This window comes from Oncorhynchus tshawytscha, linkage group LG14 (assembly GCF_018296145.1).
Source record: "Oncorhynchus tshawytscha isolate Ot180627B linkage group LG14, Otsh_v2.0, whole genome shotgun sequence".
Taxonomy (NCBI): Eukaryota; Metazoa; Chordata; class Actinopteri; order Salmoniformes; family Salmonidae; genus Oncorhynchus; species Oncorhynchus tshawytscha.
In genome coordinates, this window is record NC_056442.1 from 51,955,846 (window position 1) to 52,026,901 (window position 71,056).

At 41.1% G+C, this 71,056-nt stretch overlaps 1 protein-coding gene across 4 annotated transcripts; it reads left to right on the top strand.

Annotated features, from left to right (window-relative positions):
• The first annotated feature begins 4,328 nt into the window (after positions 1–4,328).
• LOC112267306 (cholinesterase) lies at positions 4,329–30,771 on the top strand. Of its 4 annotated transcripts, XM_042297654.1 has the most exons (10): positions 7,174–7,265; positions 8,157–8,482; positions 17,862–18,120; positions 18,224–18,356; positions 18,448–18,786; positions 18,899–19,209; positions 21,524–21,733; positions 22,602–22,759; positions 25,059–25,102; positions 29,446–29,534. In XM_042297654.1, exons 2-9 carry the CDS (start codon positions 8,173–8,175, stop codon positions 25,064–25,066), a joined length of 1,728 nt encoding a protein of 575 aa, XP_042153588.1. In that variant the 5' UTR covers positions 7,174–7,265; positions 8,157–8,172; the 3' UTR covers positions 25,067–25,102; positions 29,446–29,534. The 4 variants fall into 4 exon arrangements, with proteins under 4 accessions (XP_042153587.1, XP_042153589.1, XP_042153588.1 ...); XM_042297653.1 differs by lacking the exons at positions 7,174–7,265; positions 25,059–25,102 and adding an exon at positions 4,329–4,402 and having other exon boundaries at positions 29,446–30,771; XM_042297652.1 differs by lacking the exon at positions 25,059–25,102 and having other exon boundaries at positions 7,175–7,265; positions 29,446–30,771.
• The last annotated feature ends 40,285 nt before the right edge of the window (positions 30,772–71,056 follow it).

Below are 71,056 nucleotides of genomic sequence, written 5' to 3' on the forward strand. Positions count from 1 at the left end.
AGTGTTCCTTCAGCTGGAGTCAACCTCGTAACGTCATGTTCCTGATTGTCCCATTGTTCCCTACTCTACCTGCTAAGCTACTGGTCAGCTGAAAATACATGTTCAAAATCCTAGCTATATTTATAAGTATGGTGTCCAGTAGAGGTCAGTGTTTGAAAGCAGTTTGGAATCAAAGAGACCACTGGGCCCATGGCGAAATGAGTGTGATCTCACATTTTGCAAAACTTGGTTTGAAAAAGCATGTGATCAAATGAAGCTTCGGACGTCACTGGTAATGTACTTCTGATAAAACGATACATCCATCCGCATACTGCAAGAGGATTGGACTATTTTTTATTGATTTTTTTTCACCTAAAATGGCATACCCAAATCTAACTGCCTGTAGCTCAGGACCTGAAGCAAGGATATGCATATTCTTGTTACCATTTGAAAGGAAAACCTTTGAAGTTTGTGGAAATGTGAAAGTAACCCTCCCGCTGTGTTCTGGTCGAATTGGACTGATTGACAAGTTTTCTCTCTGAAAAATGTAGTTAATTAAATCTGATAGTCATAAGTTTCCATGACTGTCCACACAGGGCATCTGAACACACTAAATACATTTTGATGATTTTCATTAAATTGTGGGTGTTTCATTGAACTTTCGTACAACTGTGGTTTTCCCAGTCAAAAATGACCGGTCATTAGAAATTAACCTCTTGGGTGAGACTACAATTAGTGTATAAAATTGAGTTCAGGCACATGCATTCATCAGATGGACACACTTCCTCTCCCAGACCCCAACACGCATTTGTGTTTGAGCACACACACACACCTCACTCCTCTTCTTGGCTTCCCACGGGAACCACAGCTGTTGGCGTTCTCACAAACAATCGCAACATTGTTTCAATAATATCTGGAACTTTTCTTGCATCTCTAGTATATACAATTTTTTTGAGGCCTTGCTCAAAATTCATTCTGTGGCAGCTCAATGATAAAACGATATACTGTATGTGAGGCTCTTGATCATATCTTTGATAATGACACTGGTGAGGAGGAGAGAGTCCTTGTTAAACTTTGACACAAAGTAGTCTGTGATAAATAGCACAATATGTTTCATCTGAGTATTTGCTATAGTCAATATAATCCATACATTATGCTTTTTTAAAACTCAAAAACGAGTTGTGAGAGCTCAGGTGTGAGACCAATGAGGTCTACAGGCCATACATAGCAAATAGAAAAACCTATAATGTCCACAAGAACTTAAAACTTCTTTGGGACTGGGGGGTAGTATTGAGTAGCTTGCATAAAACGGTGCCCAGAGTAAAGTGCCTGCTACTCAGGTCTAAAAGCTATAATATGCATATAATTAGTAGATTTGGATAGAAAACACTCTGAAGTTTCCAAAACTGTTTGAATGATGTCTGTGAGTATAATAGAACTCATATGGCTGACAAAAACCTGCCAAAAAAATCCAACCACAAAGTGGGAAAGGTTTGTAGTTTTTCAAGTCATTGCTATCGAATATACCGTGTCTATGGGGTCATATTGCACTTCCTAAGGCTTCCACTAGATGTCAACAGTCTTTAGAACCTTGTTTGAGGCTTCTACTGTGAAGGGGGAGAGAAAGAGAGCTGTTTCAACCAGGTGTCTGGCAGAAGGCCATGAGCTGATCACGCGCGTGACCATGAGAGTTAGCTGTGTTCCATTGCATTTCTAAAGACAAAGGAATTCTACGGTTGGAACATTATTGAAGATTTATGTTAAACACATACCAAAGATTGATTCTATACATCGTTTGACATGTTTCTACGAACTGTAATATAACTTTTTTTTAAATTGTTTGACATTTCGTCTGAACAAGTGATCGCGCATTACTGGGCTAAACACGCAAACAAAAAGGAGGTATTTGGACATAAATTATGGACTTTATCGAACAAAACAAACATTTATTGTGGAACTGTGATTCCTGGGAGTGTATTCCGATCAAGATCATCAAACGTAAGTGAATATTTATAACGCTATTTCTGACTTTTCTGACACCTCTCCTTTTTTGGAAAATGGCCTGATGTTTTTCAGTGACTAGCGCTGACCTAACATAATTGCAAGTTGTGCTTTCGCCGTAAAGCCATTTTGAAATCTGACACAGCGGTTGCATTAAGGAGAAGTTTATCTATATTTCCCTGTATAACACTTGTATCTTTTATCTTTGTTTATTTTGAGTATTTCTGTAATTTGATGTGGCTCTCTGCACTTTCACCGGATATTTGTTTGAGACAATGCATTTCTGATCATAACACACCAATTTCAAATGAGGTTTTTGGACATAAAGATTAACTTTATCGAACAAAACACACATTTATTGTGTAACTTTAAGTCCTGTGAGCGCCATCTGATGAAGATCATCAAAGGTTAGCAATTAATTTAATCGCTATTTCTGATTTTTGTAAGCCCTCTCATTGGCTGGAAAATGGCTGTATGGTTTTCTGTGACTAGGTGCTGACCTAACATAATCGTTTGCTGTGCTTTCACCGTAGAGCCTATTTGAAATCGGACACTGTGTCTGGATTTACAAGTATTTTATCTTTAAAATGGTGTAAAATACTTGTATGTTTGAGGAATTCTCAAAATGGGATTTCTGTTGTTTTGAATATTTGGCGTCCTGCAATTTCACTAGCTGTTGGCGAGGTGGGACACTACCGTCCCACATATCCCAGAGAAGATAATGTCTATATCAGGATAGGCACAATTTAGATTTTGGTCACCAAATGACAGCAGTGTATGTGCTTTACAATGTGTTTTACAATTAAAATTTAGATTTCTGTTCAAGATGTTGTATCAAGATTGCCCAAATGTGCAGAATTTGTTTATTAATACCTTTTCAAGTTCATAACTGTGCACTCCTCTCAAACAATAGCATGGTATTATTTCACTGTAATAGCTACTGTAAATTGGACAGTGCAGTTAGATTAATATGAATTTATGCTTTCTGCCCATATCAGATATTTTCTGGGAAATTGTATTTTGACTTACAACCTCATGATAATCTCATTAGCCTTTATTAGCTCAACATTCCCACGAGGGGGGTCATAGCTTTCACTTGGAGTCACCTGGTCAGTCTATGTCATAGAAACAGGAGGTGTCCTTAATGATTTGTATACTCAGTGTATATAGCCATCTTTAATCATTGTGCTATTATTCCTTGTGCTATTATTCCTTGTGCTATTATTCCTTGTGTTATTGTTTGTCTATTTATTTTATTTTATAATTCTTTCTGCTAATTATCTAGTTTTTTTTATCTGCATTGTTGGGAAGGGCATGTATAAGTAAACCATTCACCCGTTCTTCGCAAAGCATTGTGAGAAATACAATTTGATTTGAAGCTGATAGTATTTCATCCTCATAAAGCAATCTGAACTGAAATCTTATCAGAAACATATTGGGTTGTTTTCACAGCTTACTATTTACTTACAACAGGTCAAACTGATGTCATGTGGATATTTTTGCACATCATTTTTTGGTTTTGTAATTGCATTTTCTCCCCGGTACGCAAATATCTTTCCTCTGCAAAAGAAGTGAAGATGACAGAAAACTTAACCAATGCCCACCGTCCTCTTCACCCCCAAAAAACTTAAAGCACTTCCACTCTCACCATTTTCTGTCTGCACTCCAGCTCCCTCTGACCACATACACACCCACAACATGGTCAATACACATTCAAACATAACCAAGAACACACAAACCTTGTAGAAACACAGATATTTCTCACAAAAAGACAAACAGACTTTCATGAGTAGACTAAAACAACTGACACACAACACACAACAAGGAGAGGAAGGTCATGTTTTACGGGACGTTCTTCCACAGAGTCTTCATACACACCACTGCATATTGGCAGCCCCCCCCACACACACACACACACACACACACACACGCACACTCACACGCACACACGCACACAAACAAACTCTTACTAACGTTGATAGCACGTAGCAAGCCTACCATTAATATAGCAGTAGGTGAATTAATAACAGATTAATTAATAAATAGTAGATGAACAAAAATAAGTTTGCTGTGCATTTGGCCAATCAAAGACATGTCACATTTAACCCCACCGACTTGTGACAATCAAAATATCAAGTTGTTGCTTTTAATATGCAAAAAATAATAATAATAACAAAAACAAACAATTTCTTTATTTTAAAATATTTTAATGACGTCAATTTGTTATTCTGTTTCCTGAAAAAAAACGAGATAATAAAAATCCAGTCATTTTTCGTTTTTGAAAAACTCCGGCAAAAACAAAAGACGGACCATTTTCACTTTTCTGACATTACTGTTTTACATTGGAAAACCATTGGCCACGATATACACCACTACCGCCTTCTCTCAGCAGGATCACTGAAGAGAGAAGAAATCAGAGAGGGTGAGTGTTGGTTTGTGCCGTGTAGCCTTCATTGTGTTGTAACCTATGCTAAGTGTGTGTCTCTTGTACTGTTCAATTGGCCAAGTGTCCCTTTCAATCCACAAGTCCTCTGTCCTGCTACAGAACCTTGCTGCATAGTAATGAATGTTTTGCCAACTTGCCAGATGAGAAGGTGCTTCTTATGAATAAGATGTATGCATGCAGCACACAGATGCTTTTAATTTCACCGATTGTGTTAATATGCTTCAAGTGAAGTATAGTATATATAGTATATAGTATATAGGCATAGAAGAGTGAAGTTCATAGGGAAGGAGACCAACAAACGGTGTGTTTTTATTGTGAAACAATGAATGGCTTGTCAGGGAGCTTTTGTTTGCTTTAAATCCGATCCCCATCCCTCTCATACACCCCAAGGACCTCTTGTTCATTTTTATAATAGTTAAAAGAGGGACTGACCAAACACAACATTCTTACCACCGTTTTCTGCCTGTTGTTGTAACCTATTGTGAGGTTGTCTTCCGTTCAACCAGTGGAGGTGTCAGTTGGGCACAGCAGCACGAGGGAGAATCCACCATTTCTTGTGTTGTATCTTTCTCCTCAAACCACAGCACAGATAGGTTCTTCAAATGTCATTATTCACTGTAACAATGTGGCAGAATACCCCTGGGGTGTGTCTGACATTTAGCTAGATAGCTTGTTACATAGACTGTTTGTGTCCGTGTGTGTGTGTGTATGTGTGTGTTTGTGTGTGCGTGAGTGAGTGAAAATTATAATTTGGAGGTTTCTTATATTTGCCTGTTACACACATGTGTGTAATGGAAGTGTTTATTGCATATTCCAACTCCCACAGAGGTACCAGCAGGCCAATTAGGGTTAAGTGCTTTGCTCAAGGGCACTGCGACAGATTTTTCTCCTTGTCGGCTCCGGTATTGAAACCAGTGACCTTTTGGTTACTGTCCCAACACTCTAACCTCAGAGCTATGTGTGTGTGCGTGAGTGTGTGCAGCCTATGTGAGCATGCCTGTCTGCTTGCATATGTCTATTTCTCTGTGTGCTACTTGGTAATGGTGATATTTGGTCTCATGCGTTAGCTATGATTGGCTGTTGTTGCAACCCATTCTTTCACCAGACACCGTCAGAAGTGTTTTGTCTTTCTTTAGACAAGGGAAAGTGGTTGAATACTAGTGTGTTTTTTCAGGTGGGTGTATGCGTGTGTGTTTGTGTGTGTGTGTGTGTGTATGCGTGTGTGTGTGTGTGTGTGTGTGTGTTTGTAGGCCTGGCTCGCAGTCAGGGGTCCAAATAATTGTAAAGGTGTTCGATGAGGTTGAGGTCAGGGCTCTGTGCAGGCCAGTCAAGTTCTTCCTCACCGATCTCGGCAAACAATTTCTCTATGGACCTCACTTTGTGCCTTGGGGCATTGTCATGCTGAAACAGGAAAGGACCTTCCCCAAACTGTTGATACGAAGTTGGAAGCACAGAATTGTCTAGAATGTCATTGTATGCTGTAGTGTTAACATTTACCTTCACTGGAACTAAAGATCCCAGCCCGGACCATGAAAAACTGTCCACAATCATTATTCCTCATCCACCAAACTTTACAGTTGGCTCTATGCATTGGGGAAGGTACCGTTCTCCTGGCATCCACCAAACACATACTTGTCCGTCTGACTGGCAGATGGTGAAGCATGATTCATCACTCCAGAGAACGCTTTCCACTGCTCCAGAGTCCAATGGCGGCAAGCTTTACACCACTCCAGCCGACGCATGGCATTGCGCATGATGATCTCAGGCTTGTGTGCAGCTGCTTGGCCATGGAAACCCGTTTCATGAAGCTCCCGACGAAGAGATATTGTGCTGACCTTGCTTCCAGAGGCAGTTTGGAACTCGGTAGTGAGTGTTGCAACCAAGGACAGATCAATTCAAGCACTACGCACTTCAGCACTCTGCGGCCTGTTCTGTGAGCTAGTGTGTCCTACCACTTCGTGGCTGAGCCGTTGTTGCTCTTCGATGTTTCCACTTCACAATAAAAGCACCTACAGTTGAAGCTCTAACATGGCAGAAATTTGACAAACTGACTTGTTGGAAAGGTGGCATCCTATGGCGGTGCCACGTTGAAAGTCACTGGGCTTTTCAGTAAAGGCCATTCTACTGCCAATGTTTGTCAACGGAGATTGCATATCTGTGAACTTGATTTTATACACCTGTCAGCAACTTGTGTGGCTGAAATAGCCAAATCCACTAATTTGAAGTGGTGTCCACATAATTTTGTGTATGTATAGTGTATTTCAACTGCACAGGTAAGCTATTTCCACAGATACAGCAGCCATCTAGGTTGTTTTATTTAAAGTCCATGAGGAGAGGTAGATGTGGTATAGATATCCTGCCTGCCAGTTCTATTCATTCAGCCTCTAAGGTCATGTTAGACTTCTGTAACAATCTGTCTGGTCAGTGTAGACCTGATTAATCCAGGATTTATCCACTATCACAACAAGCAATCACCCTCTCTAATTTTAGACATTAATATGTTTCGCCCTTTCAGCTGAGTAATCTGTGGTAAGAGAAGAGGCAAATGTGGTGGGTGTGTGTGCACGGCTGTCTAGTGTTGAATGAGTCAGGGGGACATATTTGATCGTCCCCCCCCTCTCACTGTGCACGCCCTCACACACTCTTATCCTGATATCAGCTGAATTCATGGTGTCATTAATAGCTGTTGGCCTCCCTCCCTCCTTCTCTCTCCACTCCCTCTGCCCTAGTTGTTCAGTGCTTGTTGAAGCCGTTGACTATCTTTGGAAAATCTTGAATGCTTCAACAATCTAATGGATATGCAACTAAAACAATCATCTCCTTTTATTACTGAGTGACAGTGTGTGTTTGTGTGTTTGTGTGGCTGTGTATATTTCCATTGTGACTGCGTATATATTTCCGTTGTGACTGTGTATTTCCGTTGTGACTGTGTATATTTCTGTTGTGACTGTGTGTATTTCTGTTGTGACTGTGTGTATTTCCGTTGTGACTGTGTATATTTCTGTTGTGACTGTGTGTATTTCTGTTGTGACTGTGTGTATTTCCGTTGTGACTGTGTATATTTCTGTTGTGACTGTGTATATTTCTGTTGTGACTGTGTGTATTTCTGTTGTGACTGTGTGTATTTCTGTTGTGACTGTGTATATTTCTGTTGTGACTGTGTGTATTTCTGTTGTGACTGTGTGTATTTCTGTTGTGACTGTGTGTATTTCCGTTGTGACTGTGTATATTTCTGTTGTGACTGTGTATATTTCTGTTGTGACTGTGTGTATTTCTGTTGTGACTGTGTGTATTTCCGTTGTGACTGTGTATATTTCTGTTGTGACTGTGTATATTTCTGTTGTGACTGTGTATATTTCTGTTGTGACTGTGTGTATTTCTGTTGTGACTGTGTGTATTTCCGTTGTGACTGTGTATATTTCTGTTGTGACTGTGTATATTTCTGTTGTGACTGTGTATATTTCTGTTGTGACTGTGTGTATTTCTGTTGTGACTGTGTATTTCTGTTGTGACTGTGTATATTTCTGTTGTGACTGTGTGTATTTCTGTTGTGACTGTGTATTTCTGTTGTGACTGTGTATATTTCTGTTGTGACTGTGTGTATTTCTGTTGTGACTATGTGTATTTCCGTTGTGACTGTGTATATTTCTGTTGTGACTGTGTATATTTCTGTTGTGACTGTGTATTTTTGTTGACCTCCACATCCTTCTGTCTGTTTTCACCTCTCCAGACCTGAATGTGTTACCATGGTGACCACTCACACACACATCACCCTGTCACTCCTGCTGTTCCACATTCTCCCGGCCACAACGACTCAGGTTGATGACCTCATCGATGATGTCATTGTCTCCACGGACCGTGGCAGAGTCCGGGGCACTCGGCTTCCCGTGCCAGGTGGTGGATATGTCAGGGCATTCCTGGGAATTCCCTATGGGAACCCCCCTGTTGGGGAACTGCGTTTTCGCCCTCCTCAGCCTGCAGATGGGTGGACAGGGGTACTACACGCCACCCGCTACCCCAACTCCTGCCTCCAACCCCAGGATACATTATTTCCTGGTAGGGATTTGATATCAAAACGATTACCTAGGCCTGTATAGTAAACTGGCATAGATTACAACACCTACATGAATGTACAATATATGTTTGTGTGCCTTTAAACCTGTTGATGTTAGTGACAGTGTACAGTCAGTGAGCACGGTTACAAGCACGCAATAATCAGATCAATATAATAGTTAGATTAAAACATTTACAGTGCCTTGCGAAAGTATTCGGCCCCCTTGAACTTTGCGACCTTTTGCCACATTTCAGGCTTCAAACATAAAGATATAAAACTGTATTTTTTTGTGAAGAATCGACAACAAGTGGGACACAATCTTGAAGTGGAACGACATTTATTGGATATTTCAAACTTTTTTAACAAATCAAAAACTGAAAAATTGGGCGTTCAAAATTATTCAGCCCCTTTACTTTCAGTGCAGCAAACTCTCTCCAGAAGTTCAGTGAGGATCTCTGAATGATCCAATGTTGACCTAAATGACTAATGATGATAAATACAATCCACCTGTGTGTAATCAAGTCTCCGTATAAATGCACCTTCACTGTGATAGTCTCAGAGGTCCGTTAAAAGCGCAGAGAGCATCATGAAGAACAAGGAACACACCAGGCAGGTCCGAGATACTGTTGTGAAGAAGTTTAAAGCCGGATTTGGATACAAAAAGATTTCCCAAGCTTTAAACATCCCAAGGAGCACTGTGCAAGCGATAATATTGAAATGGAAGGAGTATCAGACCACTGCAAATCTACCAAGACCTGGCCGTCCCTCTAAACTTTCAGCTCATACAAGGAGAAGACTGATCAGAGATGCAGCCAAGAGGCCCATGATCACTCTGGATGAACTGCAGAGATCTACAGCTGAGGTGGGAGACTCTGTCCATAGGACAACAATCAGTCGTATATTGCACAAATCTGGCCTTTATGGAAGAGTGGCAAGAAGAAAGCCATTTCTTAAAGATATCCATAAAAAGTGTTGTTTAAAGTTTGCCACAAGCCACCTGGGAGACACACCAAACATGTGGAAGAAGGTGCTCTGGTCAGATGAAACCAAAATGTAACTTTTTGGCAACAATGCAAAACGTTATGTTTGGCGTAAAAGCAACACAGCTCATCACCCTGAACACACCATCCCCACTGTCAAACATGGTGGTGGCAGCATCATGGTTTGGGCCTGCTTTTCTTCAGCAGGACAGGGAAGATGGTTCAAATTGATGGGAAGATGGATGGAGCCAAATACAGGACCATTCTGGAAGAAAACCTGATGGAGTCTGCAAAAGACCTGAGACTGGGACGGGGATTTGTCTTCCAACAAGACAATGATCCAAAACATAAAGCAAAATCTACAATGGAATGGTTCAAAAATAAACATATCCAGGTATTAGAATGGCCAAGTCAAAGTCCAGACCTGAATCCAATCGAGAATCTGTGGAAAGAACTGAAAACTGCTGTTCACAAATGCTTCCATCCAACCTCACTGAGCTCGAGCTGTTTTGCAAGGAGGAATGGGAAAAATGTAAGTCTCTCGATGTGATAAGAGTGCGACTTACAGCTGTAATCGCAGCAAAAGGTGGCGCTACAAAGTATTAACTTAAGGGGGCTGAATAATTTTGCACGCCCAATTTTTCAGTTTTTGATTTGTTAAAAAAGTTTGAAATATCCAATAAATGTCGTTCCACTTCATGATTGTGTCCCACTTGTTGTTGATTCTTCACAAAAAAATACAGTTTTATATCTTTATGTTTGAAGCCTGAAATGTCGCAAAAGGTCGCAAAGTTCAAGGGGGCCGAATACTTTCGCAAGGCACTGTACATGGTTTTCAAGAAGAACGATCTCCCTAATAATCCTGTTGACATGAACAAGTCTGAAATCAGGCTACCTGATGGCATTCTGATAAATTCAGAACATTTGCCAGTCAAAATAAACGTTCTACCACCGCGGACATGTTATCTTTGGGAAACATGTTTGATTCTGAGTTCAGTCATATAAAATTTGTATGCGAAAACTACTTCTAAGATGCGTACACACAGTTGTTCCGTACTCACTTCACTCACGCTAAAGAGGGAGGCTCTCGGCTGGTGCTGGCACATGCACAGATCAAACACACAGCTGGAACGCCGATTTAGTTGTTTACATGTCCTAATAATTTGAAGATTGCTGAGAAAGGTGTTTTTATCGGCGTATGCTTACTTACACTTTGACCTTATGCCGATTTAACTCGAGTAACGTGTTTACATGACTATTACATAATCTGGCTACGGCCTTAATCAGTTTAATATACAATTATTACTATGCATGTTGTCGTGGATATTATAACATAAGGATCTGAGTCAAAGTCAAACCAAGATTATTTTTTTCTGAGCTCAGAGTGAATAACAGGACGTTATAATAAGGCAGTTTCACACAGTTTCACAAGGTTAGTCACATACTATGTGGACACGTACAATTAAAAAGTACCATTATACTTCTCCCTTTTTTTTAATCCCTGACCAGTTTTTTAATACATTTTAAATGTAGCAAGCTTTCTAAAGGCATAATATCCCGTAGTCCAACAATTCCTCCCTGTGTCATCTGTTGTGAGACGGAGTTTAAAACCTCCAAACCCCTCGCAAATCAGATACAGTTCTAACTTTATGCTAATGATTAGATACAATCATTTAAAGAAGGGATTCTTCTCCCAGAGCTGAAGGGTGAGGGGTTGGAGCCCAACTGGATGCTGGGTAAAGGTCAGACATCACTGTCTTTAGCAGAAAAGTGTAGCTCAGCTAATCCTTCACAACTTGCATTCTGGCCCTGGGTCATGGCAACATTTAACATTACATTTGGTCTTGGATTCGTTACCAGTTTTAAACACATATTGCAGCAACATTTTAGCATGAGAACAAGAAACAGAGTCAGTACAGTGACTAAAACAATGGCTAGACACAGTTGCATGATCCACCCTCCAAGCGAGGAGACTATGGACAGTCAGGCAGTTTTTCCCACACATCCTTTACCTATAATACACCAGGTGGCCACAAGAAAACCCACAGTAGGGATAGGGAGATTACTACTATTACCAGGACATGAAAAACATCACAGAGTTTAGGGGCTTTAAAATGTCATGTCGTCTGGTCTCTTTTGGGGATAGATGATAAAGGGCAGGAATGACATCACACTTAGGGCGTGATTCACTCCCAGTGTGACCCCATACATGAAACTCCCTTGTTTACCCCTTGAGGAGCAAACCCACAGACCCAACATGACCTTTCACCAACTGTTGCTTTAGCCACCAAGTTGGCTCTACTCAGAAATACATTTGGCTGTTGTTGGGCTGGGGGGGGTTGTCCTTCAATGCCCTCCTCTGCTGCTTCTAACTTCTGGGCCTATACTCCACGTCTGCATCGGTTCCTTAGGCTCGGGACCTTCTTCTAAGATGACCATCTACTTCTGGGCCACTATTCCAGGCCGGCGTCGGTCCCTTTGGCTCAAGACCTTGTCATGGAAATTCAAACCGTAAAGAGAAGAGAGACTATAGATTCTTCAAACAACAACTTTATTATAAGATTTGCAAAAATGGAACGGCTAACAATCGCTGGAGTCCAACGAAGAGGTTTGGCTCTCAGCTTTCATGAGGAACTACAACCTCTTTTTTTACATGGCAGTTAGGCAGATGTGTGGAAACAGGGGCGGAACATAGTGTAAAAGGTGATCTGTTCCTTCCTGCAAGTTTCCACACAGCTAAGTTCCTGCAGATTGTGAGAACAGGATGTCACATGCTGCAGTTGCACCCAAATGGCACCTATCTGTATGCCAAGACTTATGACTAAGTCACACAAGACAGGTTTGTATCAGTAAAAAAAACACGAACAAATAACAAGACAATTCTCTAATGTGTAGTTTTCCCCGCAACCTTTTTCCATCACTAGGCTCTCTTGCCCAGGCAGAGTCTTTCTCAATTCATCATCATCGGTTTGTGGAGTGTGTTCTTCTGGCACCTGACCAATAGAGAAGCTGAGAGTCATTGCTGCTAAGACACACAGACACAGAAGTTTACATACACATAGGTTGGATTCATTAAAACTCGTTTTTCAACCCCTCCACAAATTTCTTGTTAACAAACTATAGTTTTGGCAAGTCGGTTAGGACATCTGCTTTGTGCATGATACAAGTAAATTTCCCAACAATTGTTTACAGACAGAATATTTAACTTATAATTCACCGCATCACAATTCCAGTGGGTCAGAAATGTACATACACAATGTTGACTGTGCCTTTAAACAGCTTGGAAAATTCAACAAATGATGTCATGACTTTAGAAATTCTTCTGATAAGTTAATTGACATCATTTGTGTCAAATGGAGGTGTACCTGTGGATGTATTTCAAGGACTACCTTCAAAGTCAGTGCCTCTTTGCTTGACATCATGGGAAAATCATTAGAAATCAGCCAAAACCTCAGAATAAAATTGTAGACTTCCACAAGTCTGGTTCATCCTTGGGGGCAATTTCCAAACGCGAAAAGTGCAAATCAATCGCAGATTAACAGCAAAGGATCTTGAGAAGATTCTGGAAGAAAACAGGTACAAAATGATCTATATCGACAGTAAAACGCATCCTATGTCGACATAACCTGAAAACCTCCGAAATAAAGCCAGACTAAGTTTTGCAACTGTACGTGGGGACAAAGATCGTACTTTTTGGAGAAATGTCCTCTGGTCTGTTGAAACAAAAATAGAACTGTTTGGCCATAATGACCATCGTCATGTTTGGAGGAAAAAGGGGGAGGCTTGCAAGCTGAGGAACACCATCCCAACCGTGAAGCACGGGGGTGGCAGCATCATGTTGTGGGGGTGCTTTGCTGCAGGAGGGACTGATGAAACTTCACAAAATAGATGGCATCATTAGGACGGAAAATGATGTGGATATATTGAAGCAACATCTCAAGACATCAGTCAGGAAGTTAAAGCTTGGTCGCAAATGGGACTTCCAAATTTACCTCAAGCATACTTCCAAAGTTTTGGCAATATGGCTTAAACAATTTAAAGGCAATGCTACTAAATACTAATTGAGTGTATGTAAACTTCTGACCCACTAGGAATGTGATGAAAGAAATAAAGGCTGAAATAAATCATTATTCTGACATTTCACATTCTTCAAATAAAGTGGTGATCCTAACTGACCAAATGACAGGGAATTTTTACTGGAATTAAATGTCAGGAATTTGAGTTTAAATGTTTTTGGCTAAGGTGTATTTAATCTTCCGACTTCAACTGCATATACATTTACAATATATATATTTGTTACTTTTATTTAACTAGGCAAGTCAGTTAATTAAGAACAAATAATTTATTTTTACAATGACTGCCTACCCCGGCCAAACCCTTCCCTAACCTGGACGACGCTGGGCCAATTGTGCTCCGCCCTATGGGACTCCCGATCACGACTAGTTGTGATACAGCCCGGGACCAAACCAGGGTCTGTAGTGACACACCTTAAACTGCTGTGCCACTTGGGAGCCCTCACATGATCACCTACATGTTGCACACAACCTAGAAACCCTATTGACTTTCACAGGGAAAATAGAGAACACAGTTTCACACCAATCTTGATAAGAATGGTAATGAGATTGGGCAAGGACCACAAAGCCCCTACTCTCAACATCCCAATAATGGATAGCCCAAGCTACAATCCAGTGGGATTTCTTATAACCTCCCTATCGGAATACACGAAAAGATAAGGTTTCCCTGGGAGGAACCCTGCCTAGACTCACTGGATTTGAACACATATTGCATTTGTTTCAGAAGCCACCTGCAGGATGAGCAGTGTACCCTCCCCACACGTTGTGGTCTACTCAAAGTTTAGGGGCAGCTCTCTGTCTCTCCTTCTCGACTTTCTGGATCATAATTTGACCTGTTGATAAATTATCCAACACAAATTTAGAATGACAGTCCTTAGTGCTTCACGTTGGTTCTATCACATCAATATAAGACCCTCAACTTAGCACACACCGATACTGGCAGAGTGTGCATTTATATTGATATACCATATATTCATCTTATATTTCTAGCATTACATTTTCTCATCACGGCCACCATTTGTGCTAATGACAGATTGGTACTCAACGCATTCTTAGTCTAAATTACTGTGAACCTCACAGGGTTCATACCTCCACAATCAACCTGATACACCAAATGAACAATTTTAGACAAGCCTAAATAAATGAAGGGTACAGTTTGCCACTCGCTCACGGTACTCATTCTTCTGGCGTGTCTTCACTTTTTCTTCTTCAGACAGCTTTACGGTTCGCCTTCCCAATGGCATCAATGTTCAAAGTGGATGGCCCTTCATAATGGCCCATTGTCCCAAGCATACGAATCTCTCACCTGAGCCGCCTTTGTCCTTTACGGTCCCATTATGTCTTGTCCTTCCTCCTACCAGTACACCAGCAGCATGAGAGAAGTTTGTGAGAGATCTCTCTCCATGCTCACTCCACAACGACTCATGTCGCACTCCTGAGAGAAAAGGCTCTTGAGAAAAGGCAGTTGATAGCTTCAACTGGAAGATGTGTACAGGTTGCTGGTTCGGACTCAGGTGTCACGGTAGAAGTGGTGAAGGACATAGTGAACACGTTTTTATCCATTACTTCAGGCGGTCAGCGGGGGTGAAGTTCACACTGTTCCCAGCTGAATTATCCCTTCCATGCATCTAGATACCATCTGTGGACACCTTCGCCATAACCTTGAGAGAGGACAGAACAGAATAACGTTTAGTGTAGGGCATTTCTGATTCAAGAAACCCAGACAAATTATAAATGATTCAACATTCTTAATACAGATTTCTAAGACAAATGTCAAAAGAATAACAACACACCTTTTAAACCATTTTTGTAAATGTGCTTATACTCCCTTATCATATTGGCGACCTCACCGCAGAGTTAAAGGGTCAGGGAGTTAGAGGGCTAATCTTTGGGAGAAATACCAACCATCCAGCAGACAGATTTGGTATTGAGATTTGTTTTTGAAGCAAGACAAAAACAAAGAAAATTAAACAAAACAATGAAAACAATACAAAATAACAACAGCAATACACATCCATCACTCTAGGTGGGTAAAACTTCAATCCATCATGTCAACCATTACCAACATATCATTTTCCTTTTTACAGGCAGGCATGTGAGGAAAATCAATTTGAATTGTTACCAACGGGCCCCAGGGGACTGGTAAATGAAGTAACTGTCAACTATTACCAACATACATTTTTCCCGTTTTTACAGTGAGGAAAATCAATTTGCATATTTACCAAAGCGTCCTAGGGGACTAATAATTCCCCCTTTGGACACTACTCACATCATGATTAATGCATCCCAAAAAAACAGGTTAAATAAAAATAACAAATAAAAATAGAATTACGACCTTTGATGACTCCAGTTTAACCAATCTACATTGGATATTCACTGTTTGCTTCACACACATTTTATTGGTTATTAATCTTATAATTTAATCTTATAATTTATTTAAGAGATAGCAATCCACAGGATCCACTATTCCTACTGTCAAAAGGGTTAGTCATTCACCCTTGTTCTCTCATACATGTTCAACACCCCACTGTTCACTATTCAACTTTCACTTCTCTATTTTCACTACCCGTAGCTCTCAGGCTATATAGACATTTATCTTATGCCTATTTTCACTACCCATAGCTCTCAGGCTATATAGACATTTATCTTATGCCTATTTTCACTACCCGTAGCTCTCAGGCTACATAGACATTTATCTTATGTCTATTTTCACTACCCGTAGCTCTCAGGCTACATAGACATTTATTGTATGTCTATTTTCACTACCCTTAGCTCTCAGGCTACATAGACATTTATCGTATGTCTATTTTCACTACCCGTAGCTCTCAGGCTACATAGACATTTATCGTATGTCTATTTTCACTACCCGTAGCTCTCAGGCTACATAGACATTTATCGTATGTCTATTTTCACTACCCGTAGCTCTCAGGCTACATAGACATTTATCTTATGTCTATTTTCACTACCCGTAGCTCTCAGGCTACATAGACATTTATCGTATGTCTATTTTCACTACCCGTAGCTCTCAGGCTACATAGACATTTATCGTATGTCTATTTTCACTACCCATAGCTCTCAGGCTACATAGACATTTATCGTATGTCTATTTTCACTACCCGTAGCTCTCAGGCTACATAGACATTTATTGTATGTCTATTTTCACTACCCGTAGCTCTCAGGCTACATAGACATTTATCGTATGTCTATTTTCACTACCCATAGCTCTCAGGCTACATAGACATTTATCTTATGTCTATTTTCACTACCCGTAGCTCTCAGGCTACATAGACATTTATCCTATGTCTATTTTCACTACCCGTAGCTCTCAGGCTACATAGACATTTATCGTATGTCTATTTTCACTACCCGTAGCTCTCAGGCTATATAGACATTTATCGTATGTCTATTTTCACTACCCATAGCTCTCAGGCTACATAGACATTTATCCTATGTCTATTTTCACTACCCATAGCTCTCAGGCTACATAGACATTTATCTTATGTCTATTTTCACTACCCATAGCTCTCAGGCTACATAGACATTTATCGTATGTCTATTTTCACTACCCATAGCTCTCAGGCTACATAGACATTTATCCTATGTCTATTTTCACTACCCGTAGCGCTCAGGCTACATAGACATTTATCGTATGTCTATTTTCACTACCCATAGCTCTCAGGCTACATAGACATTTATCCTATGTCTATTTTCACTACCCGTAGCTCTCAGGCTACATAGACATTTATCCTATGTCTATTTTCACTACCCATAGCTCTCAGGCTACATAGACATTTATCGTATGTCTACAAACAGTACTGTCAACGGGGCTCTCACTAGCCCTGCCAAGTCCACTCTCTGGGATTTAGGATCCTTGTCACTACTTTTACTTTCACTACAAATTCATTTCAATTGACTTACTGAAATTCAGTGTGTTGTCGTGTTCAGATTCGTGAATGTGGTGTGTTCCCCCAGGCAGTCATTAGTGTAGGTCTGGTCAGGGCGGGTCCATGTCATCTTTGGTTGGACAGGAATTTCTCTCACACAAACAGTGACACCGGTGTCTTCTTCGCATACCTTCACTGATGCTCTCCCCATATCCAATCCCACATCCAAGTTCGTGACGCCATTTAAAATTGGTCCACAGGCATCACACTATGCGGTAGAGTATGCTACTTCTAGGAATGCACAATTCCTCTTCACTTAGCACAAAGTGATTTACCCACATCAACAATTAAAAATCTGCATTACACCGTAAACATACTCAATGTTGTTTTGTAATTAAGACATTATTAACTACAAGTACTTGACTCTGACTTCCTTACTCCCAGGGTTCCGTGGAGCTGAGATGTGGAACCCCAACACCAAGATGAGTGAAGACTGTCTCTACCTCAACATATGGACTCCTCCCCCTTTGTTTAAGACACACCCTAAACGTTCCAAGAGCTCCTCCCCTGGTTCCTCATTAGCTCCTGTCATGGTGTGGATATACGGAGGCGGGTTCACTACAGGCACCGCCTCCCTAGACCTGTATGACGGACAATTCCTTAGCCAATCAGAAGGCGTCGTGGTGGTGTCTATGAACTACAGGTTTTCCTGGCACAATATAATTAAACTAAAGAACCTATTTGAGCTTCATGTTTTCATGTTTTAAAAATACACCGATAATAACGTTTGTTTTGATTGGACACAGGCTCGGTCCATTGGGTTTCCTGTCTCTTCCTGAGAGCGAGGGTGTCCGTGGTAACGCTGGAATGCTGGACCAGCGCTTGGCTCTGTACTGGGTAGCCAATAACATTGCTGCCTTCGGCGGAGACCCTTCAAAGGTTGCTCAGCTTTTTTCCTTTTACTATTTTTGCTGTTGTTATTCTTTGTTTTACCATGTTTAGTTATTCTCTGTTTTTATGTTGTTGTCAGGTGACGTTGTTTGGGGAAAGTGCTGGATCTGCGTCTGTGGGTCTCCATCTCCTCTCCCCTGGCAGTCATGGTCTGTTCAACAGGGCAATACTACAGAGTGGTTCCCCTAACACTCCATGGGCTGTCATGACTCAACAGCAGGCCTGGAACAGGTCCCTGTCCCTGGGTAGGCTGTTGGGTTGTCCCCTGGCACCTCTGGCTGTCCTGGAGCAGTGTCTACAGAGAGCCCATCCAGAGGATATCATCAAGCAGCAGTACAACGTCCTCTCTCTCCCCACAATCCTAGCATTACCATTCACCCCCTCTGTCGACCAAAACTTCCTACCAGACATGCCAGAGGTGTGTATGAATTTATGGTTGCTTGTTTTGGGCCCAAAGGCACTGAAAAAACAAGCAGTTGAATCCCGTATATATTTCCAATGTCATAATGTCTCTTTATCTGGCCCTTTAGGTTCTGCTCCGAACGGGACACTTCCTGAAGACAGAGGTGCTGATTGGTTTGAACCAAGATGAGGGGACCTACTTCCTGGTTTACGGGGCGCCAGGATATGACATCACTAGCCAGAGCCTGATCAGCAGGGAGAACTTCCTGAAAGGGGTGCACCTAGTGTTGCCGGGATTCAGTGATGTCACGAGGGAGACAGCCATCTTCCAGTACACTGATTGGACGGATGAGAATAGTGGGATGAAGAATCGTGATTTGCTTGGGCGAATGTTGGGAGACCATGATTTTAACTGCCCTGTGCTGGAGTTTGCCCAGAGGTAAGGAAAACATATTAAAGAGTTCCACAGAGCTCTAATGCAGGGCTGTTCAATCATGTTCCTTGAGAGCTACCCATTTGTACGTTTTTAATCCAACCCCAGTTGTAACTAACCTGCTTCAGTTCATCAACCAGGTAATTATTAGAATCAAGTGCATTAGATTAGGGTTCGCATGAAACGTACAGGATGTTAACTTCTTTGCGCACTCATCCCGTTAGCGGGATCATTTTCGTCAACATCCACTGAATTGCAGAGCGCCAAATTCAAATTAAATTACTAAAAATATTGAATTTTCATGAAATCACAAGTGCAATATAGCAAAACACAGTTTAGCTCGTTGTTAATCCAGCTGGCGTTTCAGATTTCAAAAAAGCTTTACAGCAAAAGCTATCTAAGCGTTTATGTTAGGACATCTCTCTCAGCAGACAAAACATTACAAACAGCTAGCAGCAAAGTAGATTGGTCACGAAAGTCAGAAAAGCAATAAAATGAATCGCTTACCTTTGATGATCTTCGGATGTTTGCACTCACGAGACTCGCAGTTACAATATAAATGTTCCTTTTGTTCCATAAAGATAATATTATATCCAAAATACCTCCATTTGGTTGGCGCGTTTTGTTCAGAAATCCACAGGCTCGTGTAGGTCATGACGGGCAGAAGAAAATTCCAAATAGTATCCGTAAAGTTCGTAGAAACATGTCAAATGTTTTTTTTTTTCATCAATCCTCATGTTGTTTTTACAATAAATAATTGAGAATATTTCAACCGGACCATAGCTTTTTCAATAGGAGAGAGATAAAATGTCTGCTCCAAACTGTTGCGCATGCAAACCTCTGCTGGCACCCAGCCATCCACTGACGCGATGTGATCTTTCTCGCTAATTTTTCAGAATAAAAGCCTGAAACTATGTCTAAAGACTGTTCACACCATGTGGAAGCCATAGGGAAAGGAATCTGGTTGATATCCCTTTAAATGGAGGGAAGGCATGCAATGGAACAGGGACATTTGTTTCTCTTAGGCACTTCCTTGTTGGATTTTCCTCAGGTTTTCGCCTACAATATCAGTTATGTTATACTCACAGACTATATTCTGACAGTTTTGGAAAGTTTTCTATCCTAATCTGACAATTATATGCATATTCTAGATTCTGGGCCTGAGAAATAGGCAGTTTCATTTGGGTACGTTTTTCATCCAAACATCAAAATACTGCTTGAATTTGGCGCTCTGCAATTCAGCAGATCTTGACGAAAATGATCCTGCTAACGGGATGGGTGCGCAAAGAAGTTAAACTTCTTGTTAATCCAACCGCTGTGTCAGATTTCAAAAAGGCTTCACGGCGAAAGCAAACCATGAGATTATCTGAGAACAGCGCCCAGCAGACAAATCATTACAAACAGTAACCAGCCAAGTAGAGCAGTAACAAAAGTCAGAAATAGCAATAAAATGCATCACTTCCCTTTGATGATCTTCATATGGTTGCACTCCAAAGACTCCATGTTACACAATAAATGTTAATTTTGTTCAATAAATTCCCTCTTTATGTCCAAAAACCTCCGTTTTGTTGATGCGTTTTGTTCAGTAATCCATTGGAACAAAGCGCGGTCACAGCAGGCAGACGAAAAATCTAAAAAGTACCATACGCTTGTAGAAACATGTCAAACGATGTTTATAATCAATCCTCAGGTTGTTGTTGTCATAAATAATCAATCATATTTCAACCGGACAATAGCTTCATCAATAGAAAAGGAAAAACAAGAAAGGTGCGCTCCCGGTCACGCGCAGGAGTCAGGTCTGGAAATGTCCACTGTCCTCTCATTGAAAGTGGTGTTTCTCCCTCATTTTATCAGAATAAAAGCCTGAAACAATGCCTAAATACTGGCCACATGTAGTGGAAGCCATAGGGATCATGAACTGCATCATAAGTCGTTGTATGGTGGATAGACGTTCAATGGAAAACAGTCATTTCAAAATAATAGCACTTCCTTGATTTTCCTCAGGTGCCTCGGGTGCCATATAAGTTCCGTTATACTCACGGACATTATTTTAACAGTTTTTAAAACTTTAGAGTGTTTTCTATCCAAATCTACCAATGATATGCATATCCTAGCTTGTAGACCTGAGTAGCAGGCAGTTTACTTTGGGCACGCTTTCATCCAAAATTCCGAATGCTGCCCCCTATCCCCAAAAAAGTGAACACTCTAGGAGAGACCAGCTCTAATGTTTGCACAAATACTTACAGGCAATGTTGAGATATGTAGTTAGTATCTGGCCCCTTCTGCTCAGTTCACCAATCATTACTATACCTGCCCCCAGGTACACAGAACATGGGGGTAAGGCCCGCCTCTTCCTGTTCGATCACCACTCCTCCACCAATCCCTGGCCAGCATGGATGGGCGTGATGCATGGCTATGAGATTGAGTTTGTCTTTGGAATGCCGCTGAACAGAACCCTGGGATACCTGGAGGAGGAAGTGGTCATGAGCAGGAGGATGATGAAGTACTGGGCCAACATGGCTAGGACCGGGTGAGATTTATTTGACCTTTATTTAACTAGGCAAGTCAGTTAATTAAGAACAAATTCTTATTTACAATGGCAGCCTAGGAACAGTAGGTTAACTGCCTTGTTCAGGGGCAGAACAACAGATTTTTACCTTGTCAGCTTAGGGATTCGATCTTGCAACCTTCCAGTTACTATTCCAACGCTCTAACCACTAGGCTACCTGCTTCCCCAATGAGATAGACCTCATATATGAGATAGACCTCATATAGACATGGCTAGGACCTGGTGAGAATTCATATAGATATTCTATAGAGAAGGCTGGGACCAGGTGAGAATTCATATAGATATTATATAGAGAAGGCTGGGACCAGGTGAGAATTCATATAGATATTCTATAGAGAAGGCTGGGACCAGGTGAGAATTCATATAGATATTATATAGAGAAGTCTGGGACCTGGTGAGAATTCATATAGATATTATATAGAGAAGACTGGGACCAGGTGAGAATTCATATATATATTATATAGAGAAGGCTGGGACCAGGTGAGAATTCATATAGATATTTTATAGAGAAGGCTGGGACCAGGTGAGAATTCATATAGATATTTTATAGAGAAGGCTGGGACCAGGTGAGAATTCGTATAGATATTATATAGAGAAGGCTGGGACCAGGTGAGAATTCATATAGATATTTTATAGAGAAGGCTGGGACCAGGTGAGAATTCATATAGATACTATATAGAGAAGGCTGGGACCAGGTGAGACGTCAAAGCGAGCATGCATATGAGATCATATCATTATTTTAAGTCAAACAAGGTTTAAGTCAGTGTAAAATGACTCTCATGGTTTACTTACATACATAATTGGTTTGTTGTTGTGTTTTCCCTGGCAGGAACCCAAGCATAGAGGAAGGGGATTGGCCACTTTTCACCGTGGACCAACAGGAATACATCACCCTAAACTCATCCCCTCCACACACACAAAAGAGGCTTGCAGCTCATCAATGCCAGTTCTGGAACAACTTCCTCCCCAAACTGCAGGACGTCACTGGTGAGAACAAACTTACGCAAGTGTGACGGCCGTGTCAGGCCGCACCTCAAAAATATTCTTTCTTCTATTGCACATCAAACTTGCACATAGCGGTCCAAGGAATGAGTGATGCTGCATCAGGTCCCTCCAGGTGCCTCTGGTGCCCTATCTAGCCTGTGGAGGTGCACCATGGCTGGGTTGGCCCAGGCTCCAGCTTCCCCTCCTCTCCAAAAATGCTGGAGGCCTGAGTGCGAGTCGGTTCAGTCTCCATTTCAGAGAGCTCCAACTGTGGAGGGTGAATAACACTCTCTCTCCACTGCACTTCATTTATTAGACACACACATCAGGCTCACTATACAAACATAATCCGTGGCCTCCCCGGTTTGAAACTCAATGATGTGGGTGTGCATGTGTATGAGGTGCAACCCATGAGGGAATTTTCAGGTCAAGATCATTTTGTTATTAAACCACTTAGTCAAAGATAACTCATCGGAATTGTTTTATTTAGGAAGCCTTTTAGATTCACTTGCCTTATTTTATTGTTTAGGCTTTTTGAAAGACTACAGTATTGTGTAGATATGAGGTTGTTTCCTAAATGGAAGGCATTTGCAGTGAGGCAGAGTTTTCTAAATGTGTGTTTGTTTGGTGAGTTCAATGCAAAATACAATTTACTTTTAGTTGGTTAGGTTTTCTTTCATCCTGAGAGATAAAAGCTGATAGCTTAACAGTGTTTTGGAGTGTGTGTGTGTGTGTGTGTTTTGTGGTTTGTCTCTGCACAGCACAAAGCTGACAAACACACAAACACACATTGAAATACAAAGATATGTATAGATCCCTTCTACAAGGTTGAGGACTCCTGTCTTGTGTGTGTGTGTGTGTGTGTGTGTGTGTGTGTGTGTGTGTGTGTTTTGTGGTTTGTCTCTGCACAGCACAAAGCTGACAAACACACAAACACACATTGAGATACAAAGATATGTATAGATCCCTTCTACAAGTTTGAGGACTCCTGTCTTGTGTGTGTGTGTGTGTGTGTGTGTGTGTGTGTGTGTTTGTGTGTGTGTGTGTGTGTGTGTGTGTGTGTGTGTGTGTGTGTGTGTGTGTGTGTGTGTGTATTTGATTGGAGCAGGACATTGGAGACCCCGGACTTTGTGATTTGGGAAAGCGTGATTGATTTTGACGCTGAGATGGAGTCTAATTCCTGTGCACAGATTCCACCATTTGTTTTGCTTCGTTGCACGGAATGGCACAAAAATGTTTTTTCTCTGTCATAATTGGTTGCACACACACACACACACACACACACACACACACACCTCCTGATGTTCAGAGGTGGTTGATGCCAACACAATGTTGTTGCCATTGTCATTTGCAGTGTTATTTACGGTTGGCTTTGTCTATTAGTCTATTAGTCTATTAGTTGTGAAGTTTGGCTTTGTCCTAAGTCTATTAGTTTTGAAGGTTGGCTTTGTCCTAAGTATATTAGTTGTGAAGGTTGGCTTTGTCCTAAGTCTATTAGTTGTGAAGTTTGGCTTTGTCCTAAGTCTATTCGTTGTGAAGGTTGGCTTTGTCCTAAGTCTATTCGTTGTGAAGGTTGGCTTTGTCCTAAGTCTATTCGTTGTGAAGGTTGGCTTTGTCCTAAGTCTATTAGTTGTGAAGGTTGGCTTTGTCCTAAGTATATTAGTTGTGAAGTTGGCTTTGTCCTAAGTATATTAGTTGTGAAGTTGGCTTTGTTCTAAGTCTATTAGTTGTGAAGTTGGCTTTGTCCTTAGTCTATTAGTTGTGAAGGTTGGCTTTGTCCTAAGTTTATTAGTTTTGAAGGTTGGCTTTGTCCTAAGTCTATTAGTTTTGAAGGTTGGCTTTGTCCTAAGTCTATTCGTTGTGAAGGTTGGCTTTGTCCTAAGTCTATTCGTTGTGAAGGTTGGCTTTGTCCTAAGTCTATTAGTTGTGAAGGTTGGCTTTGTCCTAAGTATATTAGTTGGGGATAGGCATTGCATTCAAAAGATATAGCAAAGCATGAACAAAGCATGAACAAAGCATGAACAAAGCATGAACAAAGTGGAACAGAGTGAACAATGTGAATGACAAAGAACTTTGGAAATAACCGCATATTGGGAAAACCAAGAAGCAAATATTTTTGCAAAGGTCAAAGGCAAAAACACAATTTTGGCATTGATACGTGTTTTATTGGAATAATGTGATGGAGTCGATTCCTAATCATTAACTTTACTCATTAGCTGTCCCTTTACTAATAAAAAAAAATTCTCCCAACTCTTGCTCTCGCTTGCTCTCTCGGTCTCCCTCTCACTCTTTCTCTCTCTAGGTTGCTAGGTGATGAGTGTTGTTTAGGTCTGGTAACGTGACATGGTGAGTGTTCTTTAATAATAAGATTCTAGTTGTTCTTTAATTAGAACAACTAGAATCACAGGGATCAGTCAGTTTCCATGGCAGTACAATCACAGGGATCAGTCTATTTCCATGGTAGTTGTAACAGTTTTGACTTGAGGTTATTGTTTCTAGGGGTGGCAGGTAGGTGGTGCCTACCAGAGTTAATATCGATTTCTCCTTTTGGTTTGTGAGGGAATGAGTCCTGTCTGGTCCATCAAGTCTACACCAATACAAAGGACTCAAGTAAAAGTCAGGATGTAATTACACTTTTCATAAACCCTTGAAACATTGGAAAAAACTTCAAAACAAATGTGTTATTATGCGTGGGTTGCATTAGCACCATAAATGATCACAAACACATAATAACAAACAATGAGCTCTGGTTCCTCCAGAAAAGTCCTGTACCTCGGGCCGAAAAGAGTCCAGCCCGGTAAAGGAGTTCGGGGAACTCAAGTGACCTAAGTCACGCAATGTTTGTCCGTTCATAAAAGTGTCATGTAAACCCAGTCTCAATCATACAATCAAAATATCAAAGTCTTTTATCACACAACCATAACTATTATCAAATATCAATATGTCTTCAACTAAAAATGACCACATAAATCATCACGGTACACATCACACTAAAACAAATAAAATACCGTATGCAAAAAAGTTGTCAGTCGGTCAGTCAGACAATCGAATCCGCCAACAGCAGAGAAAGGCCATGGAGAACCAGCGGAGAACAACTGAGATGTGCAGTCCAAAGGAAGCAATGACTGGATCCGATCCTGGTTAAACTTGAGACAAGGCTACAAAGCTCACTTTTAAATACAACAAAACAAATGGAGTAAAGACACTTCGGAACTGAGGGTTGAACACATCCTTATTCATGTCTCCATCACAACCCCACTTTTGCGCAGCTGATGCAGGCTATTTAATTGGGAATTAAAGGGGAAGCGCCCTATTGGAAGGAGAACCACTGAGACGGTTCAGACCAATTCAGGGCCGTCACACAGTACAGTCACAAGGATCAGTCTGTTTCCATGGCAGTAGAATCACAGGGTTCAGTCTGTTTCCATGGCAGTAGAATCACAGGGATCAGTCTGTTCCAATGGCAGTAGAATTGCAAAGATCAGTCTGTTTCCATGGCAGTAGAATCACAAAGATCAGTCTGTTTCCATGGCAGTAGAATCACAAAGATCAGTCTGTTTCCATGGCAGTAGAATCACAGGGATCAGTCTGTTTCCATGGCAGTAGAATCACAGGGATCAGTCTGTTCCAATGGCAGTAGAATCACAAACATCAGTCTGTTTCCATGGCAGTAGAATCACAGGGATCAGTCTGTTTCCATGGCAGTAGAATCACAGGGATCAGTCTGTTTCCATGGCAGTAGAATCACAGGGATCAGTCTGTTTCACTGGCAGTAGAATCAAAAAGGATCAGTCTGTTTCCATGTGTTAGGTTCTGAACGAAGAGATTAAAACTCACGGACAACGATAAAAAAGCTCAAACCAAGTTTGTTTACCCTCTGGGTCATACAGCTGCAAAGACAAAGACATATTTACACAAGCATATATGTGTATACCCTCCTACCAAGTGGAGTCAACCAGACTGTTGCCCTATGCCCCCATCCATACGAGCCATGAGATATAAAAATAACATGTTTAGACAGAATGTTAACTTTCTGTACTTTCCATCACCTAGTTCTTATCCACCCTCCATTGACCCCAACATCTACAGTTGAAGTCGGAAGTTTACATACACTTAGGTTGGAGTCATTAAAACTCGCTTTTCAACCACTCCACACATTTCTTGTTAGCAAACTATAGTTTTGGCAAGTCAGTTAGGACATCTACTTTGTGCATGACGCAAGTCATTTTTCCAACAATTGTTTACAGACAGATTATTTCACTTAAAATTCACTGTATCACTGTATCAAGGAAGCTTGTGGAAGGCTCCCTGAAACGTTTAACCCATAGTAAACAATTAAAAGGCAATGCAACCAAATACTAATTGAGTGTATGTAAATTTCTGTCCCACTAGGAATGTGATGAAAGAAATTAAAGCTTAAATAAATTATTCTCTCTGCTATTCTTCTGATGTTTCACATTCTTAAAATAAAGCGGTTATCCTAACTGACCTAAGACAAGGAATTTTTAACTTGGATTAAATGTCAGGAATTGTGAAAAAACTGGGTTTAATAAATTGATTTGGCTAAGGTGTATGTAAACTTCCAACTTCAAGTGTAGATTCCTTATATACGTGTAAAGCAATCCATAAGTTCTAGTATGGTAACATGAATAAGTATATTTCAAACTAGAACCAAAACAGTCCCTCCTTTTTTAATAGTAATTCCTGTTCAACATTATATACACTTTGAAATGACTTATACATGAACAGGAAAAACATGATTCATATTCTCTGTTGATTTATATGTTTTAAACCGCTGAGACGTAAGGCCTCTGACCTATAATCGCACTATGCACACTCTTATTCACCTTCCTTTTACTGATAACTGATAATGAATTGTGTCAGGAATTGTGAAAAACTGAGTTTTACTTGTGTATTTGGTTAAGGTGTATGTAAACTTCCGACTTCAACTGTACAATGTATCTCTGTGGCTAAGTAGGTGGTGTTATCACCTGAGTCCAGGGCCTTTGGTACTCCTCCACACATTTCCTGGCCTTCTTATCAGTAGGGAGTATACGTCCTTGCACCTTGCCTCAGTCTATTGTTAATGATCCGGACTCATACACAAAGAGCTATTTGAGAATAAGCGACCCATTCATACTCAAGTGAATATCATGATGCAAAACATAGAGAGAGAGAAATATTATGATATAAAACAGTGAAGCTATAAAACACTGTTATAGGGCAATAGTTCACAATCTGTGGTAATAGCTCTATTATAGAGACAGGCCCCCTATGTACTTTGCCTCCGGCCATCAATACATTTTCACATAGCTCACTCCATCTAACCCATAACACGTTAATCACTACTGCTAGGCCATTTATATAGTTATAAACATAATAAAACATGCTCAAATTAGTTCCTCCTTTTCTAACAGATCCTCATCTGGAGCTAATTCTACAACATAGAAAATAGTACAAATAAAGAAAAAACATTGAATGAGTAGTTGTGTCCAAACTTTTGACTGGTACTGTATATGTTGGGGTGATTTTAAGGAATACAACACATGTTCAGTATGGGACCAGTCTGTTCTCATGGCAGTAGAATCACATGGGATTAGTCTGTTCTCAAGGCAGTAGAATCACATGGGACCAGTCTGTTCTAATGGCAGTAGAATCACATGGGATCAGTCTGTTCTCATGGCAGTAGAATCACATGGGATCAGTCTGTTCTAATGGCAGTAGAATCACATGGGATTAGTCTGTTCTCAAGGCAGTAGAATCACATGGGACCAGTCTGTTCTAATGGCAGTAGAATCACATGGGATTAGTCTGTTCTCAAGGCAGTAGAATCACATGGGATCAGACTGTTCTCATGGCAGTAGAATCACATGGGATCAGTCTGTTCTCAAGGCAGTAGAATCGCATGGGATCAGTCTGTTCTCATGGCAGTAGAATCGCATGGGATCAGTCTGTTCTCAAGGCAGTAGAATCGCATGGGATCAGTCTGTTCTCAAGGCAGTAGAATCACATGGGATCAGTCTGTTCTCAAGGCAGTAGAATCGCATGGGATCAGTCTGGTCTAATGGCAGTAGAATCACATGGGATCAGACTGTTCTCATGGCAGTAGAATCACATGGGATCAGTCTGTTCTCAAGGCAGTAGAATCGCATGGGATCAGTCTGGTCTGATGGCAGTAGAATCACATGGGATCAGCCTGTTCTCAAGGCAGTAGAATCACATGGGATTTGTCTGGTCTGATGGCAGTAGAATCACATGGGATCAGTCTGTTCTCAAGGCAGTAGAATCGCATGGGATCAGTCTGGTCTGATGGCAGTAGAATCACATGGGATCAGCCTGTTCTCAAGGCAGTAGAATCACATGGGATTTGTCTGGTCTGATGGCAGTAGAATCACATGGGATCAGTCTGTTCTCATGGCAGTAGAATCACATGGGATTAGCTATAGCTAAAGTATAGAGGGATCGTAGGAGTAGATATCTGAAGGGAAGTTTGATTTTGAGGATGAGCTGAATGTCAAGTCTCGTTTCTCACTCGGATTCTGAGATTTTCAGTTATGCTGAGTTGGAAAGTGTTTGATTGTTGGAAACACTTAACTTTACAGCCCCTTCTCAGACAATCTAAATCATGCTCACCTCTCTGTCTCTCTCTCCTTCGCCCTTCCCTTCTTCTCTCTCTGTCTCTCTGTCAGTGAGTGTAGATGAGTTAGAACAGCAGTGGAGGAATCACTTCCATCGTTGGATGTCGTACATGTTGGAGTGGAAGAATTACTACTCTGACCACAGCCTGAGCAGCCCAGAGGGTCAGAAGCCGCAGGACTGTGACCAGAGGCCCTTGGAGCCCTAGACCTTTAACTGAACCCCTCAACCCATCAAGACTAACTTAAAAATTATACTTTGCTTTTCAACGAGACAATACATTTTGTCACGCAAAGAAACGTTCACAACCATAATTTGTTTCTGAATGTAATGCCAGGCCTTTTCACTGATCACTGCTATATCTGTTTGTACTTTGGTATTTGTTCTTGTCCTTTCAATTGAACATGTGTCTTGCTTTGTGTATCTGACGATGTTATGTTTCTGTGTGTTTGGTGGGATAAAGTAACATGAGAGATGATTCTGTGTGCAGGAGAGATGATTGGTGGGGTAAAGTAACAGGAGAGATGATTCTGTGTGCAGGAGAGATGATTGGTGGGGTAAAGTAACAGGAGAGATGATTGGTGGGGTAAAGTAACAGGAGAGATGATTGGTAGGGTAAAGTAACAGGAGAGATGATTGGCCGGGTAAAGTAACAGGAGAGATGATTGGTCGGGTAAAGTAACAGGAGAGTAAACAGTGTAACAATTTTACTTGTTATGTATGTATTGTTCTGTGACAGATGATCTGAGATCCTTAAATGCCATAGCCTTTTATTTGGGCCATAACCAGTCAGAATCGTTTCTCAAAAACCTGAACGTACGCACACACACGCACGCACGCACACACACACACACACACACACACACACACACACACACACACACACACACACACACACACACACACACACACACACACACACACACACACACACACACACACACACACACACACACACACACACACACACACACACGCACACACGCACACACACAGATTCGGTGTAAGATGGCTGCCGGCTCCCACCTCAGTGTGTAGAGGGTGAAGATAGGAAGACGAGCCCATTGGCATTACCCGTGTCATCAGTGTGCCCTCATTTATGAAAACATTTGTCATTTTCCAAAGAGAGAGTACATTGTCTGTCTGATGGAAGTCATGCCTTTTGGATCCTTGCATAGAGAGAGAGAGACTATAAATGAGTTGTCTGGGTGATACAGAAGTAGAGTTTTTAAGTATGTTTGTGTGATGGCACATGAGCAGTGTAGGTGATGGGCCTCTTATTGGCTTGGTTTTGCTTTCTTCTTTAGTTTGATTGCCTCTGAGGTGTAAAACTTGTGTATAATTAACTTTAAATAAAGTTTGAATTGATTTTATCTGTTTAACGTTCCCTTTGTGTCCCATTTATTAATCTTATGTTTAATTATTTTGGCATCGTTTCACATCATGTCTGTTTATTAAGGGTTTCGGGATTGCCTAGACCTTAGAGAAATTGTTTTGATGTTTATTGTGTCTTTTGCCTCTCAAATCACTGTCATATTTTGACTTTTATACGTAAATCTGACACTTTAACATTTAACATGTTTTATTGTGACACATACACACATATATACACACACACACACACACATTAGAGCTGCCTTCTCTGCAAGGTCTTTTATCTCAATGGCATTTCCTGGTTTAAATAAAGGTGAAAAAGTAACACGAATAAGAAGTGACAGCCAACCTCACATCTACTGGTCGTTCGTCTGAGGTGGCTGTGAGGTGAGGTCTGATTTAGCACTGTGGAGGCTGAACGACTGCTCTGGGAGGCAGGGACAGTCTCTTTAGGGTCCGACACTAGACTGAGGTTTAAATAATGAAAGGAATCTAAATGATAGATACAATAGAGAAAGAGAGGTAGAAAGGACCAGACACGAGGAGGAAGGAGAGAAGGGCAGACAGGGAGGACTTGATGTGGGAGAAAGAGTGAGTTGTCCACAGGGACCTGGGTTATTTCTCCTAGTGATTTCCGCTGTGCCTAGAGGTTCCTGCCCTAGAAAACCACTGCGTTGTCTCTAATTAGACAGCTAATTGCAATCCAAAGCTGACATAGATTTAGACCAATAGTTTACCTCTCCTCTTTTTCTCTCCTCTTCATCTCTTTTGTTACTGGGTTACACCCGGGTATTGACCACAGAGTCTTATCATAGACAGTAACAGACAGGCAGACTGGGTTACTGCTGAGTATTGACCAGGGTCTTATCATAGACAGTAACAGACAGGCAGACTTGGTTACAGCCGAGTACTGACCAGGGTCTTATCATAGACAGTAACAGACAGGCAGACTGGGTTACACCCGGGTACTGACCAGAGTCGTATCATAGACAGCAACAGACAGGCAGACTGGGTTACACCCGGGTACTGACCAGAGTGTTATCATAGACAGTAACAGACAGGCAGACTGGGTTACAGCCGAGTATTGACCAAAGAGTGTTACCATAGACAGTTACAGACAGGGTGACTGGGTTACACCTTGGTATTGGCGACACAGTGTTATCATAGACAGTTACAGACTGGCAGGCTGGGTTACAGCCGAGTATTGACCACAGAGTGTTACCATAGACAGTTACAGACAGGGTGACTGGGTTACACCTTGGTATTGGCCACAGAGTCTTATCATAGACAGTTACAGACAGGGTGACTGGGTTACACCCGGGTATTGGCGACACAGTGTTATCATAGACAGTTACAGACTGGCAGGCTGGGTTACAGCCGAGTATTGACCACAGAGTGTTACCATAGACAGTTACAGACAGGGTGACTGGGTTACACCTTGGTATTGGCCACAGAGTCTTATCATAGACAGTTACAGACAGGCAGTCTGGGTTACCCCTTGATATTGGCCACATAAACTTATCATAGGAAGTTACAGACAGACTGACTGTGTTACCCCTGCATATTGACATACTCTATTTTCAGGGCCAAATGGAAGGAGAGAAGCAGAGGGTGAGACAAGGAGAGATACAGAGGGAAAGGAGAGAGAGAGGGGGAGAGATAGAGAGGGGACATAGAGGGGACATGCTTGTCCCTATGAAGGTATGAATTAATAATTCATTTAAATGGACCTTGTGGTTAGAAACGTGTCCACATAGTCATTCCATCAATCACTCCTGGGCTAGCCAGCTGAAGAGTTCCACCAATCACTCCTGGGCTAGCCAGCTGAAGAGTTCCACCAATCACTCCTGGGCTAGCCAGCTGAAGAGTTCCACCAATCACTCCTGGGCTAGCCAGCTGAAGAGTTCCATCAATCACTCCTGGGCTAGCCAGCTGAAGAGTTCCATCAATCACTCCTGGGCTGCAGTCACCTATCCGGACCCGTTTTACTGCCTACGCGGAGCCCCACCGGGCCTTCACAACTGGACTGCCGACGTTATCTACCCAAAGGAGTTATCCGGCTGGTTCCTCCGTCGCGACGTTACCTGAACGCCCATCTGCGGCCTGCTAACCGTTAGCTGTCTTATCGGCTGCTATCTGAATAGACAATCGGACAATTTATTTTTATTATTATTATTATTATTATTATTTAAAATTTTTTCTTGGGCCTCTATAACTATATCTATTGTTTTTATTTTTGTTGTTGTTGTGTGATTTGGATTAATCCCCTCTACCACACGGAACCCCACTAATCTACTGAAGGAACGCAAGAGGTGGCTAATAACAGACCTCCATCCTATGCTAGCTTGCTACCGATGGCCTGGCTAGCTGTGTAAATCGCCGTGACCCCCAACCAACCTCTCCACTCACCGGACCCTTTTGATCACTCGACTAAGCATGCTCCTCCTAAATGTCATTATGCCTTGTCCATTGCTGTTCTAGTTAGTGTTTATTGGATTATTTCACTGTAGAGCCTCTAGTCCTGCTCACTATACCTTATCCAACTTATTAGTTCCACCACTCACACATGCAATGACATCTCCTGGTTTCAATGATGTTTCTAGAGACAATATCTCTCTCTTCATCACTCAATACCTAGGTTTACCTCCACTGTATTCACATCCTACCATACCTTTGTCTGTACATTATACCTTGATGCTATTTTATCGCCCCCAGAAACCTCCTTTTACTCTCTGTTCCAGACGTTCTAGACGACCAATTCTTATTGCTTTTAGCCGCACCCTTATTCTACTCCTCCTCTGTTCCTCTGGCGATGTAGAGGTGAATCCAGGCCCTGCAGTGCCTAGCTCCACTCCTATTCCCCAGGCGCTCCCTTTTGACGACTTCTGTAACCGTAATAGCCTTGGTTTCATGCATGTTAACATTAGAAGCCTCCTCCCTAAGTTTGTTCTATTCACTGCTTTAGCACACTCTGCCAACCCGGATGTTCTAGTTGTGTCTGAATCCTGGCTTAGGAAGACCACCAAAAATTCTGAAATTTTAATTCCAAACAACAACATTTTCAGACAAGATAGAACTGCCCTCATAGATATCATCCTAACCAACTTGCCCTCTAAATACACCTCTGCTCTCTTCAACCAAGATCTCAGCGATCACATCCTCATTGCCTGCATCTGTAATGGGTCAGCGGTCAAACGACATCCACTCATCACTCTAAAACGCTCCCTGAAACACTTCAGCGAGCAGGCCTTTCTAATCGACCTGGCCGGGGTATCCTGGAAGGATATTGATCTCATCCCGTCAGTAGAGGATGCCTGGATATTTTTTTTAAATGCCTTCCTAACCATCTTAAATAAACATGCCCCATTCAAGAAATTTAGAACCAGGAACAGATATAGCCCTTGGTTCTCCCCAGACCTGACTGCCCTTAACCAACACAAAAACATCCTATGGCGTTCTGCATTAGCATCGAACAGCCCCCGTGATATGCAGCTGTTCAGGGAAGCTAGAAACCATTATACACAGGCAGTTAGAGAAGCCAAGGCTAGCTTTTTCAAGCAGAAATTTGCTTCCTGCAACACTAACTCAAAAAAGTTCTGGGACACTGTAAAGTCCATGGAGAATAAGAACACCTCCTCCCAGCTGCCCACTGCACTGAAGATAGGAAACAATGTCACCACTGATAAATCCACCATAATTGAGAATTTCAATAAGCATTTTTCAACGGCTGGCCATGCTTTCCACCTGGCTACTCCTACCCCGGTCAACAGCACTGCACCCCCCACAGCAACTCGCCCAAGCCTTCCCCATTTCTCATTCTCCCAAATCCGTTCAGCTGATGTTCTGAGAGAGCTGCAAAATCTGGACCCCTACAAATCAGCTGGGCTAGACAATCTGGACCCTTTCTTTCTAAAATTATCTGCTGAAATTGTTGCCACCCCTATTACTAGCCTGTTCAACCTCTCTTTCGTGTCGTCTGAAATTCCCAAAGATTGGAAAGCAGCTGCAGTCATCCCCCTCTTCAAAGGGGGGGACACTCTTGACCCAAACTGCTACAGACCTATATCTATCCTACCATGCCTTTCTAAGGTCTTCGAAAGCCAAGTCAACAAACAGATTACCTACCATTTTGAATCTCACCATACCTTCTCTGCTATGAAATCTGGTTTCAGAGCTGGTCATGGGTGCACCTCAGCCACGCTCAAGGTCCTAAACGATATCTTAACCGCCATCGATAAGAAACATTACTGTGCAGCCGTATTCATTGATCTGGCCAAGGCTTTCGACTCTTGTCAATCACCACATCCTCATCGGCAGACTCGACAGCCTTTGTTTCTCAAATGATTACCTTGCCTGGTTCACCAACTACTTCTCTGATAGAGTTCAGTGTGTCAAATCGGAGGGTCTGCTGTCCGGACCTCTGGCAGTCTCTATGGGGTGCCACAGGGTTCAATTCTTGGACCGACTCTCTTCTCTGTATACATCAATGAGGTCGCTCTTGCTGCTGGTGAGTCTCTGATCCACCTCTACGCAGACGACACCATTCTGTATACTTCTGGCCCTTCTTTGGACACTGTGTTAACAACCCTCCAGGCAAGCTTCAATGCCATACAACTCTCCTTCCGTGGCCTCCAATTGCTCTTAAATACAAGTAAAACTAAATGCATGCTCTTCAACCGATCGCTACCTGCACCTACCCGCCTGTCCAACATCACTACTCTGGACGGCTCTGACTTAGAATACGTGGACAACTACAAATACTTAGGTGTCTGGTTAGACTGTAAACTCTCCTTCCAGACCCATATCAAACATCTCCAATTCAAAGTTAAATCTAGAATTGGCTTCCTATTTCGCAACAACACTCAACACTCAACAACACTCATGCTGCCAAACATACCCTTGTAAAACTGACCATCCTACCAATCCTCGACTTTGGCGATGTCATTTACAAAATAGCCTCCAATACCCTACTCAACAAATTGGATGCAGTCCATCACAGTGCAATCCGTTTTGTCACCAAAGCCCAATATACTACCCACCATTGTGACCTGTACACTCTCGTTGGCTGGCCCTCGCTTCATACTCGTTGCCAAATCCACTGGCTCCATGTCATCTACAAGACCCTACTAGGTAAAGTCCCCCCTTATCTCAGCTCGCTGGTCACCATAGCATCTCCCACTTGTAGCACACGCTCCAGCAGGTATATCTCTCTAGTCACCCCCAAAACCAATTCTTTCTTTGGCCGCCTCTCCTTCTAGTTCTCTGCTGCCAATGACTGGAACGAACTACAAAAATCTCTGAAACTGGAAACACTTATCTCCCTCACTAGCTTGAAGCACCAACTGTCAGAGCAGCTCACAGATTACTGCACCTGTACATAGCCCACCTATAATTTAGCCCAAACAACTATCTCGTTCCCTACTGTATTTTATTTCTTTATTTATTTTGCTCCTTTGCACCCCATTATTTTTATTTCTACTTTCCACATTCTTCCATTGCAAATCTACCATTCCAGTGTTTTACTTGCTATATTGTATTTACTTTGCCACCATGGCCTTTTTTTGCCTTTACCTCCCTTATCTCACCTCATTTGCTCACATCGTATATAGACTTGTTTATACTGTATTATTGACTGTATGTTTGTTTTACTCCATGTATATGTTTTATATGTTTGTTATGTTTGTTTTACTCCATGTATATGACATTTGCAATGTCCTTATTGTTTTGAAACTTCTGTATGTGTAATATTTACTGTTAGTTTTTATTGTTTATTTCACTTTTGTATATTATCTACCTCACTTGCTTTGGCAATGTTAACACATGTTTCCCATGCCAATAAAGCCGCTTGAATTGAATTGAAATGAATTGAATAGTAACAGTCTGATCTGACACCAGCTTGACAATTGCATGACATCACAATTTAAAGGAGAAAACAAACTCAACTTCAACTGTAAGACTCAAGCTAACCCCAGCTAACATGAATTCCCCACAGATGTACACGTATTCTCCCACCTGGGAAGTCATAAAATGCCAGGGAATAAATGCCATAGCAGCGTGAGAGCTGATGTTGAAGTGATAGAAGTAATGTAAAGTAGTGGTAGTAGTGATGACGCTGTCATCGGGGATAAAGTGACGCATCATTTCAATGAGACAGGCAAATTATAGGGAAAAAGATTGAACGATAGAGAGAGAAAATTAAACGCAGCCTCTGAAAGTGTGAAGGGATTTCTTGACATTGAACAACAGAGGGGGACACAGGTGAAATGTTGAATGATGGAGAAAAGTGAAAAGTATAATATAATTATTTGAGGAAGACAAGTTTTGTAACAACTCTCCAAGCTCATGTTTTTATGCATACAATGTAGTTTAGCGATGGCTGGGCCGATACTTGTGTAAAGTGACAAATGTTATTGTTTCTCTCTCTCTCGCTCTCACTCTTGCTCCATCTATCTCTCTCTCTCTTGCTCCATCTCTCTCTCTCTCTCTCTCTCTCTCTCTCTTGCTCTCTCTCTCTCTCTCTTGCTCCATCTATCTATCTCTCTCTTGCTCCATCTCTCTCTCTCTCTCTCTCTCTTGCTCCATCTCTCTCTCTCTCATAATTACTATTACTACCACCATCATAATTACCACTACTACCACTACTATCATCATTACTACTACTACCACTACTATCATCATTACTACTACTACCACTACTATCATCATTACTACTACTACCACCACCATCATCATTACTACTACTTCCACTACTGTCATTATTACTCTTATTACTACCACTTCTATCATAATTACTACAACTACCAGCATCATCATTACAACTACTATCACTACTATCATAATTACTACTACTACCACTAATATCATAATTACTATTACTACCACTACTAACCATAATTACTACGACTACCACTGCTATCATAATTACTACTACTACCACTACTATCATAATTACTATTACTACCACTACTAACCATAATTACTACGACTACCACTACTATCATAATTACTACTACGACCACTACTATCATCATTACTACTACTACCACTACTATCATCATTACTACTACTACCACCAACATCATCATTACTACTACTTCCACTACTGTCATCATTACTCTTATTACTACCACTTCTATCATAATTACTACAACTACCAGCATCATCATTACTACTACTATCACTACTATCATAATTACTACTACTACCACTACTATCATAATTACTATTACTACCACTACTAACCATAATTACTACGACTACCACTACTATCATAATTACTACTACTACCACTACTATCATCATTACTACTACGACCACTACCATCATAATTACTACTACCACTACTATCATAATTACTACCACTACCACTACTATCAACATTTTTACTACCACTACTACCATCATTACTACCACTACCATTACTATCAACATTACTACCATTATTATCATTATTACTACCACTACCATTACTATCATTATTACTACGACTACCACTACTTTCATCATTACTACCACTACCTCTACTATCATCATTACTACCACTACCATTACAATCATCATTACTAACACTACCACTACTATCATCATGACTACCACTATTATCATCATTACAACTATTACTACCACTACTATCATCATTACTGTCACGACTATCATAATTGCTAACACTACCACTACTATCATCATTGCTAGCACTACTATCATCATTACTACGACTACATTCATCATTACTACTACTACCACTACTATCATCATTACTTCCACTACTATCATCATTACTACGACTACATTCATCATTACTACTACTACCACTACTATCATCATTACTTCCACTACTATCATCATTACTACCACTATTATCATCATTACTACCACTACTATCATCATTACTACTACTACTACGACTACTATCCTCATTAATACAACTAACAATACTATCATCATTACTACCACTACCACTACTATCATAATTGCTACCACTACAACTACTATCATCATTACTGCTACTACTATCATCATGACTACCACTACTCTCTTCATTACTACCACTACTATCATCATTACTAATATTACTACCAATACTATCAGAATTACTACAACTACCACCATAATCATTACTACTACTATCACTACTATCATAATTACTACCACTACCATTACTATCATCATTGCAACTACTACCACTACTATCATAATTACTACTACCACTACTATCATAATTACTACCACTACCACTACTATCATCATTACTACCACTACCATTACAATCATCATTACTACCACTACTACCACCATTACTACCACTACCATTACTATCATCATTACTACCAATACTATCTTTATTACTACTACTACCACTACTTTCATCATTACTACCACTACCTCTACTATCACCATTGCTACCACTACCATTACAATCATCATTACTACCACTACCACTACTATCATCATGACTACCACTACCACTATTATCATCATTACAACTATTACTACCACTGCTATCATAATTGCTACCACTACCACTACTATCACCATTACTAGCACTACTATCATCATTACTACGACTACATTCATCATTACTACTACCACTACTATCATAATTACTATTACTACCACTACTATCATAATTACTACCACTACCACGACTATCATCATAACTACCACCACCATTACTATCATCATTACTACCACTACTATCATAATTACTCTTATTACTACCACTTCTAACATAATTAATATTACTACCACCATTATAATTACTACTACTACCACTACCATCATCATTACTACTACTTCCACAACTGTCATCATTACTCTTATTACTACCACTTCTATCATAATTAATACAACTACCAGCATCATCATTACTACTACTATCACCTCTATCATAATTACTACTTCTACCACTACTATCATCATTACTACTACTACCACTACTATCATCATTACTACCACTACTATCATAATTACTATTACTACCACTAGTATCATAATTGCTACCACTACCTCTACTATCATCATTACTACTACTATCACTACTATCATAATTACTACCATTGCCACTACTATCGTCATTACTACTATTACTACCACTACTATCAGCATCATTAATACCACTACCAATACTATCATCATTACTACTACTACCACTACTATCATCATTACTGCTATTACTACCACTACTATCATCATCATTACTGCCACTACCAATACTATCATCATTACTACCACTACCAAAACTATCATCATTAATACCACTACCAATACAATCATCATTACTACCACTACTATCATCATTGCTACCACCACCACTACTGTCATCATTACTACCACTACTATCATCATTACTAATATTACTGCCATTACTATCATAATTACTTCCACTACTATCATAATTGCTCCTATTACTACCAATACTATCATAATTACTACCACCATAATCATTACTACTACTATCACTACTATCATAATTACTACCACTACCATTACTATCATCATTGCTACTACTACCACTACTATCATAATTACTACTACCACTACTATCATAATTACTACCACTACCACTACTATCAACATATTTACTACCACTACTACCATCATTACTTCCACCACCATTACTATCATCATTACTACCATTACTATCATTATTACTACTACCACTACTATCATCATTACTATTACTACCACTACCATCATCATTGCTACCACTACCTCTACTATCATCATTACTACCACTACCATTACAATCATCATTACTACCACTACTACCATCATTACTACCACTACCATTACTATCATCATTACTACCATTACTATCATTATTACTACTACTACCACTACTTTCATCATTACTACCTCTACCTCTACTATCATCATTACTACCACTACCACTACTATCATCATGACTACCACTACCACTATTATCATCATTACAACTATTACTACCACTGCTATCATAATTGCTACCACTACCACTACTATCATCATTACTAGCACTACTATCATCATTACTACGACTACATTCACCATTACTACTACTACCACTACTATCATCATTACTTCCACTACTATCATCATTACTACCACTATTATCATCATTACTACCACTACTATCATCATTACTACTACTACTACTACCACTACTATCCTCATTACTACCACTACTATAATCATTACTACCACCACAATTACTATCATCATTACTACCATTACTATAATCATTACCACCACTACCACTACTATCATCATTACTACTGCTACCACTACTATCATCATTACTACCACTACCACTACTATCATCATTACTACAACTACCACTGCTGTCATCATTACTACAACTACCAGTACTATCATCATTACTACGACTACCACTACCATCACCCTTACTACCATTACACTAGTACTTTTACTATCAACTCTACGACCCTTACTACAACAATTTGGAATAAAAATCACGGCTATAATAATAATACTAATAAGAAGTGTTGCTGCTAATTATTCAGATGTAATTATTCAGTGCTCTGCAGGCTATGGCAGGCAATTACATATTTTGCTGCAAGAGGAGCCGTGTCTCCTTCAACCATGAGTGTATATCGTTTTTCCTCTGGGGTTAATCATTTAAAATTTGCAATACATTTCGTAATTTCTTTATTTGTTGAATTGAATAAAATAAAAAAATGTTGAATTGACCCCAAGTCTCTTACTAAGGACATGTTTTAAATCAATGCCTCTACCTCCCTGGTTGTGCAGTGACCACATACACGCTCCTCTTTGGGTAGCCATGTCTTTTTATGTCTCCCTTTTTCTATCGCCAACTGGTGGTCGCTGAGCCTGTATTAAGTCAGGATCTGTTTTTGTTTTTGTATCTCTAACAGAGTAGAGATATTCTACCAATTTATACTATCTTTTTGTGCCAAATAGCAATTTAATATTTTCTGTGTTTTTGTGAAATTTCCCCAATTTGTCAAAAATTTGGTTTTCAATTATGAAACAACCGGATTGATTTCCCTGTGTGTTTGGATAATGGGTTTGTTTAGTGTTTTTAACAGCTGACACAGGGGACTCTTTTCAGGGTTTAGCTCTTGGGTTTCCAGTGCTTTAATTGTAAAGATGTTGTGGGGCTTGATCATAAATGTTACCACATGTATTGTGTCCTTTTTCTTGATATTTACAATTAGAGGGAATCTACCGAGTTCTGCTCTGCAAGCATTATTTGGTACATATACTGTATATTTAGGATCATTCTGCAGAATTCTGTATGAAGATTATCTATTGGGTTTTTCTCCCAATGTCTAAGAGCGTAATTACAGGTTGGACCCTAAACCTCACTTGCCAAACAGTTGCGTAATTGGTCAAATTAAACTATTGAGTGCAGATTTGGATTTGAATATCTATTTTTAAACATGATCTTTTTATAGAGTAAAATTCTTTGCAGGTCTTTTCTTTTGGTACATTCACTGCCAGACCAAAGCCACCAGAGGCAATGATTTTTTGAGTCACATGTAGTTATGCCGTTGGGCATTTTCAACCGTGGTTTTTCATAATTTGAAGGAGTGCTTGTTGCTTTGATTCGTGGCCTTTCTCGCGCCACTTGCCTTCTGCACACAAAATCACTTGGCGGAGCATGGGACTCTCTTTTCTCCTTCCATGGTGTCCTCTCCACCTACCCCACTATCTTTCGCTTCGTGGTGTATTTACAGCTTTATTGGAGCTCTGCTGTCTCTTTGACGTGAGATTTTAAGCCAGCTACACCGTGAGTTTCACTCTCTCTGAAAGCTAAAGGATAGGATGGATTGGGCTGAATCTCAATTGATTTATTACAGCAGAGTTGAGTGTCAGGGAAGGTGTTGCATGTGCATGTGCGCGGATGTGTGTTGGTGTGTGTGAGAGAGAGGTGATTTATCCAAGAGAGTCAGAATATCCCTTTGTAGATCCACTGCCAGCTCCTACAGAGAAACTGTGTATGGAAGATAGAGATACAACACATTTGACTACAGTCTTTTTCAATCTAAACGCTAGTGATACATACACACATACCATTTTTTTGTTGTCCCATTCCCCATTGTACCATATCATGGAGATAACGATTCTGTGAGTCATATTCAGGAGTCTGAAGGGCAAGGCTGTCTCGCTCTTATGACATCAGCAGATTATATCTGACTCACCAGGACCCCAGGACCTCCTCTCAGGCCTTCTTAACTGTGCAGAAGAAGAGAGAGAGAAAGAGAGAGAGAGAGAGAGAGAGAGAGAGAGGGGTGACATGAGAGTAGGCTTCATTAGTGGCTCACAGAACTGAAATGGGTTTGCTTTATATAATTTCATTAGTTAAAGTAGACCATGTACTAAGACCTACGGCACCTGAGGCCTGTGTGACTATCTTCAGGACAAACTCTCCTATTATGTCCATCATCTGAAAGACAAGGAGTGGTGAGGACATGAAGATGGGAGGGTAACCTCCAAATGAGCACATAAATCAAAATGCTCAGATGGAAAATATGAATAAGATTAGTTTGACTAATAACAACAAGATAGCAAATATAAAATATATTGTGTGTGTAAAATGTATGTAGGTTCAGAACTTTTGTGAAACAGCACAGTTAAAGATATTTGGCAAATAGAAATCAGACAGGATGGAAAGAGAGAAGATGAGAAGTTGGGGGTAGAGGAAGGACAGGACTAAAGACAAACAAAATGTAACTATTGTATCCGTAAAATGTATATAGTATGTATAAGCTATAATAAATGTGTGGTTTCCAGTTTGCATAAAGTCCAGTGTAGTTCTTTGAGGGCCGTCGTGGTATCGGCTTGAGGGAGAATATACACGGCTGTGACTATATCCGAAGGTAATTCTCTTGGGAGGTAATACAGTTGGGCATTTGATTTTGAGTTATTCTAGGTCAGGTGAACAAAAGGACTTGAGTTTCTGTATGTTATCACAATCCCACCACAATCACACCATGAGTTGTTAATCATGAAAAATACCCCCTCTGCCATTCTTCTTCCCAGAGAGATATTTTTTCCTGTCTGCGCAATGAACTGAGAACCAAACTGGCTGTACGGACTCAGACAGTATATCCAGAGTTAGCCATGTTTCCGTGAAACGGCGTATGCCCAATCCCTGATGTCTCTCTGGAAGGAAATCCTTGTCCTCAGCTCATCAACTTTATTATCCAGAGACCGAACATTAGCCAGCAATATACTCGGAAGAGATAGGTAGTGTGCATACCTCCTGAATCGGACTAGAAGTCCACTCCGAGATACATATTTTCACTATTCTAGATTGCAGCCGGTAGCAACAAGAAGTGCTGCGATGTGTGTGGACCCAATAAGGACAGGAAGACACAGTACACATTAATCAAATGCAAGAAATACATATGTAACACTCTGTCCCTCATGTGGTGTGTAGACCGATCTTCATTTGGGTTCAATGGGGCTCATTTATCATTTCCGTAAAATACTGTATGTAAAATGTGTCCTTACAATTTGTTCAGTTCAAAGCAATGAACATCAGTGGTGATGAATATCAAGATAAACATGTTTTTTTTGACACATCTTCATTATAATAGATTTTTGTTTTAAAAAAATCACATTTTATAAAAATAAACTGAATAGCACTTTGATTGATAAATGTGATCAAACAGATTAACCATGTATGTTTAATATAGAAGTCAACATCTAAGTATTAAGTATTTTTACATACATTGTTATGGCTGTACTGTTTTAAAAACCCAATAATGTGGGTCCATCAGATACAGGGAACATTGGGTGAATAACAAAAACATGATTACCACACAAGGGATAACTGTTATGATCCAAATGGCAGTAAGAATGTGATATTTGTAATGACGCCGGAGGGGATAGCTGACGTTTTAACGGCTCCTGACCAATCGTGCTATTTTGTGTTTTTTTTTCTCGCATTGTTGGTAACCAGAAGAAAAACAACTCTAGAGCACCTTTACTTAACACACAAAGCTCTCCCTAACCCCTATTTGGCAAATCTGACCGTGATGCTATCCTCCTGATTCATGCTTACAAGCAGAATCTAAAGGTTCTGTTTTGGACTGTTTTGCTAGCATTTGCTAGTTTTGCTACTGGAATGTGATCCGGGATTCATCTGATAGCATTGAGGAGTACACCACATCAGTCACCAGCTTCATCAATTAGTGCATCGATGAATTTGTCGCCACAGTGACCGTACATACATATCCCAACCAGAAGCCATGTATTACAGACAACATCAGCACTGAGCTAAAGGCTACAGCTGAAGCTTTCAAGGAGCGGGACACTAATCCAGACACTTATAAGGAATCCCACTATACCCTCAGATGAACCATCAAACAGGTAAAGCATCAATACAGGACTAAGATGGCATCCTACAACGCCATCTCTGATGCTTGTCAGATGGGGCAGGGTTTGCAAACTATTAAGGATTACAAAGGGACACCCAGCCGCAAGCTGCTCAGTGACACGAGCCTACCAGACAAGCTAAATGCTTTCTATGATTGCTTCGAGTCAAGCAAACTGAAGAATGCATGAGAGCATCAGCTGTTCAGGACGACTGTGTGATCATGCTCTCCAACGTCCATGTGAGTAAGACCTTTAAACAGGTCAGCATTCACAAGGCCGCTGGGCCAGATGGATTACCAGGATGTGTACTCAGAGCAAGCGTGGACCAATGGGCAAGTGTCTTCAGTGACATTTTCAACCTCTCCCTGACAGAGTCTGTGAAACCTACTTGTTTCAAGCAGACCGCCATAGTCCCTGAGCCCAATAACGCCAAAGTTACCTGTCTAAATGACTACCGCCCCGTAGCACTCACGTCTGAAGCCATGAAGTGTTTTGAAAGACTGGTCACGGCTCACATCAACGCCATCATACCAGAAATCCTAGACACACTCCAATTTGGATACCACAGCAACAGATCCATAGATGACACAATCTCAATTGCACTCCACACTGCCCTTTCCCACCTGGACAAAAGGAACACCTGTGTGAGAATGCTGTTCATTGACTACAGCTTAGCATTCAACACCATAGTGCCCTCAAATCTCATCACTAAGCTAAGAACCATTGGACTATACATCTGCCTCCGCAATTGGATCCTGGACTTCCTGACTGGCCGCCTCTAGGTGGTAAGGGTAGGCAACAACACATCTGCCACTTTGATCTTCAACACGGGGCCCCTCAGGGGTGTGTGCTCAGTCCCCCCTTTACTCCCTGTTCACCCACGACTGCGTGGCTAAGCACAACTCCAACAGCATTGTTATGTTTGACGACGACACACCGGTCGTAGGCCTAATCACCGACAACGATGAGACAGACTATAAGGAGGAGGTCAGAGACGTGCCAGGACAACAACCTCAACATGTGCAAGACAAAGGAGCTGATCATGGATTACAGGAAAATGAGGGTCGAGCACGCTCCCATTCACATCAACGGGGCAGTCCACATCACCAACAAACTATCGTGGTCCATACACAGGAGGTAGGTGGCACCTTAATTTGGGAGGACTTGCTCTTTCTAATGGCTGGAGTGGAATGGGTGGAATGCTATTAAATACATGTTTTCCATGTGTTTGATGACATTCCATTGACCCTGTTCCAGCCATTACTATGAGCCGTCGTCACCTCAGCAGCCTCCACTGGGTCCATACACACCGAGACGGTTGTGAAGAGGGCACAACGATGCCCATTCCCCGTCAGGAGCCGGAAAAGATTTGGCATGGGTCCTCAGATCCTCAAAAAGTTCTACAGCTGCACCATCAAGAGCATCGTGACTCTTTGCATCACCGGCAACTGTATGGCAACTGCTTGGCCTCCGACTGCAAGGCACTACAGAGGGTAGTGCGTACGGCCCAGTACATCACTGGGGCCAAGCCTCCTGCCATCCAGGACCTCTATACCAGACAGTGTCAGAGGAAGGCCCTAAAAATGGTCAAGTCTAGGTCCACGAGGTTTCTAAACATCTTCTACCCCCAAACCATGAGACTGCTGAACAACGAATCAAATAGCTATCTGGACTATTTAAATTGACCCTCTTTTTTTTACACTTCTGCTACTGTTTGTTATCTATGCATAGTTTATGAGAGAGAGTTGTCTGAGAGAGAGTTATGAGAGAGAGTTGTATGAGAGAGATTTGTCTGAGAGAGAGTTGTATGAGAGAGAGTTGTATGAGAGAGAGTTGTCTGAGAGAGAGTTGTCTGAGAGAGAGTTGTCTGAGAGAGAGTTGTCTGAGAGAGAGTTGTATGAGAGAGATTTGTCTGAGAGAGAGTTGTATGAGAGAGATTTGTCTGAGAGAGAGTTGTATGAGAGAGATTTGTCTGAGAGAGAGTTGTATGAGAGAGAGTTGTATGAGAGAGATTTGTCTGAGAGAGAGTTGTATGAGAGAGATTTGTCTGAGAGAGAGTTGTATGAGAGAGATTTGTCTGAGAGAGAGTTGTATGAGAGAGATTTGTCTGAGAGAGAGTTGTCTGTATGTGTAATGTTTTTCTACCCCTTTTTCTCCCCAATTTCGTAGTGTCCAATCGTTAGTAGCTACTATCTTGTCTCATCGCTACAACTCCCGTGCGGGCTCGGGAGAGACGAAGGTTGAAAGTCATGCGTCCTCCGATGCACAACCCAACCAAGCCACATAGCGCGCATCCAACCCGGAAGCCAGCCGCACCAATGTGTCAGAGGAAGCACTGTGCACCTGACAACCTTGGTTAGCGCGCACTGTGCCCGGCCCACCTCAGGAGATGAGACAAGGACATCCCTACCGGCCAAGCCCTCCCTAACCCGGACGACAATTGTGCGTCGTCCCACGGACCTCCCGGTCGCGGCCGGTTACGACAGAGCCTGGGCGCGAACCCAGAGTCTCTGATGGCACAGCTGGTGCTGCAGTACGGCGCCCTTAAGCACTGCATCACCCGGGAGGCCGTATGTGTAATTATCTACCTTATCTATACACTTTTGTATATTATCTACCTCACTTGCTTTGGCAATGTTAACACGTTTCCCAATGCCAATAAAGCCCCTTGAATTGAATTGAATTGAATTGAGAGAGAGAGAGAGAGAGAGAGAGAGAAAGAGGGAGATGGAGGGATGAGAGGAGAAAGGGAGGGAAGAGAGAGGGAGAGAGGGATGAGAGAAAAGAGGGAGGGAAGTGAGAGGGTTGAGAGAAAAGAGGGAGGGAAGAGAGAGGGATGAGATATAGGAGAGAAAATAAAAGTGTGATCAAAGCGTGTCTTGGCTCAGAGCCTGAGCTCTCCTCTCCTTATCCCCAGAACTGGGCTATCAGCTGAGCCAGTGTCCCCAGCAAGCAGTTGCTCGCTATCAATAACACACACACACACACACACACTCACACATGCACGCACACACATGTACACACAAACATACACACACACAAACACATGCACATTCACCCATATGCACACACACATATTCACACACACTAAAAGCAGCACTGAAACATGCACACACATACCTCCTCAGTGTCCTTTCATTGTGGTTTGATGCCGTTTCTGATTCTTAATACCCACCACTCCAGATCCCCAAACATTGAGAGTGAACCGCAGAGGGCAATTCAGTAGATTTAACTTTATTTCTCTCTCTCACTTTCCCCTCTTCTCTTTGCAAACCTTCGCTCAGGGAAACTAAATCTATAACCAGCTTAGGCGTGTTGATGCATCAGACATTTTTAATTAGCAGTATTGAAAAGAGAGAGCAGCTCAGTTAAGAACCTTCACAGAGTGGAGGTGTGGAGAGGGAGAAAGGGAGAGAGAGAGAGAGAAAGAAACAGTGGAGAAGCAATGGACCAGCGTACCCTCATGTGTCTAGTTCTTTATTCATTTCTCCTCTCTCAGATGGGATGGAGGGGTGCTCTTTGAGAGAACATGGACGCTGAGACACCATTCTAATGTTCTAATCTCTTTCTCCCTTCTTTCTTCTCTCTTTCTCCCCTCTTTCTCCTCTCTTTCTCCTCTCTTCCTCCCTTCTTTCTACTTCTTTCTCATCTCTTTCTCCCTTCTTTCTTCTCTCTTTCTCCCCTCTTTCTTCTCTCTTTCTCCCTTCTTTCTCCCTTCTTTCTCCTCTCTTTCTCCTCTCTTTCTCCCTTCTTTCTCCTCTCTTTCTCCTTCTTTCTCCCTTCTTTCTCCTTCTTTCTCCTCTCTTTCTCCCTTCTTTCTCCCTTCTTTCTTCTCTCTTTCTCCCTTCTTTCTCCTCTCTTTCTCCTCTCTTTCTCCCTTCTTTCTCCCTTCATTATCCTTCTTTCTCCTCTCTTTCTCCTCTCTTTCTTCTCTCTTTCTCCTTCTTTCTCCTCTCTTTCTTCTTTCTCCTTCTTTCTTCTCTCTTTCTCCCTTCTTTCTCCCTTCTTTCTCCTCTCTTTCTCCCCCTTCTTTCTCCCTTCTTTCTCCTCTCTTTCTCCCTTCTTTCTCCCTTCTTTCTCCCTTCTTTCTCCTCTCTTTCTCCTTCTTTCTCCTTCTTTCTCCTCTCTTTCTCCCTTCTTTCTCCTCTCTTTCTCCCTTCTTTCTCCTCTCTTTCTCCCTTCTTTCTCCCTTCTTTCTTCTCTCTTTCTCCCTTCTTTCTCCCTTCTTTCTCCTCTTTCTCCTCTCTTTCTCCTCTCTTTCTCCTTCTTTCTCCCTTCTTTCTTTCTTTCTCCCTTCTTTCTCTCCTTTCTTCTTTCTTCTCTCCTTCTTTCTCCTTCTTTCTCCTCTTTCTCTCTTTCTCCTCTCTTTCTTTCTTTCTCCTTCTTTCTCCTCTCTTTCTCCTTCTTTCTCCTCTCTTTCTCCCTTCTTTCTCCTCTCTTTCTCCTTCTTTCTCCTTCTTTTCCATTTCTTCTCTTTCTCCTCTTTCTCTTTTCTCCTTTCTCCTTCTTTCTCCTCTCTTTCTCCCTTCTTTCTCCCTTCTTTCTCCTCTCTTTCTCCTTCTTTCTCCTTCTTTCTCCTTCTTTCTCCTTCTTTCTCCCTTCTTTCTCCTCTCTTTCTCCCCTTCTTTCTCTCTTTCTTTCTCTTCTCTTTCTCCTTCTTTCTCCTCTTTCTCCTTCTTTCTCCTTCTTTCTCCTCTCTTTCTCTTCTTTCTCTCTTTCTCCCTTCTTTCTCCTTCTTTCTCCTCTCTTTCTCCTTCTTTCTCCCTTCTTTCTTCTTCTTTCTCATATCTTTCTCCTTCTTTTTCCTCTCTTTCTCCTTCTTTCTCCTTCTTTCTTCTCTCTTTAACCCTTCTTTCTCCTTCTTTCTTCTCTCCCCTTCTTTCTCCCTTTCTTTCTCCCCCCTTCTTTCTCCTCTCTTTCTCCTTCTTTCTCCTTCTCTTTCTTTCTCCTTCTTTTCTCTCTTTCTCCTTCTTTCTCCTCTCTTTCTCCTTCTTTCTCCTTCTTTCTCCTCTCTTTTCTCCCTTCTTTCTCTCCTTTCTCTTTCTTCTCTCTTTCTCCCTTCTTTCTCCTTCTTTCTCCTCTCTTTCTCCTTCTTTTCTCCTTCTTTCTCCTCTCTTTCTCCTCTCTTTCTCCTCTCTTTCTCACTTCTTTCTTCTCTCTTTCTCTCTAATTTCTCCTCTCTTTCTCCCTTATTTCTTCTCTCTTTCTCCCTTCTTTCTCATCTCTTTCTCCCTTCTTTCTCCTCTCTTTCTCCCTTCTTTCTCCTCTCTTTCTCCCTTCTTTCTCCTCTCTTTCTCCCTTCTTTCTCCTTTCTTTCTCCTCTCTTTCTCCCTTCTTTCTCCTCTCTTTCTCCTTCTTTCTCCTCTCTTTCTCCTTTCTCCTTCTTTCTCCTTCTTTCTCCTCTCTTTCTCCTTCTTTCTCCTCTCTTTCTCCCTTCTTTCTTTCTCTTTCTCCTTCTCTCCCTTCTCTCCTTCTTTCTTCCTCTCTTTCTCCCTTCTTTCTCCTCTCTTTCTCCCTTCTTTCTCCTTCTTTCTCCTCTCTTTCTCCCTTCTTTCTCCTTCTTTCTTTCTCCTCCCTCTTTCTCCCTTCTTTCTCTCTTCTTTTCTTTCTCCTTCTCTCCCTTCTTTCTCCCTTCTTTCTTCTTCTTTCTCTCCCTTCTTTTCTCTCTTTCTCTTTCTCTCCTTCTTTCTCCTTCTTTCTCCTTCTTTCTCCTTCTTTCTCTCTCTTTCTCCCTTCTTTCTTCTTTCTCTTCTTTCTCCTTCTTTCTCCCTCTTTCTTTCTCCCTTCTTTCTCCCTTCTTTCTCCTCTTTCTTTCTCCCTTCTTTCTCCTCTCTTTCCCTCTTTCTCCTTCTTTTCTCCTTCTTTCTCCTCTCTTTCTCCCTTCTTTCTCCCTCTTTCTCCTTCTTTCTCCTCTCTTTCTCCCTTCTTTCTCCTCTCTTTCTCCCTTCTTTCTCCCTTCTTTCTCCCTTCTCCTTCTTTCTTTCTTTCTCCCTTCTTTCTTCTCTTTCTCCTCTTTCTCCTTCTTTCTCCTCTCTTTCTCCTTCTTTCTCCTCTCTTTCTCCTCTTTCTCCTTCTTTCTCCTTCTTTCTCCTTCTTTCTCCTTCTTTCTCCTTCTTTCTCCCTCTTCTTTCTCCTTCTTTCTCCTCTCTTTCTCCTTCTTTCTCCTTTTCTTTCTCCTCTCTTTCTCCCTTTCTTTCTTTCCTTCTTTCTCCTTCTTTCTCCTCTCTTTCTCCCTTCTTTCTCCTCTCTTTCTCTCCTTCTTTCTCCTTCTTTCTCCTTCTTTCTCCTCTCTTTCTCCTTCTTTCTTCTCTCCCTTCTTTCTCTCTCTTTCTTTTCTCCTCTCTTTCTCTCCTTTCTTTCTCCTCTCTTTCTCCCTTCTTTCTCCTTCTTTCTCCTCTCTTTCTCCTTTTTCTCCTTCTTTCTCCCTCTTTCTCCTCTCTTTCTCCTTCTTTCTTCTCTCTTTCTCCTTCTTTCTCCTTCTCTTTCTCCTTCTTTCTCCTTCTTTCTCCTTCTTTCTCCTTTTCTTTCTCCTCTCTTCTCTCTCTTTCTTCTCTCTTTCTCTCTTCTTTCTCTCTCTTTCTCCTTCTTTCTCCTCTCTTTTCTCCTTCTTTCTTTCTCTCTTTCTCCCTTCTTTCTCCTCTCTTTCTCCTTCTTTCTCCTTCTTTCTCCTTCTTTCTCCTTCTTTCTCCTTCTTTCTCCTCTTTCTTCTTTCTCCTTCTTTCTCTCTCTCTTTCTCCTCTTTCTTTCTCCTTCTTTCTCCCCTTTTTCTTCTTTCTCCTCTTCTTTCTCCTCTCTTTCTCCTTCTTTCTCCTCTCTTTCTCCCTTCTTTCTCCTCTCTTTCTCCTTCTTCTTTCTCCTCTTTCTTTCTTTCTCCTTCTTTCTCCTTCTTTCTCCTTCTTTCTCCTCTCTTTCTCCCTTCTTTCTCCTCTCTTTCTCCTTCTCTTTCTCTTTCTCTCTTTCTCCCTTCTTTCTCCTTCTTTCTCCTTCTTTCTCCTCTCTTTCTCCCTTCTTTCTCCTCTCTTTCTCCTTCTTTCTCATCTCTTTCTCTCTTTCTCTCTTTCTCCTCTCTTTCTCCTTCTTTCTCCTTCTTTCTCCTTCTTTCTCCTTCTTTCTTCTCTCTTTCTCCTTCTTTCTCCTCTCTTTCTCCCTTCTTTCTCCTCTCTTTCTCCTTCTTTCTCCTCTCTTTCTCCCTTCTTTCTTTCTCCCTTCTTTTTCTCTCTTTCTCCCTTCTTTCTCCTCTCTTTCTTTCTTTCTCCCTTCTTTCTCCCTTCTTTTCCCTTCTTTCTTTCTTTCTCCTCTCTTTCTCCTTCTTTCTCCTCTCTTTTCTCTTCTTCTTCATCCTTCTTTCTCCTCTCTTTCTCCCTTCTTTTTTCCTTCTTTCTCCTCTTTCTCCTTCTTTCTCCTTCTTTTCTTTCTCCTCTTTTCCCTTCTTTCTCTCTCTTTCTCCTTCTTTCTCCTTCTTTCTCCTTCTTTCTCCTCTCTTTCTCCTTCTTTCTTCTCTTTCTCCTTCTTTTTCTCTTTCCTTCTTTCTCCTCTCTTTCTCCTTCTTTCTCCTCTCTTTCTCCTCTCTTTCTCCTTCTTCTTCTCTCTTTCTCCTTCTTTCTCCTCTCTTTTCTTCTTTCTCTCTTCTTTCTCCTCTTTCTCCTTCTTTTCTCTCTCTTTCTCCTTCTTTCTTCTCTCTCTTTCTCCTTCTTTCTCCTCTTTCTTTCTCCCTTCTTTCTCCTTTCTCTTTCTCTTCTTTCTCCTTTCTCCCTTCTTTCTCCTTCTTTCTCCCTTCTTTCTCTCTCTTTCTCCCTTCTTTCCTCTCTTTCTCCTTCTTCTTTCTCCTCTCTTTCTCCTTCTTTCTCTGTCTTTCTCCTTCTTTCTCTCTCTTTCTTTCTCCTTCTTTCTCCCTTCTTTCTCTTCTTTCTCCTCTTTCTTTCTTTCTCTCTTTCTCCTTCTTTCTCCTTCTTTCCTCTTCTTTCTCCTTCTTTCTCCCTTATTTCTTTCTCCTCCTCTTTCTCCCTTCTCTCCTCTCTTTCTTCTTTCTCTTTCTCCTTCTTTCTCCTCTCTTTTCTCTTTCTTCTTTCTCCCTCTTTCTTTTTCTTCTCTTTCTCCTCTTTCTCTTTCTTTCTTCTCTCTTTCTCCCTTCTTTTTCTCTCTTTCTCTCTCTTTCTCCTTCTTTCTCCTTCTTTCTCCCTTCTTTCTCTCTCTTTCTCCTTCTTTCTTCTTTCTCCTTCTTTCTCTCTCTTTCTTTCTCTCTTTCTCCCTTCTTTCTCCTCTTTCTTTCTCCTCTCTTTCTCTTCTTTCTCTCTCTTTCTCCTTCTTTCTCCTCTTCTTTCTTCTCTCCTTCTTTCTTCTTTCTCCCTTTTCTTTCTCCTCTTTCTCCTTCTTTCTCCTCTCTTTCTCCCTCTTTCTCCCTCTTTCTCCTCTTTCTCCTTCTTTCTCTCTCTTTCTTTCTTCTTTCTCCTTCTTTCTCTCTCTTTCTTTCTCCCTCTCTTTCTCCTTCTTTCTCCTTCTTTCTCATCTTTCTTCTCTCTTTCTCCTTCTTTCTTTCTTTCCCTTCTTTCTCCTCTTCTTTCTCTCCTTCTTTCTCCTCTCTTTCTCCCTTCTTTCTCCTCTCTTTCTCCCTTCTTTCTCCTTCTTTCTCTCTCTTTCTCCCTTCTTTCTCTTCTTTCTTTCTCTTCTTTCTCCTCTCTTTCTCCTTCTTTCTTTCTTCTCTCTCTTTCTCCTTCTTCTCATTCTTTCTCTCTCTTTCTCCCTTCTTTCTCCTCTTTCTTTCTTCTTCTCTTCTTCTTTCTCCCTTCTTTCTCCTCTCTTTCTCCTTCTTTCTCCTCTCTTTCTCCTTCTTTCTCCCTTCTTTTTCTTTCTCCTCTCTTTCTCCTTCTTTCTCTTTCTCTTTCTTCTCTTCTTTCTCCTTCTTTCTCCTTCTTTCTCCCTTCTTTCTCATCTCTTTCTCCTCTCTTTCTCCCTTCTTTCTCTCTTCTTTCTCCTTCTTTCTCTCTCTTTTCCTTCTTTCTCTCTCTTTCTCTCTTTCTCCTTCTTTCTCCTTCTTTCTCCTTCTTTCCCTTCTTTCTCCCTTTCTCTTTCTCCCTTCTTTCTTTCTCTTCTTCTTTCTCATCTTTTTCTCTTTCTCTTCTTTCTCCTTCTTTCTCCTCTCTTTTCTTTCTTTCTTCTTTCTCTCCTTCTTTCTCTCTCCTTCTTTCTCCCTTCTTTCTCCTCTCTTTCTCCCTCTCTTTCTCCCTTCTTCTCCTCTTTCTCCTTCTTTCTCCTCTTTCTTTCTTTCTCCTTCTTTCTTCTTTCTCTCTCTTTCTCCTTCTTTCTCCTCTCTTTCTCCTTCTTTCTTTCTCTCTTCTTTCTCCTTCTTTCTCCTCTCTTTCTCCCTTCTTTCTCCTCTCTTTCTCCCTTTCTTTCTTTCTCCCTTCTTTCTCCTCTCTTTCTCCTTCTCTTTCTCTCTTTCTCCTTCTTTCTCCTCTTTCTCCTTCTTTCTCTCTCTTTCTCCCTTCTTTCTCTCTCTTTCTCTTTCTCCTCTCTTTCTCCTCTTCTTTCTCCCTCTCTTTCTCCCTTCTTTCTTCTTTCTCTTCTTTTCCTTCTTTCTCCCTTCTTTCTCCCTTCTTTCTCCTCTTCTTTCTCCTTCTTTCTTTCTCCTCTTTCTCCTTCTTTCTCCTTCTTTCTTTCTCCTTCTTTCTCTCTTTCTTTCTCCTTCTTTCTCCTCTCTTTCTCCTTCTTTCTCTCTCTTTCTCCCTTCTTTCTCTCTTTCTTTCTCCCTTCTTTCTCCTTCTTTCTTCCTCTCATCTTTCTCCCTTCTTTCTCCTCTCTTTCTCCTTCTTTCTTTCCTCTTTCTTTCTCCCTTCTTTCTTTCTCCTTCTTCTCCTTTCTCCTTCTTTCTCCCTTCTTTCTCCTTCTTTCTCCTCTCTTTCTCCCTTCTTTCTCCTTCTTTTCTCCTTTCTCTTTCTCCTCTCTTTCTCCTTCTTTCTCCCTTCTTTCTCCTCTCTTTCTCCCTTCTTTCTCCTCTCTTTCTCCCTTCTTTCTCCTCTCTTTCTCCCTTCTTTCTCCTCTCTTTCTCCCTTCTTTCTCCTCTCTTTCTCCCTTCTTTCTCCTTCTTTCTCCCTTCTTTCTCCTCTCTTTCTCCTTCTTTCTCCTTCTTTCTCCTTCTTTCTCCCTTCTTTCTCCCTCTTTCTCCCTTCTTTCTCCTCTCTTTCTTTCTCTCTCTTTCTCCTCTTTCTTTCTTTCTCCTTCTTTCTCCCTCTCTTTCTCCTCTCTTTCTCCCTTCTTTCTCCTCTCTTTCTCCTTCTTTCTCCTTCTTCTCTTTCTCTTCTTTCTCCTCTTTCTCCTTCTTTTCTCTTTCTCCCTTCTTTCTCCCTTTCTTTCTCTCTTTCTTCTCTCTTTCTCCCTCTTTCTCCCTTCTTTCTCTTCTTTCTCTTTCTTCTTTCTCATATCTTTCCTTCTTTCTCCTTCTTTCTCCCTTCTTTCTCTCTCTTTCTTCTCTTCTTTCTCCTTCTTTCTCCTCTCTTTCTTTCCCTTCTTTCTCCTCTCTTTCTCTCCCTTCTTTCTCCTCTCTTTCTCCTTCTTTCCCTCTCTTTCTTCTCCTCTTTCTCCTTCTTTCTCCTTCTTTCTTCTCTTTCTTTCTTTCTTCTCTTCTTTCTCCTTCTTTCTCCTTCTCTTTTCTCCCTTTTTCTCCTCTTTCTCTTTCTCCCTCTTTCTCCCTTCTTTCTTCTCTCTTTCTATCTTCTTTCTCTCCTTCTTTCTCCTTCTTTCTCTTTCTTTCTCTCTCTCTTTCTTCTCCTCTTTCTCCTTCTTTCTCATCTCTTTCTCCTTCTTTCTCCTCTCTTTCTCCTCTCTTTCTCTTCTTTCTCTTTTTCTCTTTCTTTCTCCTTCTTTCTCCTCCTCTCTTTCTCCCTCTTTCTTTCTTCTCCTTCTTTCTCCTTTCTTTCTCCTCTCTCCTTCTTTCTCCTTCTTTCTCCTCTTTCTCCCTCTTTCCCTTCTTCTCTCTCTTTTCTCCTTCTTTCTCCTCTCTTTCCTCCTCTCTTCTTTCTCCTTCTTCTTTCTCCTTCTTTCTCCTCTCTTTCTCCTTCTTTCTCCTCTCTTTCTCCCTCTTTCTTTCTCTCCTTCTTTCTCTCTCTTTCTCCTTCTTTCTTCTTTCTCCCTTCTTTCTTTCTCTCTTTCTCCCTTCTTTCTCCTCTTCTTTCTCCTTCTTTCTCTTCTTTCTCCTTCTTTCTTCTCTCTTTCTCCTTCTTTCTTCTCTCTTTCTCCCTTTTTCTCTTCTCCTTTATTTCTCCTCTCTTTCTCCCTTCTTTCTTTCTTTTCTTCTCTTTCCCTCTCCCTTTCTCTCTCTTCTTTCTCCCTTCTTTCTCTTTCTCATTCTTTCTCCTTCTTTCTTTCTCTCTTTCTCCTTCTTTCTCTCTCTTTCTCCCTTCTCCTTCTTTCTCTTCTCTCTTTCTTTCTCCTCTCTTTCTCCTCTCTTTCTCCTTCTTTCTTCTCTTTCTCCTTCTTTCTCCCTTTTTCTTTCTTTCTCCTCTCTTTCTCTTCTTTCTTCTTCTCTTCTCTCTTTCTCCTCTTTCTTCTTCTTTCTCTCCTTCTTTCTTCTCTCTTTCCCTTCTTTCTCTTCTCCTTCTTTTCCTCTCTTTTCTCCCTCTTTCTCCTTCTTTCCCTTCTTTCTTCTCTCTTTCTCCTTCTTTCTCCTTCTCTTTCTTCTTTCTCCTTCTTTCTCCTCTCTTTCTCCCTTCTTTCTCCTTTTTCTCACTCTTTCTCATCTCTTTCTTCTTTCTTTCTCCTTCTTTCCTCTTTCTCCCTTCTTTCTCCCTTTTCTTCTTTCTCTCTTTCTCCTTCTTCTTTCTTTCCATCTCTTTCTCCTCTTTCTCTTCTTTCTCCTCTCTTTCTCCTTCTTTCTCTCTTTCTCTTTCTCCCTCTTTCTCCCTTCTTTCTCCCTCTTCTCTCTTTCTCCTTCTTCTCCTTTCTTCTTTCTCCTCTTTCTTTTCTCTCCTTCTTTCTCCTCTTTCTCTCTTTCTCCCTTCTTTCTCCTTCTTTCTCTTTCTCTCTTTCTCTTTCTCCCTTCTTTCTCTCTTTCTCCCTTCTTTCTCTTCTCTCTTTCTCCTTATTTCTTCCTTCTTTCTTTCTTTCTCCTTCTTTCTCCTTCTTTCTCTTTCTCTTTCTCCTTCTTTCTTCTCTCTTTCTCTCTTTCTCCTCTCTTTCTCCTTCTCTTCTCTCTTTCTCCTTCTTTCTCTCTCTTTCTCTCCTTCTTTCTCCTCTCTTTCTCCTTCTTCTTTCTCCTTCTTTCTCCTTCTTTCTTTCTTTCTTCTCTCTTTCTCCTTCTTTCTCCTCTCTTTCTCCCTTTCTTCTTTCTTCTCTCTTTCTCCCTTCTTTCTTCTCTCTTCTCCTCTTTCTCCCTTCTTTCTCTTTCTTCTTTCTCCTCTCTTTCTCCTTCTTTCTCTTTCTCCTTCTTTCTCCTCTCTTTCTCCTTCTTTCTCCTTCTTCTTCTCTCCTTCTTTCTCTCTCTTTCTCTTTCTTTTTCCTTCTTTCTCCTTCTTTCTCCTCTCTTTCTTCTCTTTCTTTCTTCTCCCTTCTTTCTTCCTCCTTCTTTCCTCATATCTTTCTCCTTCTTTCTCCCTTCTTTCTCCTCTCCTTTCTCCCCTTTTCTTTCTCCTTCTTTCTCCTCTTTTTCTCCCTTCTCTCCTCTTTCTCCCTTCTTTCTCCTTCTCTTTTCTCTTTCTCCTTTCTCCCTTCTCTCCTCTTTTTTCTTTCTCCTTCTTTCTCCTTCTTTCTCCTTCTTTCTTCTCTCTTTCTCCCTTTCTTTCCCTCTCTTTCTCCCTTCTTTCTCCCTTCTTCCTCTCTCTTTCTTCTTTCTCATATCTTTCTCCTTCTTTCTCCTCTCTTTCTCCTTCTTTCTCCTTCTTTCTTTCTTCTCCTTCTTTCTCCTTCTTTCTCCTCTCTTTCTCCTTCTTTCTTCTTTCTCCCTTCTTTCTCATCTTTCTTTCTCCCTTCTTTCTCCTCTCTTTCTCCTTCTTTTCTCCTTCTTTCCTTCTTTCTCTTCTCTTTCTCCCTTCTTTCTCTCTTCTTTCTCATATCTTCTTTCTCCATGTAGACTCTTCTTCTTTCTCCTCTCTTCTTTCTTTCTCTCTTTCTCTCTCCATTCTTTCCTTCTTTCTCTCTCTTTCTCCCTTCTTTTCTTTCTTCTTCTCTTCTTTCTCCTCTTTCTCCTTCTTTTTCCTCTCTTTCTCCCTTCTTTCTCCATCTTCTTTCTCCTTCTTTCTCCTCTCTTTCTCCTCTCTTTCTCCCTTCTTTCTTTCTCCTTCTTTCTTTCTTCTCTCTTTCTCCTTCTTTCTCCTTCTTTCTCCCTCTTTCTCCCTTCTTTCTTCCTCTTTCTTTCTTTCTCCCTTCTTTCTCTTTCTCTCTTTCTCCTTCTTTCTCCTCTCTTTCTCCTTCTTTCTCCATCTTCTTTCTCCTTCTTTCTCCTTCTTTCTTTCTCTTCTTTCTCCCTTCTTTCTCCTCTCTTTCTCTTTCTTCTTTCTCCTCTCTTTCTCCCTTCTTTCTCCTCTCTCTTCTTTCTCCCTTCTTTCTTCTTTCTCCTTCTTTCTCCTTCTTTCTCCTCTCTTTCTCCCTTCTTTCTCCTTCTTTCTCCTCTTTCTTTCTCCCTTTCTCCCTTCTTTCCCTTCTTTCTCCCTTCTTTCTCCCTTCTTTCTCTTTCTTTCTCCTTCTTTCTCCCTCTTTCTTCTCCTTCCTCTCTTTCTCCTTCTTTCTCCCTCTTTCTTCTTTCTCTTTCTCCTATTTCTCCTCTCTTTCTTTCTGTCTCTCTTTCTCCTTCTTTCTCCCCTTCTTTCTCATCCCTTTCTTTCTCTCCTTCTTTCTCCTTCTTTCTCCCTTCTTTCTCCCTTCTTTCTCCCTTCTTTCTCCCTTTCTCTTTCTCTCCTCCTTCTTTCTCCTTCTTTCTTTCTTTCTCCTCTCTTTCTCCCTTCTTTCTCCCTTCTTTCTCCTCTCTTTCTCCCTTCTTTCTCTCTCTTTCTCTCCTCTTTCTCCCTTCTTTCTTTCTTTCTCTCCTTCTTTCTCCTTCTTTCTCCCTTCTTTCTCCTTCTTTCTCCTCTTTCTCCTCTCTTTCTCCCTTCTTTCTCCTTCTTTCTCCTTCTTCCTCTCTTTCTCCTTCTTTCTCCTCTCTTTCTCCTTCTTTCTTTCTCTTTCTCCTCTTTCTCTCTCTTTCTCCCCTTCTTTCTCCCTTCTTTCTTTCTCTCCTTCTTTCTCCCTTTCTCTTTCTTTCTCTTTCCCTTCTTTCTCCTTCCTTTCTCTTTCTTTCTCCCTTCTTTCTCCTCTCTTTCTCCTTCTTTCTCCTCTCTTTCTCCTCTCTTTCTCCCTTCTTTCTCCTTCTTTCTCCTCTCTTTCTCCCTTCTTTCTCCTTCTTTCTCCCTTCTTTCTCCTCTCTTTCTCCTCCTTTCTCTTTTCCTCTTCTTTCTCCTCTCTTTCTCCTCTTTCTCCTTCTTTTTCTTTTCTCTTCTTTCTCCTTCTTTCTCCCTTCTTTCTCCTCTCTTTCTCCCTTCTTTCTTCTCTCTTTCTCCCTTCTTTCTCCTTCTTTCTCCCTCTTCTTTCTCCCTTTTTCTCCTCCTCTTTCTCCTCTCTTTCTCTCCTTTCTCCCTTCTTTCTCCTTTTTCTCTCTCCTTCTCTCTTTCTCCTTCTTTCTCCTCTCTTTCTCCCTCTTTCTCCCTTCTTTCTTCTCTCTTTCTTTCTTTCCCTTCTTTTCTCTTTCTCCCCTCTTTCTCCTTTCTTCTTTCTCCCTTCTTTCCTCTCTCTTTCTCCTTCTTTCTCCTTCTTTCTAGTTCTCTTTCTCCCTTCTTTCTTTCTCCCTTCTTTCTCCCTCTCTTTCTCCTTCTTTCTCCTTCTTTCTTCTTTCTCTCTTTCTTCTCTCTTTCTCCCTTCTTTTCCTCCTTCTTTCTCTCCCTTCTTTCTCTCTTTCTCCTTCTTTCTCCTCTTTCTCCCTTCTTTTCTCTCCTTCTTTCTTCTCTCTTTCTCCTCTTTCTTTTCTCCTTCTTTCTCCCTTCTTTCTCTCCCTCTTTCTTCTCTCTTTCTCCCTTCTTTCTCTCCTCTCTTCTTTCTCCTCCCTTCTTTCTCTCTTTCTCTTCTTTCTCCCTTTCTTTCTCCTTCTTTCTCCCTTCTTTCTCATCTCTTTCTCCTCCCTTCTTTCTCCTCTTCTTTCTCCTCCTCTTTTCTTCTTTCTCCTCTCTTTCTCCTTCTTTCTTCCTCTCTTTCTCTTCTTTCTCTCCCTTCTTTCTCTCCTTCTCTCCCTTCTTTCTCCTTCTTTCTCCTTCTTTCTTCTCTCTTTCTCCCTTCTTTTCTCTCTTTCTCCCTCTTTTTCTCTCTTCTTTCTCTTTCTCCTCTCTTTCTTTCTTTCTCCTTCTTTCTCCCTTCTTTCTCCTTCTTTCTCCTTTCTTTCTCCTTCTTTCTCCTCTTTCTTTCTCTCCCTTCTTTCTCCTTCTTTATTTCTTTCTTTCTCCCTTCTTTCCTCTCTCTTTCTCCCTTCTTTCTCCCTCTCTTTCTCCTCCCCTTCTTTCTCCTTCTTTCTTCCCTTTCTTCTCTTTTCCCTTCTTTCTTTCTCCCTTCTTTCTCCTTCTTTCTCCCTTCTTTCTCCTCTTCTCCTTCTTTCTCCTCTCTTTCTCCTTCTTTCTCTTTCTCCTCTCTTTCTTTCTCTCTCTCTTTTTCTTTCTCCTCTTTCTCCCTTCTTTCTCCTTCTTTTTCTTTCTCCTTCTTTCTCCCTCTTCTCCATCTTCTCTCTCCTTTCTTTCCTCTCTTTCTTTCTCTTTCTCCCTTCTTTCTCCTCTCTTTCTCCTTCTTTCTTCTCTTTCTCTTTCTCTCCCTTTCTCTTTCTCTCCTCTCTTTCTCCCTTCTTTCTTTCTTTCCTTCTTTCTCCCTTTCTTTCTCTCTCTTTCTCCCCTTCTGTCCTCTTTCTCTTCTCTTTCTCCTTCTTTCTCCTTCTCTTTCTCTCTTTCTTTCTTTCTCCTTCTTTCTCCTTTCTTTCTTTCTCCCTCTCTTTCTTTCTCCCTATCTCTTTCTTCTCTTTCTCCCTTCTTTCTCCCTCTTTCTCCCTCTCTTCTTTCTCCTTTTCTCTCTCTCTTTCTTTCTCCTTCTTTCTCCTCTCTTTCTCCCTTCTTTCTCCTCTCTTTCTCCTTCTTTCTCCTTCTTTCTCCTCTCTCTTTCTCTTTCCTTCTTTCTCCCTTCTTTCTTCTCTCTTTCTCCCTTCTTTCTCTTCTTTCTCCTCTTTCTCCTTCTTTCTCCCTTCTTTCTCATCTCTTTCTTTCTTTCTCCCTTCTTTTCCTTCTTTCTCCTCTCTTTCTTCTTTCCTTCTTTCTCCTCTTTCTTTCTTTCTCCTTCTTTCTCCTCTCTTTCTCCCCTTTTTCTTTCTTTCTCCTTCTTTCTCCTCTCTTTCTCCCTTCTTTCTCCTCTTTCTCCCTTCTTTCTCCCTTCTTTTCCCTCTCCTTTTCTTCTTTTCTCCTCTCTTTCTCCTTCTTTCTCTCTCTTCTCCTTAGTTTCTTCTCTCTTTCTTCTCTCTTCTTTCTCCCTTCTTTCTCCTCTTTCTCCTATCTTCTTTCTCCTTCTTTCTCATCTCTTTCTAGTTTCTTCTCTTTCTCTTCTTCCTTTCTCCTTTCTTTCTCATTTCTCCTTCTTTCTCTTCTTTCTTCTCTTTCTCCTCTCTTTCTCCCTTCTTTCTCCTCTCTTTCTCCTTCTTTCTCTTCTTTCTTTTCCTTCTTTCTCCCTCTCTTTCTCTTTCTCCCTCTTTCTCCTCTTTCTCCCTTCTTTCTTCTCTCTTTCTCCCTTCTTTCTCCCTTCTTTCTCCCATCTCTTTCTCCTTCTTTCTCTCTTTCTCCTTTTTCCTCTCTTTCTCCTCTCTTTCTCTCCTTCTTTCATACTTCTAGTTTCTTCTTTCTTCTTCTTTCTCCCTCTTTCTCCCTTCTTTCTCTTCTCCTTTCTCTTTTTCTCTCTTTCTCCTTCTTTCTCCCTTCTTTCTCCTTCTTTCTCCTCTTTCTTTCTCTTCATCTCTTTCTCCCTTCTTTCTCCTCTCTTTCTCATCTTCTTCTTCTCCCTTCTTTCTCCATCTTTCTCCTTCTTTCTCCCTCTCTTTCTCCTCTCTTTCTCCTCTCTTTCTCCTCTCTTTCTCCCTTCTTTCTCCTTTCTTTCTCTCTTCTTTCTCTCTCTTTCTTCTTTCTCCTCTCTTTCTCCTTCTTTCTTTCTTTCTCCCTTCTTTCTCCTTCTTTCTCATCTCTTTCTCCCTTCTTTCTCCCTTTCTTTCTTTCTCTCTCTTTCTCCCTTCTTTTCTCTCTTTCTCCCTTCTTTCTCCCTTCTTTCTCCTTCTTTCTCCTCTTCTTTCTCCCTTCTTTCTCCTCTCTTTCTTTCTTTCTCCTTTCTTCTCTCCTTCTTTCTCCTCTCTTTCTTCTTTTCTTTCTCCTTCTTTCTCTCTGTCTCTTTCTTTCTCCCTTCTTTCTCCTCTCTTTCTCCCTTCTTTCTCCCTTCTTTCTCCTCTCTTTCTCTCTCTTCTCCCTTCTTTCTCTCTCCTTCTTTCTCCTCTCTTTCTCCTTCTTTTCTCTTTCTTCTTTCTCCCTTCTTTCTCCTCTCTCTCTCTTTCTTTCTCCCTTCTTTCTCCTCTCTTTCTCCTTCTTTCTCCTTCTTTCTCTCCTTCTTTCTCCCTTCTTTCTCCTTTCTCTTTCTCCTTCTTTCCCTTCTTTCTCCTCTTTCCTTCTTTCTTCTTTCTCTCTTTCTCATCTCTTTCTCTCTTCTTTCTCCTTCTTTCTCTTTCTTTCTCTCTTTCCTCTTTCTCCCTTCTTTCTTCCTCTTCTCTCTTTTCTCTTTCTCTCCCTCTCTTTTCTTCTTCTTTCTCCTCTCTTTCTCCTTCTTTTCTCCCTTCTTTCTTCTCTCTTTCTCCCTTCTTTCTCTTTCCCTTCTTTCTCCTCTCTTTCTCTCTTCTTTCTCCTCCTTCTTTCTCCTCTCTTTCTCATCTTTCTCTTCTTTCTCTTTCTCCTTCTTTCTCCTCTTTCTCTTTCTTTCTTTCTCCTTCTTTCTCCCTTCTTTCTCCTCTCTTTCTCATATCTTTCTTCTCCCTTCTTTCTCTCTCTTTCTTTCTCCTCTCTCTTTCTCTCTTTCTCCCTTCTTTTTCTCTTCTCTCTTCTTTCTTTCTTTCTTTCTCCTTTCTTTCTTCTCCCTCTTTCTCTCTCTTTCTCCTTCTTTCTCCTTCTTTCTCCTCTCTTTCTCCCTTCTTTCTTCTCTCTTTCTCCTTCTCTTTCTTTCTCCCTTCTTTCTCCTTCTTTCTTCTTTCTCTTTCTCCTTCTTTCTCTCCCTTCTTTCTCTCTCTTTCTCCCTTCTTTCTTCTCTTCTTTCTCCCTTCTTTCTTCTCTCTTTCTCCTTCTTTCTTCTCTTTCTCCTTCTTTCTCCTTCTTTCTCCTTCTTTCTCCTCTCTTTTCTCTCTTTCTTCTTTCTCCCTTCTTTCTCCTTCTTTCTCCTCTCTTTCTCCCCTTCTTTCTCCTCTCTTTCTCCCTTCTTTCTCCTTCTTCTCTCTCTTTCTCCTTCTTTCCTTCTTTCTCCCTTCTTTCTCCCTTCTTTCTCTCTCTTTCTCCTTCTTTCTTCTCTTTCTCTTCTTTCTCTCCTTCTTTCTCTCTCTTTCTCCCTTCTTTCTTCTCTCTTTCTCCTTCTTTCTCCTCTCTTTCTCCTTCTTTCTCCTCTCTTTCTCCCTTCTTTCTCCTTCTTTTCTCCCTTCTTTCTCCCTCTTTCTCTCTTTCTCTTCTTTCTCCTTTCTTTCTCCCTTCTTTCTCTCTCTTTTCTACTTTCTTTCTCCTCTTTCTCCTCTTCTTTCTCTTTCTCCCTTCTTTCTCCTCTCTTTCTCCTTCTTTCCCTCTCTTTCTCTTTCTTCTTTCTCCCTTCTTTCTCCTTCTTTCTCTTCTCTCTTTCTCTCCTTCTTTCTCCTCTCTTTCTCCTTCTTTTCCTCTTTCTCTCTCTTTCTTCTTCTTTCTCTTCTCTTTCTCCTTCTTTCTCCTCTTCTTTCTCTTCTCTCTTTCTCCTCTTTCTCCTTTCTTTCCCTTCTTTCTCCTCTCTTTCTCCCTTTCTCTTTCTCCTCTCTCTTTTCTTTCTCCCTTCTTTCTCTCTTTCCCTTCTTCTTTCTTTCCCTTCTTTCTCCCCTTTCTTTCTCTTTCTCTTTCTCTCCCTTCTTTCTCTCTCTTTCTCCTTCTTTCTCCTTCTTTCTCCTTCTTTCTCCTCTCTTTCTCTTCCTTCTTTCTCCTCTCTTTCTCCCTTCTTTCTCCTTCTTTCTCTCTCTTTCTCCTTCTTTCTTCCTTCTTTCTCCTCTTCTTTCTCCTTCTTTCTCCTTCTTTCTTCTCTCTCTTTCTCTCCTTCTTTCTCTTTCTCTTCTTTTCTCTTCTTTCTTCTTTCTTTCCTTCTTTCTTCTCTCTTTCTCCTTCTTTCTCCTCTCTTTCTCCCTTCTTTCTCCTCTCTTTCTCTTCTTTCTTTCTCTCTCTTTCTCCCTTCTTTCTCTCTTTCTCCTTCTTTCTCTTTCTCTTTCTTTCTTCTCTTCTTTCTTCTCTCTTTCTCCCTTCTTTCTTTCTTTCTCCTCTCTTTCTCCTCTCTTTCTCCCCTCTTTCTCCCTTCTTTCTCCCTTCTTTCTCATCTCTTTCTCCTCTCTTTCTCCCTTCTTTCTCCTCTCTTTCTCCCTTCTTTCTCCTATCTTTCTCCCTTCTGTCTCCTCTCTGTGTCCCTTCTTTCTCCTCTCTTTCTCCCTTCTTTCTCATCTATTTCTCCTCTCTTTCTCCCTTCTTTCTCCTCTCTTTCTCCCTTCTTTCTCCTATCTTTCTCCTCTTTCTCTCTTTCTCCCTTCTTTCTCCTCTCTTTCTCTCTCCTCTTTCTCCTTCTTTCTCTCCTCTTTCTCCTCTCTTTCTCTCCCTTTCTCCTTCTTTCTCTCTCTTTCTCCTCTCTTTCTCCCTTCTTTCTCCTTCTTTCTCCCTTCTTTCTCCTTCTTTCTTCTTTCTCTCCTCTTCCTTCTTTCTCCTTCTTTCTCCTCAATCTTTCTCTTCTCTCTTTCTCCTTCTTTCTTTCTCCTTCTTTCTCTCTTTCTCCCTTTCTTTCTTCCTTCTTTCTCCCCTTCTTTCTCTCTCTCTTTCTCCTCTTTCTCCTCTCTTTCTCCCTTCTTTCTCTCTTCTTTCTCCTCTCTCTTTTCTTTCTCCCTTTCTCCCTTCTTTCTTCTTTTCTTCTTTCTTCTCTTCTCTCTTTCTCCTTCTTTCTCCTTTTCTTTTTCTCCTCTCTTTCTCCTTCTTTCTCTTCTCTTTCTCCTCTCTTTCTCCTTTTCTCTCTCTTTCTTTCTTCTCTCTCTTTCTCCTTCTTTCTTCTCTCTTTCTCCTTCTTTCTCTCTTCTTTCTCCTTCTTTCTTTCCTTTCTTTCTCCCTTCTTTCTCCTCTCTTTCTCCTTCTTTCTCCTCTCTTTCTCCTTCTTTCTTCTCTCTTTCTCCCTTCTTTCTCTCTCTTTCTCCCTTCTTTTCTCTCTTTCTCTTTCTCCTCTCCTCCCTTTCTCCTCTTCTTTCTCCCTTCTTTCTCTCTTTCTCTTTCTCCTCCTTCTTTTCTCTCTTCTTCTTTCTTTCTCTCTTTCTCCTCTTTCTCCTTCTTTCTCTCCTTCTTTCTCTCTTTCTCCCTTCTTTCTTTCTTTCTCCTTCTTTATCCTCCTCTTTCTCTCTCTTTCTCTTCTCTCATTCTTTCTTCTTTCTCTCTCTTTCTCTCTCTTTCTCCTCTCTTCTTTCTCTCTTTCCCTTCTTTCTCCTTCTTTCTCTGAGCTTTCTTCTTTCTCCTCTCTTTCTCCTTCTTTCTCCTCTCTTTCTCCTTCTTTCAAATTCTCTCTTTCTCCCTTCTTTCTCCTCTCTTTCTCCTCTCTTTCTCTTCTTTCTCTCCTTCTTTCTTTCTCCCTCTTTCTTTCTCTTCTCTCCTCTTTCTATCTCTTTCTCCTTCTCTCCCTTCTTTCTCCTCTTTTTCTTCTTTCCCTTTCTCATCTCTTTCTCCCTTTCTTTCTCCTTCTTTCTCCTTCTTTTCTCTTTCTCCCTTCTTTCTCCTCTTTCTCTCTCTTTCTCTTCTTCTTTCTCCTCTCTTTCTCCCTTCTCTCTCTTTCTCCTTCTTTCTCCTTTTTCTCTCTCTTTCTCCTCTCTTTCTCCTTCTTTCTTTCTTTCTTTCTCTTTCCTTCTTTCTCTCTCTTTCTTTCTTCCTCTCACTTTCTCCTTCTTTCTCTCTTTCTCCTTCTTTCTCCTCTCTTTTCCTTCTTTCTCCTCTCTTTCTTTCTCTCCTTCTTTCTCTCTTTCTCCTTCTTTCTTTCTCCTTCTTTCTCCCTTTCTCTTTCTCCTTCTTTCTCCCTTCTTTCTCCTTCTTTCTCCTCTCTTTCTCCCTTCCTCTTTCCTCATCTTTCTCTCTTTCTTTCTCCCTTCTTTCTCCCTTCTTTTCCCTTCTTTCTCCTCTCTTTCTCCTTCTTTCTCCCTCTTTTTCTCTCCTTCTTTCTCCTCTCTTTCTCCATCTCTTCTCTTTCTCCTTCTTTTCTCCTTCTTTCTCTTTCTCCTTCTTTCTTTCTCTTTCTCCTTCTTTCTCCTCTTTCTCCTTCTTTCTCCTTCTTTCTTCTCTTCTTTCTCCCTTCTTTCTCCCTTCTTTCTCCTTCTTTCTCCCTTCTTTCTCCTTCTTCTCTTTCTCCCTTCTTTCTCTCTCTTTCTTTCTCTCCTTCTTTCTCCCTTTCTTTCTTCTCTCTTTCTCTCCTTCTTTCTCCTTCTTTCTCCCTTCTTTCTTTCTCTCTTTCTCCTTCTTTCTCCTCTCTTTCTCTTCTTTCTCCTTCTTTCTTTCTCTTTCCTCTTTCTCCTTCTTTCTTTCTCCCTTCTTTCTCCTCTCTTTCTCCTTCTTTCTCCTTCTTTCTCATTCTATCTGATCCCTTCTCTCTTCTCTCTCTCTTTCTCCCTTCTTTCTCCCTTCTTTCTCCTTTCTTCTTTCTCTTTCTTTCTTTCTCCTTCTTTCTCCCTTCTTTCTCTCCGTCTTCTTTCTCCTTTTTTCATCCCTTTCTCTCTTTCTCCTCTCTTTCTCCTTCTTTCTCCTCTCTTCTCTTCTCTCTTTCTCTTTCTCTTCTTTCTCCTCTTTCTCCTTTCTTTCTCCTCTCTTTCTCCTTCTTTCTCTCTTTCTCTCTTTCTCTTCTTTCTTTCTCCTTCTTTCTTCTCTCTTTCTCTTTCTCTTCTTCTCTTCTTTCTCTCTTTCTCCCTCTTTCTCCCTCTTTCTCCTTCCTCTCTTTCTCCTCTTTCTTCTCTTTTCTCTCTTTCTCCTTCTTTCTCCTCTCTTTCTCCTCTCTTTCCCTTCTTTCTCTCCCAACTTTCTCCCTTCTTTCTCCTCTCTTTCTCCTTCTTCTCTCTTTCTCTTCTTTTCTCTTTCTCTTTCTCTTTCTCCCTTCTTTCTCTCCTTCTTCTTTCTCTCCCTTCTTTCTTCTTTCTTTCTCTCCCTCTTTCTTTCTCTCTCTTTCTTCTCCTTCTTTTCCCTTCTTTCTCTTCTTTCTCCCTTCTTTCTCTTTCTCTTTCTCTTTCTCTCTTCTTTCTCCTCTCTTTCTTTCTTTCTCTTCTTTCTCTTCTTTCTTCTCTCTTTCTCCTTCTTTCTCCTCTCTTTCTCCCTTCTTTCCCTTCTTTCTCTTTCTCCCTTCTTTCTCCTTCTTTCTCCCTTCTTTCTCCCTTCTTTCTCTTTCTTTCTCCCTTTTTCTCCTCTCTTTCTCTTCTTTCTCTTCTTTCTCCTCTCTTTCTCCTTCTTTCTCCTCTCTTTCTCTTCTTTCTTTCTTTCTTCTCTTTCTCCCTTCTTTCTCCTCTTTCTCCTTCTTTCTCCTCTTTTTCTCTCTCTTTCTCCCTTCTTCTCTATCTCTTTCTCCCTTCTTTCTTTCTTTCTTCTCTCTTCTCTCCTTCTTTAATGTTTCTCCTCTTCTTTCTCTCCATCTCCTTCTTGATACTGTCTTTCTCTTTCTCCTCTCTTTCTCCTTTTCCCATCATGTTCCTTTCTCCCTTCTTTCTCTTCTTTCTTCTTTCTCCCTTTCTTTCTTTCTCTCTTTCTTCTCTCTTCTCCCTTCTTTCTCCTCTCTCTTTCTCTCTTTCCCTTCTTTCTCCTCTTTCTTCTCTCTTTCTTTCTCCTTCTTTTCTCTCTTTCTCCCTTCTTTCTCCTTCTTTCTTCTTCTTTCTCTTTCTCTTCTTTTCTCTTCTTTCTCCCTTCTTTCTCTCTCTTTTCTCCCTTCTTTCTCCCTCTCTTTCACTTCTTCTCTTCTCTCTTCTTTCTCCTCTTTCTTCTTCTCTTCTCCTATTTCTCCCTTCTTTCTTCTCTCTTTCTCCCTTCTTTCTCCTCTCTTTTCCTTCTCTCTCTTTCTCTTCTTTCTCCCTTCTTTCTTCTCTCTCCTTCTTCTTCTTTCTCTCCTTTCTTCTCATCCCTTTCTCCCTTCTTTCTCCTCTCTTTCTCTTTCTTTCCCTCTTCTTTCTTTCTCTCTTCTTTCTCCCTTCTTCTCTCTCTTTCTCCCTCTTTCTCCCTTCTTTCTTTCTCTCCCTTCTTTCTCCTTCCTTCTCTCTTTCTCCTCTCCTTCTTTCTCCTTCTTTCTCCCTCTTTCTTTTCTCCTTCTTTCTCCCTTCTTTCTCTTTCTCCTCTCTTTCTCCCTTCTTTCTCTCTTTCTCCTTTCTCTCTCTTTCTCCTTCTTTCTCTCTCTTTCTCCTTCTTTCTCCTTCTTTCCCTTCTTTCTCCTTCTCCCTTCTTTCTCCTCTTTCTCCTTCTTTCTCCTTCTTTCTCTCTTCTTTCTTCTCTCTTTCTCCTCTCTTTCTCTTCTTTCTTTCTTCTCTCTTTCTCTTCTCTTCTTTCTCCTTCTTTCTCCTCTTCTCCTCTCCTTCTTTCTTTCTTTCTCTTTTTTCTTTCCTCTCTTTCTCCCTTCTTTCTCCTCTCTTTCTCCCTCCTCTCTTTCTCTTTCTCCCTTCTTTCTCCTTCTTTCTCATCTCTTTTCTCTTTCTCCCTTCTTTCTCCTCTCTTTCTCCTTCTTTCTCTTCTTTCTCTCTTTCTCCTCTCTTCTCTCTCCTTCTTTCTCTCTTTCTCTCCTCTTTCTCCCTTCTTTCTCCCTTCTTTTCCTCTCTTTCTCTCTTTCTCTCTTTCTCCTTCTCTTTCTCCTTCTTTCTCTCTTCTCCCTCTTTCTCTTTCTCTTCTTTCTCCTCTTTCTCCCTTTCTTTCTTTCTCCCTTCTTTCTCCTCTCTTTCTTCTCTCTTTCTTTCTCCTTCTTTCTCCTCTCTTTCTCCCTTCTTTCTCCTCTCTTTCTCCCTTCTTTCTCCTTCTCTCTTTCTCCTTTCTTCTCTCTTTCTCCTCTTTCTTTCTCTTTCTTCTTTTCTCTCTTTCTCCCTTCTTCTCTTCTCTCTCTTCTCTCTTCTCTTCTTTCTCCTCTCTTTCTCCCTTCTTTCTCTTTCTCCCTTCTTTCTCCTCTTCTTTCTCTTTTTCACTTCTTTCTTCTCTTCTCTCTTTCTCCCTTCTTTCTCTCCCTTCTTTCTCCTTTCTCCTCTCTCTCTTTCTCCCTTCTTTCTTCTCATCTTTCTCCTTCTTTCTCCTCTCTTCCTCTCTTCTTTCTCCTTCTTTCTCCTTCTTTCTCTCCTTCTTCTCCCTTCTTTCTCCTCTCTTTCTTTCTTTCTCCCTTTTTTTCTCTTTCTTCTCTTTCTCCCTTCTTTCTCCTTCTTTCTCTCCCTCTCCTCTCTTTCTCCTCTTCTCTTCTTCTTTCTCTCTCTTTCTTCCTCTCTTTCTCCTTCTTTCTCCTTCTTTCTCCTCTTCTTTCTCCCTTCTTTTTCTTCTTTCTCCTTCTTTCTTCTTCCTCTCTTTCTCTTCCTTCTTTCTCCTTCTTTCTCCCTTTTCTCCTTCTTTCTCCTCTCTTTCTCCCTTCTTTCTTCTTCTTTCTCCCTTCTTTCTCTCTTTCTTTCTCTCCTCTCTTTCTCCTTCTTTCTCTTCTTTCTCTCTTTCTCCTTCTGATTCTTCTTTTCTTTCTCCTGTCACATTCTTTCTCCCTCTCTTTCTCCTTCTTTCTCCTTCTTTCTCCCTTCTTTCTCCTTCTTTTCTTCTTTCCTCTCTTTCTCCCTCTCTTTCTCCTTCTTTCTCCTCCTCTTTTTCCCTTCTTTGTCTCTCCCTTCTTTCTTCTCTCTTTCTCCCTTCTTTCTCCCTCTTTCTCCTTCTCTTTCTCCCTTCTTTCTCCTTCTTTCTGTCTTTCTCCTCTCTTTCTCCCTCTTTCTTTCTTCTTTCTCCCTCTCTTTCTCCCTTCTTTCTCTCTCTTTCTCCTTCTTTCTCCCTTCTTTCTCTTTCTCCTCTTCTTTCTTTCTTCTCTTTCTCTTTCTCCCTTCTTTCTCTCTCTTCTCTCTCTCTTTCTCCCTCTTTCTCCTTCTTTCTTCTCTCTTTCTCTCCTCCCCTTTTCTCCTCTCTTCTTTCTCCTCTTTCTCCTTCTTTCTCCCTTCTTTCTTCCTTCTTTCTCTCTCTCCTTTTTCTCCCTTCTTTCTCCTCTCTTTCTCCTTCTCTTCTTCTTCTTTCTCCCTTCTTTCTCCCTTCTTTCTTCTTTCTCCTTTTCTTTCTCTTTCTTCTCTTTCTCCTTCTTTCTCCCTTCTTTCTCCTCTCTTTCTCCCTTCTTTCTCCTTCTTTCTCTTCTTTCTCTCTTCTTTCTCCTTCTTTCTCCTCTCTTTCTCCTCTTTCTCCTCTTCTTTCTCCCTTCTTTCTTCTCTTTCTTCCCTTTCTTCTTTTCCTTCTTTCTCCTCTCTTTCTCCTTCTTTCTTTCTCTCTTCTTTCTTTCTCCTCTCTTTCTCCTCTTCTTTCTCCTTTCTCTCTCTCTTTCTCCTTCTTTCTCCTTCTTTCTCCTTCTTTCTCCTTCTTTCTCTTCTTCTTTCTCCTTCTTTCTCCTTCTCTTCTCTTTCCTTCTTTCTTTCTCCTTCTTTTCTTTCTTCTTTCTCCTTCTTTCTCCCTTCTTTCTCCT

Bases quoted from the DNA above. Each gene is read 5' to 3' on its own strand.
- LOC112267306 (XM_042297653.1), top strand. From the start codon at position 8,173: ATGGTGACCACTCACACACACATCACCCTGTCACTCCTGCTGTTCCAC. The intron at 18,357-18,447 runs GTTGCTCAGCTT...TGTTGTTGTCAG, and splicing joins TCGGCGGAGACCCTTCAAAG to GTGACGTTGTTTGGGGAAAG. The intron at 19,210-21,523 runs GTAAGGAAAACA...ACCTGCCCCCAG, and splicing joins GTGCTGGAGTTTGCCCAGAG to GTACACAGAACATGGGGGTA.